The sequence below is a fragment of the Vombatus ursinus genome, unplaced genomic scaffold (genome assembly GCF_900497805.2).
Source record: "Vombatus ursinus unplaced genomic scaffold, bare-nosed wombat genome assembly UNPS02003567.1, whole genome shotgun sequence".
NCBI lineage: Eukaryota > Metazoa > Chordata > Mammalia > Diprotodontia > Vombatidae > Vombatus > Vombatus ursinus.
Genome location: NW_020943345.1, coordinates 52,378 through 118,650, shown reverse-complemented (window position 1 = coordinate 118,650; position 66,273 = coordinate 52,378). Strand labels below are relative to the sequence as shown.

Sequence of the window (66,273 nt, the reverse complement as noted above, 5' to 3'; positions counted from 1 at the left end):
ACCTCACCACTCTCTCTAAGCCTTAAAAGGCCTGGGTATCATGGGTATGGGCAGACATATTTAAAACATGAATTAGGTATTAATATTTTTCCTCCACAATGAAAACTAATGAGAAATCAAGTGGTGAGGTGTCTAGGACATTTAATAATTTGCAAGTTCAGAGAGTCAAGGAAGAAGTGACCAAGAAAAACAAGAGGCAAACTATATATAAAATTTATATATTCAAGCAAGCTTTATCATTTTTATATCTAACTGACATCTCAAGATCTGAAAATGCTGCTGTGGTTCTTCCAATTTATAGGCAGTTTATGACTTACTCTGGATTTGTAGATCAGGCTTCACACCAACTATCTGTACAACCAAGGCCAGCATTTTCAGATTTATTTATGAAATACAACATTGTAAGTAGTGATTCCTAGAGTTTCCTTTGATACAAGTAGTAAGATATTTCTGATGTGTATATGAAGTAATCCTTCCTATGAAAATGTGTAGGAAAACCTATTTGGTTCTTAGAAACTAAAATTCCATGAAAGATTTCCATTTAGGTTAAGATATTAAGTAATAATTTTTGGAGACAAGAAGCTTGTGTTTTAAAGAAGGTAAAGAACAAGGATTGGAAGCCAGTATTAAGGGATAGCAGGAAGATTGTAGCTTAAATATCCTCCATAAAATGCCTCCAAATAGACTTCAAAATTGTACCAGAGTAAATCCAGAAAAGGAAAATCTAGGGAAAGTTAGACTGAGTCATTTGACCTGCCCAGACAAATACTGGAGGCTAAATCAGGGCAGAACACAGTAACATGGGGAGCATTCCAGTGCCCAGGGACAGGCTATCCACCTAAGCAGGAAGTCCCAGACCCTTACCAAGTAATCCAAAGATCTATACTAGGGTACTGTGACAGGGATATGGGGTAATCAACAGTTTTGTCATGCTTTACCCAGTTCTGAGTCATGAAACTGAACCCCATTATAATGAGCTATAATGGTGTCAAAGACACTCAAGTCAAACAAAATTATCTATAAAAGCATCAAAGAAAAGCACTGCTTCAACACAAATTTAACTAGAATTCCCGAAAAAGAAGCAAAAATTACATTTTAAAATGTTTTTACAAATGGAATGAGAGCATTAAAGGAAAAAAATAGGTAAGAAATGAGAGCTATGCAAGAAAATCTGGCACAAGAGGTACAAAACTTTGCCTGAGCAATAAACTCCCTGAAAATTTAAAATGGGCCAAAGAGAAGCCAATGACTGGACAGTAAGAAATATTTACAAAGCTCAGAGACAGTAGTAGTGGTAGTAGTAGTAGTAGTAGTAGTACTAGTAGTACTAGTAGTACTAGTAGTACTAGTAGTAGTACTAGTAGTAGTAGCAGTAGTAGTGGTAGTGGTAGTGGTCATGATCGTGGTTGTGTTAGTGGTGGTGGTAGTGGTGGTGGTGGTGGTGGTGGTGGTAGTGGTGGTGGTGGTAGTAGTAATAGAAGAAGAAGATGATGATGTAAGGTTCTCACAGGAAATACAAATGTTCTGGAAGAGATCAAGGGGGAAAATAATACCTCACTGGACTATCTCACAACCATAAATGAAAAGTCAGCTAGACATATTTCAAGAAAACCCAATATGAAATATGAAGAATCAGACAGCAAAGTAGAATTAGAAAGAATCTACTAATCATCTCTGTAAACAAATCCTGAAACTCTTAGAACTATTACTATAATCCACAACTCTCAGGACAAGGTAATAATACTACAAACATCTAGAAAAAATGAATTCAAGTACTGAGGAGACACAGTCAGGATCATAGAAGATTTAACAATTATGTTTACAAAAGAGCAGAGGGCTTGGAGTACCATATTACAGAATTCAAAGTTTAAGGGCTTAGAGCCAAGAATAATTTACCCATCAAAATTGAATGTATGTTACAGGGGAAAAAGTTCTTCCAAGAATTCCTGATAATAAAGACCCAAACAAGGAAAAACTGTTTGCATTCTAATACAAGATGATGATACCTGTGTCCCTTCTGAACCCTATCATCAGCATATGTTACATATGGTCTAAGAATGTTGGAAGTAGAATGTAAGAACAGGAGATGTCCTTCTCAGTCCACTCCTCCTGCGAAATAAAGAAAAACAAACCCCATTATAAGCAATGTATAGTCAGTCAAAACAAATTTAGAGAAAAGGGAAGAAATTTACTTGAGAGTGAAAAGAAAGTTTAGGAAAAATTATGATACTTAATTAGGGTGGGGATAGAGATGCAGTTGACACTTTAATGTCACTCATTTGAACCCATTAAAGGAAGAAAATACAGACAGAAATACTTCTTATTCAATAAGGAGAAAGAAGTAAAAGGGGAAAATAGAGGATAGTTTAGCCAAACAAAATCTTTGGTGGCAAAGAATGGAGCCTAGCAACTGAGATAAACAACTGATGGAATACTATTATGCTATAAAAAATGATTTTCACTTCTTGGTTTCAGAGAAACCAGGGATGATGTGTATGAACTGATATGAATAGAATCAGGAGAACAATTTATAAAATGAACTAAGAACTCATCAGTTTAAAGGCTAACCATGATTCCAGAAGATTAAAAAGAGCACTCAAGATTACAGAATGAGATTTTTTTTTGTAACAATTTGTTTTGATTAAGTATATATGAGAGGGAGTTTGTTTCTCTCTAGTTCTCAGGAGGGGAGGACTGAAAAGGTAGATTTCTGCTAACTGAAAAAAAAATTAATTTTAAATGCAGATAATTCCTTATCTTCACGCTGGCTGACCAGTGACAGGAAAATAACATTCCTAGTTATTAAAAGACAGATCATAGTCTTGGATCAGTAACTTGCAACAATAACCACTCATCAAATGCCATCAACCAGGAGAGAGATGATCACATTGCTAGGAGTGGAAGCATTCCCCCAAGCCACTCGTCCTATTTCTAGCCCAGTCCTTAAAAAGATCACTGGAGAAATAATTATTAAAAGTGAATAATAAATAAAAATAAAAAAGCCCAGCCACCAATATCCAATCAACTGTTCATGGCAGGACAGCCAGGCTAGATACAGAAGTCAAGCATCTAAGAGAAAGACAAGAGGTACAACCGTCAAACCACCACCACGTTAACTCCCATCAGGCCCTGATGGACAGACCAGGACCCTGAGCCCAAGAGCCTTGGGAACAGCAGTGCTTCCACCCCAGGGCCTTCAGGCATCCTTCCTGTGGGACAGCTCCTGCAGGTGCTGCAGCTACAGCTACTGAAGACCCAGAGAGGGAAGTAGAAAATAAGAACTTTCTACAAGGAAGCCTTTCTCAATTCCCCTTAATTTTGGTGCCTTCTCTCTGACGATTATTTACAATTTATCTTGTATATAATTTGTTTGTACATAATTGTTTATATACTGTATCCTCGAGGGCAGATACCTTTCTCTGTATCCACAGACCTTAGCAGTGTATAGCACAGAGCAGGAATTTGAGTACTGCTAAATTACAAACTTCACAAGTGCTTTCTAGCTATGGATAACCCTATAACTCTTCTTTTCTTACCATAATTCTCTTCCACAAAGGTAAGCACACTTTAACAAGTTATTTGGATCCACAGGTAAAGCTGGATTTATCTCCTGATTTTTTTTTCTGTGATACATCTACCCTTTTTTCTTTGGAGAAAGAAGAAAACAGTATTCTTTATCTTTAATGACAGAAAATGGCAACAAGAAGTTAAAGAATACAGATGCTCAAATTTTCCATTTTTTGTCTTTCATATTCCAGATTGCAATGAAGACATGTGAACAACCTGACACAGGATACTAGTAAACAGTACAAAACCAATAATGCTAAGGAGTCTACATTTGCTTATCAACAGAAGGCCCTTTGACAAATGAGAAAAGGAGCAAATGAACTTGCTTATAAAAAAGACAACCAATAGTCAGATTTTTATTTTTAGGCTTAGTTTTTATTTTTCCTTGTCCTATGCTATGGATATCAGGAATAAAGTATTTTAAATGAACAACAGATATAATTACAATAAGCTTCTTCCTTTTTACGGCATTACAAGCAAAATGAATTTATAATGCAATATACATACATATAAAAATCATGTATTCTAAGGGCAGAAAAAGATACTCAAAAACTGGATCTAATTTATTTCATCAGGATGTACAACTTTTTCATGGGACAGAGCAACACTGAAGGGAGTCAAACAACCAAAAAATCAAGACCTTTCACATTATATTTTACATTATGCAACTTTGAATATTTTAATTTCAATGACAAAAACTTTACAAAAAAGAAAATGTCAAGTTTTTAAAGAGGGAAATACTTCCAATTTGATCTCAAATTCATACTTCACGTTTAATGTATAGAAATTAACATATACAGATTTTTACACACATAACTGAAATGAATTTGCATCTGAATTTGCAATGCACTCTTCTTGTATATTAAAATCCAGGAAAAGTCCTTTATGAAAATGGAAAATGAGGTCTCCTATTTGCTCTGATCATTCTACTTCCTCTGCTTTTTCTCTTTTGGAATCCATCACTTTTGCCTGTGTCTCACTCAAAATGTGGTATAGCAAAGTATAAGGCCAATGCACAATAGAACTATGGCCTTTGACCTGCAGAATTTGCAATATCTTAAACGTCAAAAAGAATTCCATTTAACTTTTCATACGAACTGTTACCTAGTCATGTTTTGTTATTATTTTTAAATTGTTTTGGGTATCATAGCTCTTGTCAGTTAAACTATTCATATTTCATGATCTAAAGATTTAGCTATTTTTCAAAGCAAAAATCTGATAAGCATGTCATTCACATTTTAGATCCGTGATAAAAATATTGCAATGAGCCTACAACATACTTTTATTACACAGCATGGAAGATTGATCCATTAATATTTGTGGTGTAGTGATTCCGAAAGTCACATTTTCTATTATATGTTTCTCCATTTTGTCCAAAAAGATAGCATAAAATTAAATACTCTAATGAAAACTAGATATATGAGCATTTCCAATTCATTCACTACTATTATGTCGTGCTTGGCCTTAAAACACAGAATTATGAGAAATGAATAGATAGTAAATAAAGGCAACTTTCTGTTCAATTAAAAAAGGCAAACCTAATTAGAGCTGTCAGAGCTATGTTACTACAGATTGTCAAAGATCAGGATTCCCCCAAACTCCAGTTATTTAATTATAAGAGGAATAATCATTTATAAAATTTTGAAGACAAGCTACATATTTCAAGCAAAAATTAGTTTTTAAGTTTTTCATAACTGATTCAATGATTTTATGGCATGGAATTATTGGAGGTATCTGATTTTATAGATCTGCTTTTTCTTCTTAGTGCTCTAGTAGAAGGGCAACTCATCCACCCAATAATTATTACTGCAATTAGAGATTACTACAGGTGTTAAGACAAAAAGAATTCCAGTTAAACATAATGAACGTGTATCATCTATATTGTACAGTTTGAGTTGTTTAAACAAACGAACAAACAACAGTCAGAAAACAATATAAACGTCCTCACTTCAAGCCTGTCTTGGGGCAACTAGGTAGTGCAGTGAATGCAGAGGCCTGGTGTCAGAAAGACCTGAAATCAAATATGACCTCAGCCACTTAATAGCTTGTGATAAGTGACTCTAGGCAAGACACTTAACCTTGTTTGCCTGTTACCTCATCTGTAAAATGGAGAAGTAAAATGCAAACCATTCCAGTATCTTTGCCAAGAAAACCCCAAATGAGGTCACAGAGAGTCATACATGACTGAAAAATAACAGAACCACTACAAAAAGTCCTAAAAGAAAGAATAATGCCCTGTAAGAGATGTGAGATGGGAGGGGAAGAAAGAAAGAGAGAGAGAGAGAGAGAGAGAGAGAGAGAGAAATCTTAGCTTACCTATCTATGGACAGGACAAATATAATAAGACAGAATTTAAAAAATAAGCACTAAGAAGCTTGAATCTCTCTTATAAATTATGCATTAGTTATTTCTGTAGTTCAAAAATACAAAACCTATGCAGGGACTTTGTGTGCTGACTCAATTCTTGAACTGTATTTAGACTTTAAAGAACAGTTTACTCTAATCTCAGCTTTCCAAGTGATAGGTGTAATTGCTCAGTGATATAATTTTGGAGGGACAGAAAATACATTTGGAAATCAGAAGGCATTACTTAACCAGTTGTGCATATTAATCAACTTCTCTGAGGCAGCTTCCTTATTTATAAAACAAAGATAAACTATTTGGCAAATTTACTAAGCTGTAGAATCTCTGGCCATCGAAGGACATGCAAAATTAATTGTGATGAAGCTTGTTATCCAAAAGTCTGGTTATTTTACCTGTTTTGACTCATCAAGACTTCTAAGACAAGGAATAGTTATGATTACTAAAGAAATTAATAGCAATGACAAAACAGAATTTTTAATTACTAGAGATTTACTATAAATAAGCCTATATTAGACAGATTCTAACAAGCAAGTTAATACAAGTCACTGCAAATCAGCAGACCATACCTTATACATAACATTATGAAGCACAATACAATAAAAATATTTATATTATAAATTAAAATTTTATCTCCTGATTGGTTATTTTCCATTGCTAAGAAACCACCAACTTATGAGTTTCTAGTTTTATCTAAGTCTGCTTTTTTTTAAATGTCAAAGTATTAGAAATGTTGGGCACTGAGACTTAAAGAGCCAACTATTTTTGGCACAAGATCTCATGTAAACAAACCTACGTCCTACAGATATATTAAAGTCTAAAATTACCCACTAACCTTGTATACAAAAATCACTCTTTGCCCTATTGGTCACTTCTCTCCATCAGTGGCAGATAGAAGGAAGGAGAGGCCCAGCAAGAAAATAAGAAACTTAAAATGGTCAGATTAGAGTAAGACTAGCAGACTGAGTATGTAGATTTTATTTATTCTTAATCTATTTTAAGGGACTTAGTACCTTGTTCCTCAAAGTATATTAAGATTTTCAATGCTCATGAAAATAATGCTAACTCACACTGTGTAAAACACTTCTAGACATTTAGGGTACTTCCTGAATACTGGATTATTCGAGTACCTTGTTTTTAATAACAATTGCTACTTTGCATTTACTTTGTGCCTGGCACTATACTAAGTGAGTGCTTTATAATTATTTCAAATAATAAGAGTTAACATCCCCATAAACGTCATTTCTCCACCTCTCCTTCACTGCTGATTAGAATGAGGCAACAACTCACTCCCTACATAATGAGTTAGGTTCAAAAGCCTACTCCCAATAGATAAAGAAAAAATGCAAGACCCCTTTTTCTACCTTTACATAAATCCCACTGAATTCCTGACCCATTCCATGTTTATTAAGAAGCCATGGGTCTTCAATGAACCAATTAACCAAAAGACAGACCAGCTAGGAAATCTTTATTTATCAGTCATTTTATATGTATTTTTTCTTTATCTAATTATACTTTCAGATTGTACAGTGTGTAGTAAAACATTAGTGGAGAAATGAAATTTAAAGGGACTTTTAAAGATACGCAAAGTACCTGAATAACTAAATAGTCTGGAAATGCCCTAAAATATGTGTGTACATATGTACATATACGTGCATGTATAAAGAGAAAAAAAAAGACAGAGTCTAGATCTCTAACCAAGCAGAAGGATTCCTGACAAACACTGCTTTTATCTGACACTTAAAAACAAATTTTGGGAAAGGTCACACTAGAAATTAATCTTTTAGATAAATACAGATAAAGACAGAAAGAATATTAGAAAAAAGAAAAGAGAATAAGAAACCACAAACTAGAAATGGAGAAATGGAAGAAAATAGGGGTGGGGAGAGTTTAAAGATTTCAACTTTAAAAAGAAAAGGTAAAAACTAAGATTTCAATATCTGCCAGGAAATGTCCCAGTGAGAATCCACAGAAACCACTCCTCTTCCCAGATATGACACTGATCTTTATCACTGATAATAATCTTGACATAAGATTCAAAGTTTGTACTAAGAATATCTTAAGTAAAATAAACAAAAGCTATACTAATAAAACAAATAAAATATAAGAACTCTTCCTAATGTCCGTGGGTTTCAAGAAAGAAAAACTAAAGTGCAAAGTGGATGTCCTTTTCCGAAACGATAAATAGCTCATCAGAAATCTTATTTATCTTCCCTTCTTTCCTTATGCTTCCATAGACTACTGCTGTCCCCTGGGGTGTTCCAGCACTCCCCAGGGGGTGGTATCACCCACTTTGGGAACTTACAGTCTAGACAGCCTAAGGCTGGGAGTGGTCTGGCATAGAGAAATTTTTTTTGCCATATTGGAAGGGTATATAAATTGTGAGCCTGATGTGGTTTGGGGTGGCTAGGAACCCTGAAATGTCAGTGTATGGGGTGCAGTCCACCTGGAAAGAATTCAACTACTTTCCCATTAAAGAAGACAGTTGCAGGGGTGGGGAATCTACAGCCTCGAGGCCACATCTGGCTCTCTAGGTTTTCAGCTGTGGCCCTTTGACTGAATCCAAACTTTACCGAACAAATCTTCTTAATAAATGAAATCCATTCAGTTGTGTAAAATCTGGACTCGATCATGCACTTGAAGACCTACAGAACCACATGTGGCCTCAAGACCAGGTTCCCCACACATGGTCTAGCATATCCATATGTATGCGTGGCAATTTTTAATTAAGAGCCCACTTTTGTGCTCTAATGGTGATTCTCAGTTTAGTCAGACATATACTGTTAACACAGATTTGCTCCTAGGCAACAACCTTCTAAACATTTGACCTCGATAAGGTACAACCTCATTTGTTATTTCTAAAGGAAAGTCCAATTTAATCCACATTCCATTTTTTCTACCTCTTTTCCTATAAAATCACAATACCACAAGATGAATAATGCAGTAATCTTATTTCGATACTATCTGAATGAAGTTTATATTCGAATTTTTCCATTATACAAGCAGTTTACTGAAAATGTGGGGATTAGAAAGGATACAACTGGGAACTAGGCTCTATCCATCCAAATAATCTAGTCAGGCTTCCAATACAAATTCCCAAAGAAAGGAAGTGGGTAGGGAATTCCTACCAGCTTAAAGTGCAACTAACCAAAAGGACCCTGAAGCTAAAGAGAAAGGAAGAAAATAAAAAAAAACTAATTCATAATGTGATAAAACTACAGCCAATATTTAAGAATTCTGAAGCATCATGGGAATTCTATGTATTCATTCTACTTTAAAATAATCAGCAAATATATACAAATATAAATAAGACCTGAATATCGTCAGCTTAAATGACAAAGCCATGCTGCTCATTTAGGTAGGTTTTCTGTTAGAGAATCTGTTGGTTAGTTTTGAAGGGAAATATGAAAAATAAAATAAAATAAATAGTATAAGTACACTTAAAAAAGCACTGAAAGGAATTTCTTCTCATTGCACAGTTCACTACTATTCCATAAATTGTTTTAGGGTGACTAGATAGTGTTTCCTTTTTCCTCAATACGCTTTTTAAGTTAGTTTCCACCTAGAAAAATTTTGACCATTTCTTGATGAAATTCTTTTATAAGTTTGTAAAGCTTATTTATGGTCCTGTTACACTATCTTCCCATAATTTTATTCCTATTCTGGGTTTCTTAAATTTCAAATATTTGTTGAACACATAAATGACACCTGGCCTCTAGAGAGCTACTCTTCAACATCAACTCATGATGCCTACTAGCTCACCAAAAGACCTATTCTGGCCAGGGCACCAAATGAAGATACAAAAAAATTGTTTTTGATTCATTAATCTCTGCAAAACTCTGAGAAAGAAGGGAATAAATAAAGTTTGTTTTTTTTAATTACTGTTGGCCTGACTTTATGTCATTATTTTCTTTAAAATTTAACTTTCATCCCCCCAGCTTTAAAATTCTACTCCAATTTAAAACCTCATTCCTGGGCATTTAGGTTGATAAAAACCCAAGTTCCACTAACCTAAATCATTATGTTTCAAATGACAACTCATATGCCACCCAATTCTTCAGACAAATGATGGAACACGAATTGGCATATGTGAAAATGCTTGATGAAGTGTTAGACTAGTCAGCAGTACAGAGTACTATTATACAAAAGTGCACAGCTGCTTCTGGCCTGATTTAAGTCTTCAACTTGACTATGCTTGTCAGTTAGGGAAACACTCCACAATGACTTCTACCCAGAAGCCACAAAATTCTAAATGTGCTGAGAAAACAAAAACACAAACTTTATTTATTTCAGTTAACTTGGGAAGTTTTGTCAGAGCCCTACCCAAAAGATGAAACAACAGCTGCCTTTATTTTTTGTTTTTAAATCAGTATCACTTAAAATCAACTAACACTCTCTGTTACAGACATTCGGCTGCCCACAGGATCCTCTCTATTTGGCCTTGGCATAGAAGATGAAACAATGTCTTTTCGGTCTCCTTCTCTGTGTTTATACTTTTCTGTGGGTGTAGTTTTAACGGGTTCTTTTATGCAGCTGTCACTCTCAGGTTGTTCTCCTTTTTGCATTTTCTCATCTTTGCTGCTTAAATCCTTGGACTCAGAAGAGCTTCTATTGGCCTCAGAACTCTCAGGAGATAATGGGGGTGCAAGCAATGTTGAGGTGGCCTGGGGTGAATCTATGTAATAATGATGGTGCTCTTTTTTTAGAGGTGAAGTGCTACTAATGCTCCGCTCTTTGGAGCTGCTTTCTTTACTTTTACAAATAAGACTTTTCCCAGCTTTTAGTCCCTTACCACTCTTTTCCCCAATGGTTGACAAGAGCAAGGGGCTCACCATCTCCTTTACTTCAATGCTAACTGTTTCCCTGGTCTTCCTCTTTTTGATGGGCAACACAGTTTCTTGCACTGAACTAATGAAAGATTCTTTAATTGTTTTCTTCTTGACTTCAGCAGAAGTGGTTGCCACCCCACTCCCTGGCTTGCGTCCTCTTTTCTTGGGAATGCCTTGGGGATTTGTCTCAATTTTCCGCTTCCTACCAGGACGTTTGATTACCATGACTTGGGTAGATGTAGTGGCCCCACTTCCTTCTTCCTTCCCTCCAGGTGAAGGCTGAAAAGGCATCTTGACCAGGAGCTTCCCAGAGCTCTTCTTTATCACCCTTTTGATATGAATACTTTCTGAATCACCTGTCTTTGATTTCCCTGTGCTACTTCCTTTAGGCCTTCCTCGCCCTCTACCTGCCCCCAAAGCCTTGGTAGTTTGAGGCTTCTTAGATGTCTTTTGTTCTCGCCGAGAAGGGCTTCCTCTCCCAGTTACTGTAAAATCAAAATCATTTGGGTCCAAAGATGTGTCGCCTACCTTTTCAAAATATGCAATCAATTCCACCTTGGATCGAAATGCTTTTCCCTGGGGACTATAAAGAAGGAAAGAGAAACAGAAGAATCATAGTTAGAAATAATGAAGAAAATTTGATAAACATAAGATAATGAGAAAAGTCATTGCTGGAAGGGCAGTGTGGCAATAAAGTACATTTTTTAATTTTGAGGTTCCACTGCTAACCACCCAAAGTCAATAAGCAAAAAAAGTCCCTATATAAACCAAAATACTTATACCAGAACTTTGTGTAGTAGTAAAGAACTAGAAACAATGTAAATACCCATCATTTGAGTAATGGCTAAGTGAATTACGGTATATCATTAAAAAATAAATGATGAATAAATATTCAGAGAAGCATAACATATCACAACGATTACAGTGTCAGTGGAAAGAAAAATAACAATATAAATAAAACTGAATTTTGCATAATTAATTATAAACATCAAGGTAAGCCATAAAAAAGAAGATATATGACTGATGTTAGTTTTGCCAAACTGCTTTACCCCTCTCTCTCTTTCCATGTCTAACTTCCATATGTATCAAATGTTGTTAAGTGATAGCTCATATTACTCTATGTAACTTTATACAGGTGAGGTGAAAAATAAAATTAAATGGGGCAACTAGGAGGTGCAGTGGATAAATTACCAGCCTTGGAGTCAGGAGGACCTGAGTTCAAATCAGCCTCAGACACCTCACACTAGCTGTGTGAGGCAAGTCACTTAGCCCCAACACTGCCTTACCCCCCCCAAAAAAGGAAAATAGTTGGAGAAAGCTCTGTAGAAAATAGATTACCCTCCATGTGCCATCCTAAAAGGTTGCCAACATCCTTCCTGCTATCACTAGAACACCACCAATCCCAGACCTAATCCCCATCAACTCCAAGAAAATGCCTACATCATGCCCCAATACTGACATGTTACTATTATGAAAGACCATCAATATGTAATATACTTGAGCCAAATGGCATACCATTTGACAAAATTCCATGGGGAAAGAAGTAAAATTACAATAGGGTATTCAACAATCCTCTTGCATAATAAATTTCAGAAAAAGACAAAAAAGAATTTCAGAAAAGTTAGCTATGCTAGCTCTCTAGTGATTACTGAATGGCATAAGAAAAAGAACATAAGGGCACAGTTAAGAAAATCAGTCCTGGGGTAATGAGGAGCAGAAAATGCTTTCAGGGGCAAAAAAATGAGCTTGAGACAACTTGAGAAGCAAATAGGAGTTACGTCCTCTGATATCAGAAACTCAGTTCTGACCACTAGCCTAGGCTGAAGCTAACAAGAATTAAAATAAAGAGGGCAAATACCTGCTGGCTGGTAGCACCTGAGTCCACTGAAACTTCCAACCAGGGTCAAGACAATAAGCATCTCAGACACAAAAGCAGAATGTCCAGGAAGACAATGAAGAGAAGACCCCAAACAATATCACTTTGAAAGCAATGAAAGCTTACAGGTCCCCAGCCTTTAGTATTACTGAAATCATTGAGTAACACAAAACTCATTATCACAAGTAAGTAACAAAAGGATTCAAGAGGACAAAAGCTCAGACCTGATGCTTCCTCCTAGAGCCCAGCCCCAGCATCAAATGTGAAGTCAGGGAACATGTTAGCAGAAATGAACAAACAACAACCACAAAATCCCACCATAAAGATCTAAGTAGAAGCTCAAGACAAACTCAAAAGAAAAAAAAGAATGACTACAAAAAGCTTCCATAAGCAAAATCTCAGATAAAAAGCACAGCACAATGTCAACCATAATTCCGAGAATTAATGAAACAAGAGTTTAAAAATAAAAACTAAAAATTTATTTGAAAAACCATATGAGAGTGCTAAGAGAAAAATGGGAACAAGAGGGAAAAATGAGAAAAGATATAAAATAAAAATAAATTATCTGTTTTCCAGTTTGTTTTTCTTATGACACACCTTATATTTTCTTTTATTTTTAATAATAGTTTGCCCAATTCCATGTAAAGACAATTTTTAACATTCATTTTTTAAAATTTTGAGTTCTAAATTTTATCTCCCCCTTCTTCATCACCCCTTCTCTCTGAGTAAGCAATTCGCTATAGGTTATAGATATTGAATCATGTAAAACATATTGCCTTATTAGTCCTGTTGTGGAAAGAAAAGTAAAGAAGGAAAAAAACACAAAAAATACATAAAGTGAAAAACAGTCTCCATAGTTCTTTCTTTGGATGTGCATAGCACTTTCTATAATGAGACTTTTGGAGATGTCTTAGATCCTTGCATTGCTGAGAAAGACTGAGTCTATCAACGTTAGTCATCACACAATGTGGCTGTTACTCTGTGTAACATTCTCCTGGTTCTGCTCACTTTACTCAGCATCAGTCCATACAAGTCTTTCCAGGTTTTTCTGAAGTCTGCCTGCTCATCATTTCTTATAGCACAATAGTATTCCATCACCCTCATATACCACAACTTGTTCAGCCATTCCCCAATGGATGAGCATCCCCTCAATTTTCAATTCTTTGCCACCATGGAAAGAGCTATAAGTCCTTCTCTCCCCACCACCTTTTTAATCAGAGATAATTTAAGAATCACTGGCCAAGATAGTGAAGTAGCAGTAAGAGTATAGTGATCACTTCCCTGCCCCACCAAAAAATAATAATAATAAAATCAATCAAAAATGAATAAATCAAAAATTTCTCCAAATAGATCTAGAAAAAGAACGAGACCAAATTCTGATTAGGGAAATCCAAGAAAAAAATTCACAGTGAGTTCTTCTTCCAAGCAAAATTGGCAAAGAGAGATGGGGTAATTTTTGGAGGCTCTGGGAAAAGGGGTGAGCCATCAACACTAAAGAAAGAAAAGGTTCAACATATATCAAGGCAAACCCATCTCCATACTAGCAGACCACTCTGAAGACAGAATTAAATGTTTTCATAAAAAGAATGGGAATGGAAAAGGGAAAAAATGAAAAAGAAATGAGAAATGTGGAAGAAATCGTAGGAAAAAGAATTAACAGTCTGGCACAAGAAGTACAAAATCTTTCCTAAGCAACGAAACTCTTTCAAAATTTAAAATGGACCAAACAGAAGCCAATGTGTCCTTGAGGTAACAAGAAAATTGGCTAAGTCTCTGAGAATCAGAAGGCAAAATGGAAATAGAATCCACCAGAAATTCCAGAATGAAAACTCCCTAAGTTCTGGACAAAATCCAAAGGTTCCAAACCAGAGAAAAAATACTGGAGGTAGCCAGAAAGAATTCAAGTACTTCGGAAACACAGTCCAGATCACACAAGATTTAGAGCTTATAGCCAAGAATAACTTACCCAGAGGAATAAAGTACAACGGTATAAGGGAAAAATAGATTTTTAATAAAAAAGAAAAGCACTCTTGATAAAAACACCTGAAGCTATGTGGAAACTTTAAGTTTATACACAGGAGTGTTTGCAAAACAAAGAGAAACTCAAAAAGATAAACATGAATCATGATAAAAGACTAACCCTAACCCTAATTGCTTAAGTTCAAATTAGAGCGATGATCTATGTGTCCCTTCAGAATCTGTTATCATTAAAGATCACAGCAGGAGTCTAATTTAGACCAAAAGCCTTGGAGTGTGGTTCGGTTATAGCTTGATCTTAAGAATGGAATGAGATAGGGAAAAAATACCATGGGAGTAGAGACGGGGAGCAAAGAACGTTAGGGAAAGTATCTCACATAGTAAAAGTATGTCACATACCATACAACAAGAAAGGGATTGGGAGGAGTAGCTCACTCTCATCTAAACTTGTAAAAGAATCACACAGACTCTATCTGGTACAGATACACAGTTTGTTCAATAGGGAAACAGAAGGGAAAGGAAGAATGAGGAAAAGACAGAAAAAAAGTAACAGAGTAACTGAGGTAGAAGTAAAGCATAACCTTAAAATATTGAAAAAAATTTGTAGCTCTTTGAAATAGCTAAGAATGGAAATGTGAGCGGGTGTCCATCAGTTGGACAATGGCTAAACCATTTTCATTCTGATAATGATGGAATAGTCTTCAGCTGTAAGAAATGATGAGGGAAATAACTTCACAGAAACATGAGAAGAAGATTCATATGAACTAATACAGAGTGAAATGAAGAGGACCAGAAAAAAAACAAATATATCTGCCAAAAAGAGAAAAGAAAGATGTTTGGAATCTTTACCAGTTGTCCTCCACCCTTAATGCACTCTCCATGATCATTTCTACTGACTGGCTTCCTTCTATAGGAAGGTGATATTGATTATTTTAATTCTAGTGTCTCTATTAATTTTCTTCTTATTTATCCTATCAATAGCTCATTAATATGTGTATATGCATATATATATATATATATATATATATATCCACATGTAAAGTGGATATATACATATGAATGTGCATTTGCTTACTGTCTTTTCCATTAGACTGAGAAGGTAGGGACTAGCTTTTGCTTTTCTTTGTATCCCCAGACCATAGTACAACGCCTGATACATAACAGGTGTTTAATAAAGTAACAACAAAAACTGATCTATTTAAAGACATATAGGGAAAATACATTATGTAGAAAGATGCAGCAAATGACATAGTATTTAAATTCTGAAAATAGAAGTTAAATCAATGAAAGAAAGAAGTAGACAGTAAAACAATAGTGAGGAACTTCAGTTCATCCCCTTAAGGCCTAGATACATCTAAACAAAAACAAACTCAAAAAAATATATTATCTCAATAGAATTCACAAAAGTTAGACATGATAAACATCAGAATAGTACATGGAAATAGAAAAGAATACTCCTATCCTAAGATAAGCATAGCTCCTTCACAAAAACAGACCATTAGGGCATAAAAACTTCACAAACAAAAGCAGAAAAGGAGAAATACTAAAGGCATCTGTTGTGAGACAAAACACAAAAAAAAAATATTTACGGAATAAAGGACCTTTGAAGCAAAGCTTAAAAATTAACTGGAGGGGGCAGCCAGGTAGCCTAGCATATAGAGCACCAGCCCTGGGGTCAAGGGGACCTGAGCTCAAATACAGCCTCAGACACATGATACTCACTAGCTGTGTGACTCCGGGCAAAACATTTAACCCCAACTGCATCACCAAAAAAAAATTTAACTAGAAACAAAATAACTTAATACTAAAGAACAGGTAGGTCAAAAAACAAATCACAGCAAAAAAAAATTTTTATTAAAGGTAATAATAACAAACCAAAATTTCAGGGAAAGAAATTAACTAGCAATCTAAATGAAATGGATTAATATTTACAAAATTAAAAACTTACAAAACTTAACAGGGGAGGAGGCAGAGTATTAAACTCTAACTTAGAAAGAGAAAGTGACCAAGTGATAAATGAAGTCCCAAAGGAAAAATCTCCAGGACCAGATGGATTTAAAATGAATTCTAATATTTTAAGAGCAATTAATTTTGACACTACGAAACTATTTCCAAAAAGAGTCACACAAAACACATTCTGTGATGCATCCCTAAACCACTGAACATTAAAACAGAGAATGAAAACTGTATGGCCCGATAATCTGTAGTGCAAAAAAACTTTTTTTTAATTTGCAAGGAGACCATAGCAACATTTCAAAAGATTAAAACAAAGAACACTAAGAGTAGGTTGAACCTATACAAGCAATGCAGAGCTAGTTCAATATAAAAAAAATGAATTACAAGAATAAAAAGTATGGTATTTTATCAAGAGATAGAGAAAAAGCACATGACAAGTTATAACATGCATTCATATTAAAAACAATAAAAGACAGGAATAAATGAAGCTTTCCTAAACATAAGTTGTATATATCTAAAGCCAAGAGCCAATATTAACTGAAATGCAGATTACTAGAGCCCTTTCAAAATCAAGTCAAAACAATGAGGTTCATTATCTCCATTACTACTCAATGTATATAGATATGCTATACTGCTATAGCAATAAGAAAAATAAATTGAGGGAATAAACATCAGGGGAAAAAAATCCAAAGCTATCACTTTTTTGTAGATATTATATATGATGATTTACTTAGAAAATTCTAAAGTCAATTAAAAACTAACTGAAACAATTACCAATGAACAAAGTTGGAGGTCATAAAATAAACTCAGGCAAATTATCAACATTTCTCTATACTACCAACAAAACCAGCAAAAAGAAAAAGTAGGAGAATATCAATTTTAAAACAACTACAAATAATATAAAAATAACTGGGTAGCTAACTGCACACACACACACGCATATACATATCTAATAGGCAAAATTTTGTTTATAGGTAGGCTGAGCCTAAATAATAAAAACAAAAATATAACTTTAATTTATTCAGTTATCACACCAATCAAATTATCAGAAGAACTAGAAAAAATAACAAAAATTATCTGGAGGAAGAAAAAGTTAAAAATGTCAATGTTAATGAAAAAGGAAATCAAGATGCCAGAGTAGTAAGACACAATACCATCCAGCTTCTCTTCACAGATCTCTAAAAACAGATAGGGAAATCTGGTGAAAAAGTCAAAGTGACTCATTATTATAGCCTATGTCTGCAGTGGTGACACTGGGGATTAGGTCAGGACACTTCGGTACACAGAGTCTGTCTACCCTGGCAAGAGGAGATCCTAGACCCAAACCAAGGGTACTGCTATAGACAAAAGTAGCTTTGTTACCCCACCACCCACCTATATAGTTTCAGTTCACAGACCCAGCCTGCCCACAAATTGAAGTTCAGTTCAGAAACAAGCAGCAAGAATAACACGAAGGATAAAAAGGATCTTATTTATAGCATAGCCAGCATACAATGGCAGGAATAACTAAAGCAGAAATGCCAGAGAAGGGGCTACTGACAATTGTGCACCAGCTGGCTAATAGGGGCAGAGTTCAGAAACACCCTCTTCTTACTGAAACACAAACGCAGGTCAAGAAATTTCAGAATTTAGTCATATTCTGCTCTGGATCAGACCATTCTGGCAGGAGAGCCTTTCCCAAAGCCAGACCTTCCCTCCAGAAATGCCCCAGAGCCTAGATCTAACACTGTCAGTCAGAAGCAGGCTGAAGAATAAGCTATCTGGGTAATAGGACACCTCAAAGACAATGCAAAGAGCTGAGTAACTCCTAAATATATACAAGCAATGAATGACAGCGGGAAAAAATGGAATCCAGGAAAAATTCAATTGCAAATTCTCACTTACTAACTACTCAACATAATGATCAATACAATGACCAAACACAATTCCAGAGGACTCATGATAAAACATTTTATACAACTCCAGAGAGAGAACAGATGGACTCAAGAGTGCAGAAGGCAAGAGTATTTTCTTCTTTCTTTCTTGTTTTGAAATTTTGAGGCAGATATATAATGCAAGAATTTGTTTTGCATGACTACACATATTTGTATTGGGTCTTTTCTTTCCTTCTCAGCAGGATGTAAGAGAAAGGGAAAGGAGAAAATTTGAAATTTAAAGTCAAACGGAATTTTTAAAAATATGGTAAAGAAAAAACTTTTTAAAGATATGACATCTCAGAAATATGACTGTGGCATTTCTCAGAAACATAAAGAACTTTAACAAAAACTGACTAAATAGTGAGGCAGAGAACTATTGCAAACAAATGTATAAAGGCTGAAATAAATACATCTTGTACAGATAATAAAGTAATAAAAATAATCAATTCTGAGACCACAAAGAAAAGCCATAGACCCAAATGGAGACTTAATAATAAAATCCTAAATAATGAATGGTAAAAGAACAAATCACAAAATAATTAATAATTATGTGAATGAAAATTATAAAGATGAAACAACATACCAAAATTTCTGGATGCTGCTAAAGCAGTCCTTCAGGGAAAAATCATATGCCTACAAACATACATTAACAAAATAGAAAAAACAGAAGATTAATAAACTAAATATATACTTTTCAATTAGAAAGCCAACAAATAAACCTTAAGCACAAAAGATGAATTTTTTTTAAAATATGAGAAATTGATAACACTGGAAACCAAAAAAACCTATAGAATGATAAAAAATAAAAGCTGTCTCTTTGAAAATACTAATAAAATGGATAAACCCTTGGTCAAACTAATTAAAAAGTAGAGGACAGAAAATCAGATCAATGAAAAAGAAATGACCAAGATGAAATCATAACAAAACCAAAAGAAATAAGATAATCAGAAACTACTACATGCATCATACGCTAGCAAAACTAAGAACAGAAAAGATATAGAATAATATCTTCAAAAACCATAAAGTACTCTAACTAAGAAAAGTTCAAATGGAGATCCTAACCCAATCTCAGAAAAGAAAATAGAAGCAGCTATAAAAAACTACCAAAAGAAAGACACCCTCCCCCAACTAACAGACTCATGGGGAATCTATCAAATTGAACAATTACTACTAATACTACATAAACTATTCTCAAACATTGAGAAAGAAAGCACTCTACTTGAATCCTTTAATGAGATAAATATAATACTAATACCTAAAGTAGAGAAGTATAAAACAAAGGAGAACTAGAATCCAATATCATTAATGAATAACAATTTAAACAAAAACATTCAAACACCCCTGATTATTTCAATAGGAAAAAACCTTTGATATAACACTCATTTTTAAAACCCCTACAAAATATAGGCAGAAAAGTACTTTTCTTCACATCATAAAAATATCTATCTACAAACAACAGCAAGCATCTTACATAATAAGGATGTATGAAGACAGCAGTAAAATAAAGATGCTCCCTCTCCCTGCAATTATTTGGAAATGCCAGCAACAGAAGAAAGATAAAAAAAAGAAATTAAAAGTGTAAATACAGGTAAAAAGATTAAAATTATCCCTAGTAACTGATGATTTATGTTACAGATGATTTACTTGAAAAATCCTAGAGAACTGCCACAGATACTAAATTAGACAACTAATAGCTTCAGCAAAAATGTAGGCTACAAAATAAGTGCTTTAAAAAACAATTGTATTTTACATAGTAATAACAAAATCCAAGAAGCAATAACAGAAAAGGAAATCTCATTCCAAATAACTACAAAACACATAAATACTCAGGACCAATCTACTAAAGCGCACAAAAGACTTAAATATATTCAATCACAAAATACTTCTTAATAAAACAAAAAACAAAAAACAAATACTTGAAAGAATATTCAGTTTTTATGGCTGGGCTCTGTCTGCAATTTGGAATTATGCAAATAAGGTGACTAAAATGTCCATACCTTTTGAACCACAGTCTCCATTACTGGGCTTAACCCTAAGCCCAATGACAAGAAGGAAATCCCCATATACTCCAAAATAGCAGCACTTTTTGTGATGGCTAAGAATTGGAAACAAATTAGATGACAACCATCAACTGGGGAACAGAGGAATGGATAAACAAATTATGAACGCAACGCAATGTTACTTTGCTGTAAGAAGTGATGTGTAAGATGGACACAGAGAAGCATACAGAAAGATCTGTATGGACTGATGCAGAGTGAAGTTCAGCAAAGCCAAGAAAACACAGTGACTATAACATGACAAACTAAACACAAAGAATAACCCCCCACACACAGAGAAAAATTCAAAAGTGAATATAACACAATTATGAAGCTCAAGCATGGCTTGAGATATGATGAGGATACCCCATTCACTGAAGGGGGAGGTCTACAAGTATTGCATGTTACTAATGTGGAAATAACACCTATTTGCATTGTATGTCCTGTGGTACAAGTATGTTTTATTATAAAACAGCTTATTCATATGCATTGTTTTGGAATTAATTACTTAAGTATCCTCCCAAGTCTTTTATTATAATTAGGATAAAGTCAGCTTCTTACAAGTAAATTATTTTGTGTAACTATTGAATCTGGGATAGAAAGCTTCTACTTGCAAGAGTGCTGTTATTTATATTTTCATATACAAGATAAGATCCCCAACAGTATCTGATTCTCCAAACAAAATTGGAATCAGAGTGGAAAAAAATCTAAGAAATATTAAGATCAGACAATTCCTTATGTCAAATTTTAATTATTATAATGGGGGATGTGAAAAAAAAACACCTAAATATTCTGAATCTTCAAGCAAACTGTGGGTTCCTACTTTGATATTCCCCCTTACAGTTTCATTGTTAAGATCAGAAAGGTTTGAGCAGGACTTTACAATATGAGCTAATTACTGGAGAAGTAACATTTGAGGGGGCAGGTAGGTGGCACAGTGGATAAAGCCCTGTCCCTTGATTCTGGAGGCCTTGAGTTCAAATCCGACCTCAGACACATAACACTTCACTTAACCCCAACTGCCCCTCACTCAAAAAAAAAAAAAGAAAAAGAAAGAAAAGTAACATTTGAGAGACTATATTAAATTTGTACTGAGATCTGTTTTGTAAAAGATTTTATCAGAAATATCTAAGGAGCCTCTACAAGCAACCTGGAACCAGAAAAACAATTTTACTGAGGAGCTGCCCCTGAGGACAAGACATTTTCCAGGCTGCCCCAGGAAAAAATGTTCCAGAGTCCAGTCAACTAACTACATGAGCCATCTGGATTCCAAGATAAAAATCGGCTAATTAAATGGATATTGGTGGTGGGTTGATGATCATCACTGTACAAGTCTCCCTATTACAAAAAAAAAAAAGGGAAACTGAGTAAATCAAATTGTTCTGATTCCATTCATTAACTGATTCTATTTTCTGTCACCCCCAATATGTTGCAAAACTGTCCAAGCCATGTTTATGTGTTTAGCCCACCCATTAGTCTTTAAATGCTCAAATCCTCAAATGGCTCTTCCTTCACCTCCCCAGGGGTGGAACAGAAGAAAACTGTAACCAATTGTGGTAGTTTTCTTATTGGCCATGTTTTTTTCCTATCCATGTATTGTTTATGTGGTTTATGCTTAAAGATGAATTCTTTTTGGCTATTTTCAAAAACACCCTAAACACCCTATCATAGAGTCACCCTAGGGACACTGAGGAAGATATTCAGAAAGAATGTATGGGCAGCTTTTCAGAGGTGAATTGTAGGGTTCAAACTGGGTAAAAGTCTTAAAATGCAGTAATCAGTGAAAAGCCACAACAATTTAAACTGTAAAACGTGGAAATGTGAACATGGTGTAACTTAGACAATAAATCACTGCTGTAACTTAGAAATTGAGTCAAAACTTAAGATTCTAATACCTATAAAAGCCAAAACAAGAATATTATGACTGGGACATGACCAATACACAAACTTATGTTTGGGCATAACTTTGGGCTTAACTCCTAAACTCATTACTAATCAGAAAACCAAAAATATTCACTAAGCAGTGATGCACTCTACTTCCTCTGGTCTTCGTCTGTTTTCTGTAATTACCAGAAGGATTTTAGGGTTCCAAAGCTGGGATCCAAGAAATTGTCTGGCTGCCACCCCAGACCGAAGACTGCACCCCTGTTATTAAGTATTCAAAATGAATGATTAAACTACTACCTATAATTAATATGAAGATACTTGGCCTCTTTTTTTGGTATTAAAAAGAACACCCCATGGTTATGGGGAAGGTAGAGGTTCCCTAGTCAGGGGAGTTCTGGACCTTACAATATGTGGTCATTTATTTTGCTGGACTATATATAGTATTTTTCCCAAGAGGTGTGGAGATAAAGAGAGAGAAAAAAAACAAATCTTGATCATTAAAAAATACAAATATATATATATATATGTAAATAGGAAAAATGTGAGCTTTTTAAGATGAAGAGGATTTCTCACCTTCTGTTTGCATCCTCAGTACCTAGAACATATTTCAGTTAAAAAAAAATCCTAAATGATGTGGATCCATTACTAAATTTGAAAAAACTTTTGATACAAAAATATTTACATTTTTCATGTTTACATCTCATTCCACTTGGATGTCTTTTCAAACTTTGCTTAAATTGGTTCTTCCCTCCATTAATTTTTCTATTTTATGAGTTAGAAATGGAAGATGAGATGTCAAGCTCAGATTGATGAAAACTCAGAAAATGAGCAGTACGACAAAAATACAAGAGGAGAGGTCAACAGCGTTCAATAGAGCAGACAGATGAAAAAGGATTAGTACTAAGAGGCCATCTGATTTAGGAATTAAGAGATCACTAGTAAATTTAGAGAAATCAGTCAAGGACCAGAACTCAGCAGAAATTGTAAAGCTCAAATGTAGGAATGAAGAGGAACATTAAAAAAAAATGAATAAAGAATGATAAAGGTCTAAACAAGGATTAATGTTTTTTTCCCTCTCTGTTCTCAACTGAGGAGGAATGGTGGAAGATAGGGTGAGAAAGTGGATTTTAGCTGACTTTAAAAACTGAAATTTTTTTAAAATAAAAAAGATAAATGCCCAATTAAAAATGTTCTTCAGGGAATCAACACATAAAATGATATGCACAAATAACCAAGTTGACAAAATTAGGTAAGTGTAAAAGAAAATCATTAATAATACTTGATCTTGTACTTCTAGGTGATGTAAGCAAATACGATGGCAAGCTAGACATTTTTTTCCAATCCCCCAAACCTCTCCCAAACAGAAACAGTGTACCAAATGCGGAATAACTTCAGCTGCTTCCACTGTCAAGGAAACTCAGAATGCAAAAGCCTTCTAAAAAACCCAGGAACTGTACCTAAGCTCATTCAGCACCCCTCCCCCAGCTTGCAAGAAAAACTAAACCCTCAATTTTGGCCAACCCTCCCTCATTTCAGTCCAGTGGAAGTTCCAACCTTGAGGATGCAGTATTTTGTTTGGGCCTTAGCAATAGAAACTGTGAAAAAATTTTCAAGCAAGTTTCTCTGATAAAGGCCTCATTTCTCAAACATAAAGAGAACTGAGTCAAATTTATAAAAATAAGAGCCATTTCCCACCAGATAAATGATCAAAAGATGATAAGTTTTTAGATGAAGTAATCAAACCTATCTACAGCCACATGAAAGAATATTCTAACTGACTACTGATGGGAGAAACGCAAATTAAAACAATTCTGAGGTACTATTTCATACCTCTTAGATTGGCTAATAGGATAGAAAAGGTAAATGACAAAGGTTGGAAGGCATGTAGGAAAAATGAGATATTAATGGCCTGTTGGTGGAGTTATGGATGGATTCAACTATTCTATAGAGAAATTTGGAGCTATGCCCAAAGGACCATAAAACTATGCATATCCTTTGACCTAGCAATACCACTGGCAGGTCTGTATTCCAAGAGATTTAAAAACAAAAAGGAAAAAGGAAAAGGGAAAAGGATCTATACGTACAAAAATATGTAAAGCAGCCCTTTTCCAGGAGTAAAGAATTTAAAATTAATAGGATGCCCATCAACTGGAGAATGTTTAAACAAGTTGGGGTATGTGATTATGATGGAATACTATTGTACTATAAGAAATGATGAGCAGGATGCTCTCAGAAAAACCTGGAAAGACTTGCATGCACTGATGCAAAGTGAAATGTACTGTGAACAAGGTAACAGCAGTATTGTGTGATGATCAAATATGAATGACTCAGCTATTCTCAGCAATACACTGATCTAAAACAACTCTGAAAAACTTATGATAAAAAATCCTACCCATTCCCAGAGAAAGAACTGAAGGTGTCTGAGTACAGATTGAAGCATACTTTCTTTTAACTCTATTTTTATTGAATTTTTTTTGTCTATCTTTTTTTTCACAACATGACTGCTATGGATATGTTTTGCATGACAACAAATGTACAATAAATTGTATATAAATGTATATAAAATGAATTGCTTACCTTTTCAATAGAGGGGGTGGGGAAGTGGGGTTAATGGGGGACAGAGGAAGGAGAGAATTTAGAACTCAAGGTTTTAAAAACAATTGTTAGAAATTGTTTTTACATATAACTGGGGAAAAATAAAAAAATAAAATAAAATATTAAAGAAAGGATGATAGGAGGACAATTTCATTGATTTAGTGTATTTTAATGAACTTCCTTTGCTATCTTTACCCAACTTTTTGCTTCTGTAATTATACTTTTGTTAACATAACAATGTTGCGCTTTCTCAAATTATCACGCTGTTTAAATCCAGGGATTTATACACCCTGAATGCCGCTTAATTCCAGTAACTCTCTAGAAATGCTGGATACGGGTCTAAGGTATTTTGGGTTCTCCCACGTCCTAGATCTACACCAAACTTTCTTATTTTGGATTATCCCAGCTAGGACTTGTTTTGGATCCATATTTTGGATGGTTTTGTATTTTGGTCAAATTGCTCTCTTGGCAAAACTGCTTCTGTGTTTCAGCTGTGAGCACCCTTGTCTAAATTCTAAAAAATATAAAATATAAAAAATATAAAACTTTCCAGAGCTTAGATCCTTTGTCCTTTCTGACAAGTTCTTCTTCACCAAATGACCTAATAAATTTCTTCCTAAAACTCTCAGATTTTGGGGTTTGTTCTTGCAGCCAATAGTATCCTTTTCCTTTTATCTCTTTGGCATACTGACCTACTACAGTGCCAGCGTATGCACAATTTTATGAATTTTTGGGCAGAAAACAAACTGTTCCCCATAATAGTAGAATGAGATTATAACTCCAACACATTAGTGTGCCTATTTTTCCATATCCCCTCCAGTACTTTTCTCTTCTGTCATATCAGGCAATTTGATGAGTATTATTTTAATTTTCTTTTCTCTAATTGTGATTTAGAGTTTTTCTAATATGACTATTGATAACTTTGATTTTCTCTTCTCTTTCAATTGCCTTTTATAATCATTTGACCATTTATCTTATTTTTATAAATATGCCTCAGTTACCTCTGTGTGCGTGTGTGTGTATGAGAAATTAGTCCTTTAAAAAAAGTGTGGAAAATTTTTTTCCTTCTAATCATGACTGCATTGGTTTTGTTTGTGCAAAAATTTAATGTAAAACTTATCCATTTTATCTCCCATGAGCCTGTCTATCTCTTGTTGGTCATGAACTCTTCCTTTACATACAGATGTGACAGACAACTTTTCCCATGCTCCCCTAATTTGCAACCTTTATGTCTAAATGATACGCACATTTTCACCTTCTCTTGGTACAAGAAAAACTTTTAGTAAAGTTAGTAAAACCTCCCAGAACAATTTAGGCAACAACAATACTACAAAGATAAAGAATTCTGAAAGACTTCCTATCAATGCAATGACCCACTATAATTCCAAAGTATCAGGATGAAACATGCTATCTAACTTCAGATAAGTAGCTAATGGATTCAGAATGCAAATAGAGCATTTTTCTTTATTTGCTTTTTGTATGTGGCTAAATGCTAGAATTTCTTTCGCATTATATTGTGTGCGTGTGTGTGTGTGATGGGCTTTATTTTTCTTGCCTTCCCAATGTGTGGGTGGGGTGGGGAAATGAGAGATTTTGAAACTGAAAATAAAATAAAATATTTTAAAGGACAGTTATTTGCTTCTTCTTATATCTACTCTAAGAACCACCCTATTTCTTTTGGTGCCTTTTAAAACTATCTACTATTCTGTACCATATCACTGGATTCTGTTAATATTACTTTGTATTAGTGTTTCTATGTTATTAGCCACTACTTGTTCCATTCTGCATATCCAAGTCAAGAATGATTATTATAAAATCAATCAAGTCAAGGAAGCTAAATGGAAACAATCAGTATTCAAAATGTGGGATTTACCTTAAGATGGATTTTAACTAGTTGAATGGGGGGGGGGGAAGGCACATATTGACCTTAGCTTGCTCAACTTATTAAGACTTGTGATGGTGTTGTAAGAGGCATTTATTGAAAATGGTGAGAAGAGAAAGGAAAGAATCCCATCACTGACAAATTGTCAAAACATATGACTTAAAAGCAAATCTCATAATTCCTAACATATGTTTAATCTATCACTTGCTCATGGTGTTTTTTCTTACTCACTTGATCAAATACACATCATACTTTCCAGCTGAACGACCTGATTTCCTCTGCTTAAGTTTACGGGTCCATCCTTCAGGTAAGGTAGGATCTTCATACATAGGTCCTCTGTCTCTGATAATGGAACGCCTTTGTTTGGGGGAGGCAGAGGCTTCAGGAACAGGGGGAGCTGACCTGACTATTTCGGAAGTGTCCACTTTCCCTCCTTCCATTGGCAGAACAAACTGATGTGAAGAAGCATGTGGCAACTCATGCTTTTCCTTTTCTTCTGCTTTCTCTTCTTCTCTTTTATCTTTCACCTTTTTGGATTTCAGTTCCTGCAGTTCTTGTTCTTCTGACTTCTCTTCCCTGAAGAATAAAAAATAACACAAACATCAGAAAGAACAACACACTATTTGGAATTTCAGAATTACATATTTTGGAGGAAAGCATAATCTCTTGCTGCTGCCCAGATTCAGAAAGAATGTGTACTTGTCTTATACAAGACAAATCTTCTGTCAAATCTTTGTCATATTACACTGATTAGAAAATGGAAAACCTATGAAAATGTAAAACTCAGCTTTAAATTTTCCACGTAATTTCTTGAAAACACTATACCATTCAGCAATAATGTTTCCCTTTCATATTCCCATTCTACAACTAACATCCATATTAGTATTGAAGAAATCTGGATATGAATGACAAGCCACAATGTTTCTTTTTCCTAGACAGAAAGTATTTTAACTTCTAAGAATATATTTTGTTGCTATTACTGTTACTGTGAACTATTGCTATTATCAAGAAAATCACTGACTAGATAGTACTGGATATATAATTACAAAAAATTTAACAGTATTTGTCCCTTAAGAAACCAGTTTCAGCATAAGCAAAAAAATTTTTCTGATACTATCCCAACTGTACTTGAATGCCTTGGAGGGTAAATATGCAATCCCACTGAGGTGTTCAATCATTAACTATGGCAGAGCTGCTTAAACTTAGATCTGAAAATTTGCTGTTTTTATTGTGATAACTGTATTTTAACATAATTGGTTTTCTCTGTAATCCTATTTTGTTATATTCATTTAGATAAATTCTTCTGGGAAGGATTCCTTTTATCTGGATAAAGTCACTTCACTAGACTGCCAAAAGGGTCAGAGATTAAGAATCCCTGGACTAGATCTTCATTTGATTACAACAAGGGATTCTTCTCCAGAATGGATCTGGCTATGCAGATTTTGAAGTCTTTCTAAGTTTTATATTTTGTGATCCTAAACTTCTATGACTTTACAGAAGGTCATCTAACTCATGATAATCAATTAATCATTTAACAAACATTTATTAAGTACCTACTACGTGCTAGCCATTGCTACTCAAAAAAAAAATTAGGTCCCTTCCAGATAGAAATATGTATTACTAAGCTTCTGATATAGATTCTCAGCAAAAGAAATTGAAGAATGGTTGGAGTAGGTACGCAGACAGATAAACATTGCACCAGAAAAGGAATGAGTCACAGAAGCCAAGGAAAGAGAGAATGAATACTCAGGTAGAAGAGTAAGTGCACAGACTCACTACTAGTTAAGAAAAATAATGATTGTGAAAAATCTGTTAGATTTTATTCCAAAAGTTCACTGGTAACTTTCAAAATAGAAGTTTAAGCATAATGTTGATATCAGAAGTCAGATTATATGGGGAAGTGGAAGTGATTTTATACTCAAAGCAGTGAGGATATATGTATAAATAACTTTACTGGTGAAAGAAAAGAAATCACAGAATGATAGCAGCACAGAGGTCAAGAGCTGGAAGGAATCTCAAAAGGCACAGGAAAGTTAAATGACTTCTGCAAGGTTACACTAGAAACAGCATTTAGGACCTCTGAGCCAGTATATTTTTCTCCTACACCACAACAAAAGGATGTATCACAGTCAAGGGTGGTAAAACCCAGGGTTTCAGGGTGACAGAGAATTAAAAAAAAAAAAAGTTCCTTCTTCCTCAGAGCCTGGAATAAATGCAAAGAAACGAATGAAAATGTATGAAGTCAGGAGTAGGGAATATGTGTGAGACCACAAAAAATTCTCTGTGGTTGGATGAGTAAAAGGGTTAGCATAAAGAGTTAAATTTAGGGAAATACAGACTATATGGGTTGGACTACACAGCCACTGAAATTCTATGTAAATAATTAACATGTGTTTAGCACTTTACGACAGGAGAAGAAAGCAGAGAATTCCGCTCTAGACCAGGTGACTGGTCCCTAACCACTGTGAATCCATGCCACCTCAATTCTTCCCGTTTTAAGTCTAGCTCTGGAAACAAAAATTCAATCTACATCACTCTCTCTGACTCCACTCACCATCCCTGACTTCTCTGTCCAAAATAAAACTATCTGGCCACTACTCCATGTAAATTTGCTTCCTTCTTCTATCAGAATGTAAGCTCCTGGGAATGGAACAAATTCTGTATTAATTTCGCTGAATATTAAAAAAAAGCAAGCAGGGATACTAATCATGATCTCAGAAAACCAAAACAGTCAAGGAAAACAGATAAACAGGGAAAATGCATTTTGAATACATCACCACAGATCAATTCCAATGTAACATATAAGCCTAAAACAGCTTGGCCACTAAATAGTTTTGGATAAGCTAAACAATTACAGGGAGAAAAATAATAGCAGAGGGCCACAATATAATACTTTCAAAGCTAGGCAAATCTAACAACAACAACAACAAAAAAGAAAGAAGTCAACAACCTATGTATAATTTTAGAAAAGTTAAATATAATAGGCCTCTGGTAATTAATAAAGGGCAATCTATTTCTTAGCTATGCATGGTTTCTTTTCAATGACCAATTACGCATAAAAATCTCAAAAACAAATGCAGAAAAACAGTAATATTACTATCAACTATGCAATAAAAAATTATTTTCATTAAAGGCCCGCTGAAAAAAGGATTACAAATTAATTAGAAATTACATAATAATAATCTTAAAGAAGAACAAATCAGAAAAACAATAGGTAATTTCATTAAAGATAATTAACAATGAACAACATGATAAAATTTTAGGGATGCAGGGAAAACAGTCCTTAGTAGAAAATTCCTTTTCCTAAACATTTTTTATCATCAAATAAGGGACAGAACATTTGAATTGGGCATCCAAACTGAAAAACCAGAAAAACCAACAGATTTTAAAAACCCAATTAGACACCAAAGTAGAAATCCTGAAAGTAAAGAAGAAATTAACAAAACTGAAAGAAAAAAACCCACTAAATAAAAAAGGAAGAAAGGGAAAGAAAGAATAGAGAGGTGGAGAGAAGGAAAGAAGAGAAGGAAGGAAGAAAAGAGCTGACTTTTTTCCTGAAAATTAATAAAAGTACGGAGGCGGAAGGCTGGCAGAGATAAAAGTGATTTTTATTAATTGGAAAAAATTTTAATTTAAAAAATATAAATTTGCGGAGGATAAACTTCTTTTTTGCATTTGTTTCCATTCTGCTCCAAACAATGTATGGCATTTAAAAAATGTTTTTCATTTACTACATCTTGAATTGGTGATCAATGCAGAGTATTTAAAGATGATATAAACTGTATGAAGTACCACTGCAAGGCACAAAAATTTAACATCTCTCAAATCCCTAGTAAGATGACATCTTCCATAGACTGATACAACAAATCTCCACACATCAAGTGCTGTTTTTCAAACAATGAAAGTTTTGAAAATTTATTTAACGTGTATTTAACTTAAAATATCTTAGAAAACAGGACAAAAGTTAGAGTTAGACCAGTAACTCACAGCATGTGCTAAAATATACTGCAAATATAAATATAAACTATAAGTATAACAGATCAGATGCCACAAAAAATCTAAAAGAACAATTCACAATTGTGGAAAATGGAAGCAAGAACACTCAGTAGACGGAGGGCTGGGCCTAGAGTCAAGAGGATAAGAGTTCAAATTTTATCTCAGACACTTCTTAGCTATGTGACCTTGAGTAAGTCACTTAACCTCTGTTTGCCTCAATTTCCTCATGCATAAAATGGAAAAGATAAAAATAGTATCTACCTCTAGTCCAATATTGTAAGAATCAAATTACATAATTGTAAAGCATTTCGCATAATACCTGGCACACTGTAAACCTTTGTACATATACATAATATAAATAAACCTTCACAGTAAATTTTTCTAACAAAGTTATCATTTCCAAGAAATATAAGGAACTGGTAAGAAGCAGAAAAGAATGGGATGCCCATTAATTGAATATGACTGAAAAACTGAATGTAACATGCATATGAATGTAAGAGAATACTATTTTCCAATAAGAAAAGACAAAAGGATTGATTTTAGAGAAACTTGGGAAGATTTAATATGAACTAATATAAGGAGAATGGAGTAATAAAACCAAGAGAATAATTTATATAATATAACATTAAAAATAACTATTTTATATAAATATCAAAGGATATAAAATGCATTTATTTATGTAAAATTACAGAGTATATATTTAAATTTATTTATATAGCACATACTATGTGTCAGGCACTGTAACATTATTTCATTTGATTTTCAAAACAACCCTCAGAAACAGATGCCATCATTGTATCCCCATTTTATAGCTAAAGAAACAGAAGCAAACAAAAATGACCTGTGAGTGTCTGAGGTCTTCTCCTGAGCAGTGTTTTCTCAAATGTTATTAGTACCCAGAACTTCCCATCCTCTGCTGAGGAAGACTAATAAAATAACTCTTAAGTCATGTGACCTATTCTTATCAGTTTTCAGTCTCTGGCTAAATGAATACAGGTGGGTTTGCTGAGCATGCTAGTTATGAGTTTTTTGTTTTAATTTTTGGCAAAACCCCTCCCTTGGTTTGAAACTTTTGCAGGGTCTACTTTGAGAAATAATGTTCCAGAGTTGGCAAAGCACTTTTTAGGGGCAGTAATTCTTCAGTGGTGAGTGAGCTCTCTCTCTGCTGGTAATAATGTCTTTATTGTATGTTCATCCTTCTTTTTTGTTTTCCCTTATCAATTTGCAGTTAGAAGATCCCTATAGAATGGCTTATGAGCTATAATATGATTATAGTGACTACAAGGTGACATGCTTATATGGTTATCTTATGGATGTTAAGTGCATGATTTTACACCTGTGGCATTCCATAATCTAAATACAAATGGAGGACACGTAAGCAGCTAAGCCATCCTTACATTTTGAATTGTTCTTTATTTTTAGAGCTATTAAAGATTGTATCGCCCCCTGTCTAAAGTGGCATCTATTTAATGGACATTCTCTGCCAGTCAAATAGTTAAATCAGTTTGACAAACATGTATTAAGTCTGGGTTGGTGCTAGGGAAGATCCAAACTTCCTGCCTTCATGAAGCACTCCAGCTAATAACTGTAATCTTCTGTATTTACTTGATAACATGTGGTCAGCAAGAGTATATTGCCAATAGATTTCCACATGTAGCAACATATGTGCCAACAGTGACCATCTTAATTGCACACTTTCCCCTACGACTGCCATACAATGACTGATTACCCTCCCACAGGGAGAAGTGAAAGCTGATTGACTCCTAGGAGGATTGCACTGTATATGTAATGATTACCTACATAAATTCTATATGTACAATAATTTCCCTTTTTATATGTCAAATAAATATTTATAAGTTAAACTTACAAAAATTAAATTATCATAATAGTAATACATTCCTTTAATGTTTCATTGCCTTAATAAAAACTTCATCACTGTTAAAAAAAAAGCGCCAAGTACTACCTTTAAAAATAGACAAGTCATGCATGTGTGTATATATGCATCTACGCATACATACACATATATACATATGTGTAGACAAATATAAATACATATGATGCAAATCTAAACAAAATAAAAACATGACAACTTGCAGAAAAAGTTGGAACTTGACCTGACCTTTGAAAGAAGCCACAAATTCTGAAAGAAGAAGTTAAAACAAGCCGTTAAATAGGATACTGAGTGTCACATTCACAAGAAACCAAAATTATTTTGACAGAACCATGGCCATGAATTGAAGTGAATAATGAATAAAAAGACTAAAAAAGCAGACTGAGGCAAGATTGTAAAAGATTAAAAAAAGTACTTTGTATTTGATCCTAGAAGTAATCATGAAAAAGGATATAATCAGATCTGTACTTTACGAAATTGCTTTTGCAATTACATTAAAGGATGAATTAGGAAGGGAGAAACTGATTATGAAATTATGATGATAATCTGGTTGAAATGCAATGAAGGAGCTACCTATTATTTCTGGCATGTGAAAATGCTTTAAAGGTCATCCAAAAGTATTTCAAAAGAAATCAATTACACCTAAACTAAAAACCTCTGAGAAGAAACTATGGAGATATTTTTAGTAAGAGGGAGGGGCAAGGAGGAGAAAAGAAGGGAAGGAGGGAAGAAGATAGGCAAGCTACTTACCTGAGCCCTAACATCACAGCTACCATGGAATCCTGATGGAGCTGATCTACAGAAGCAAGATGGCAAAATCTGCTGGGGGGAGTCACATGTCACATCAAAACAGGAACTGGTGATTCTGTTTTTTTAAGAACCCTACAACAAAGAAAATGGTAAGTTGAAAGCCTCTATGTGCTGCAAGACTTTCTCATCCTGGGCTACTTAGTACACTCTAAAGGAAAACAGATACAATGAAATCACTGTACTGTAAGTCAAATTGGGATAGCCAGGTGGTACAGTGGATACATCACCAAGCCTTAAGTCAGGATGACCTAAATTCAAATTTGGCTCCAGTCACTAGCTATACAACTCTGGGCAAGTCCCTTAACCCAGTTGCCTCAGTTTACTCATCTGTAAAATAAGCTGAAGAAGGAAATGTCAAACTACTCCAGTATCTTTGCCAAGAACACCCCAAATGGGGTAACTAAAGACATGACTGAAAAGTTGAAAAATGACTAAACAACACAAGTCAAATCAATCAAAAGTATTCATTAAGTACTTTTATGTACCAAGCAAAAACACTGTCAGTTAAACAAGTAATTACTCCTATTAAAAGTAAGTCAAAAGTTTTATCACTTTTGGAGAAATCCTCAAATAGATTATTTTTCTGGAGACGTGAAAGCAAGTCAATCCAGTAAAAGAATGAATAGTGTAAGTGGAGTCTATCTCCTGGGAAAAGGCGTGACAAGAGGATTTCTGACTCAGGACATCTGCTTTGATGAGAAAGACCATGATCAGTAATAAACTCTGGCTTAGACTTCTTGCCATGATAAGAAGACACTTCCCTAGTCTGTTTTGAACTTCTAAAGAAGCTCGAAGGTCATAACACCTGTAGACTCAAGGCCTAGAAAGACGCCACAGCTCTGCTTTGCCCAGCTTTAGCAGGTGTCCTTATCTTTGCCCTTTTTGTTTCCAGATGTGTGTACCCTTATCTTCCCTCCTACTCTCTGTAAAATTCCACTTTTCTATGCTGCTTATGTAGTCACACTTTATATGGGGTTGCTGAAGCTGATGCTCCAGACTCTGACTTTTCATACAGATGAGCCTGCAGTCTAAGAGTAAATAAATTCTGCAGCTATTCTCTGAATGTTGATCCAGCAATTGGTAGCAGTACCTAATCAATGGATCCCTTGTATAATTTTTATCACAATGACACCCCAGATAATAAGATCGATTTCTAGTAATAATCCTCCAACATGCACAAAGTAGATTATACCTAGAGAGATTTATTCACAAGTAGGTGGTGCAGTGGATGGAGTGCTGGCCCAGGAATCAGGATGACCTAAGTTCAACCCAAACCTAATTGCGCTCAAAGAGGACCATGACATCAGGAAGGTGATGGCATAGCTTGCAAATGAATTGGATTAAAGTGAGAGAGTGCTGGGCAAAATTATCAGCTTCATGTTTAACTCAGGAGCTATCTGATTCCAAGGGCAAGATACAGATCAAGACAACAGGAGATGCCCCTGGATGCAGAAGGGACCTTGGCTTTTTCAAGCTAAGGTCTCTAACAGGTCTCAGTTTAACCGAGGCAGCACCCATTCGTGATTAAGATAAGGCAAGAAATGAGGCAAAGAACAGCCTCTTTACATAGAAAAAAAAATAATCAATCTGGGAGATAAACAATTACTATTTACATTCACTCAGTTCAATTAGAACCAAAACAAAGACTTCTTAGGCTTGTGTTAGAACTTATTGCTACCCAATTAATAAGAGCCAGAGAGATCTAGGTTTAAGAAAGAAATCTAGCCTTTATACCCCAAAATAACTTGGAAGGTTTCTGTGATTAAAATTTACATTCTACCCTATGTGGATAGAAGAAGGGAAGAGGAGGGGAGGGGAGAAGGAACCAACCAGCTACTCACATGTTGTTGTTTGTCCTTCCATCTCAAAGAGGACCATGACTTTAGGAAAGTGATGACATAATTTACAAATGAACTGGATTTAAATAAAGGAGGGCTGTGGAAAATCACCAGCCTCACTTTCTCTTCTACCTCTATCTGGGTCCAATGGCAAGATCAGGAGGAATGGAGAACCAGGGGATATAATAGGGAAAAAGTAAAAGATGTGAGGGACTAGAATATAAGGAAGACAGGTCAAATGTTAAATGAGAGTATGGAATGAGAAGTTTGAGGAGGTTTTAGGTTTTACTGAAATAAGAAGTATATGAGATTTCTATGCCTGTGAATTTGTGAACACTATCTGAAGAAATGCATTTTAGAATCAGTTTTAAGATTTCTCATAGTCTCTGAGTTTTATTTCACTAATTTGGATATTATTATTGTTGTTGTAAAAAATGGAAAAACAGGTAGAATAACAATTTAAAACTGACTGTTCTATCCAATTGCAATATTTACCAAGTAAAGAATAAAGAAATAAATTTACAGCAGGAATTACCTTTGTATATTATGCAAAACTGTCCTTGAAGAACCATTCTAATGGTTCTAATCTTCACATGAAGAACATATATTCACAATTTCATCACTATGTTTATATTTTATATCTGCAATTTCCATGTTTCAGAAGTCTTCTGAGATTGCAAGAGTGCCACATTGATCTTCAGCAGCAGACTCATTAAAAGTAACAGACCCTATAATTTGAAGTGGTGGCAGTGAATTGGCCTTGAGAAAACTGAGATTATGTTTATAAAGAGAAACACTGCCCAAAAAACAACCTAATTTCGACAAAAGACTATGACATGTCAACCTTATTTCTCTTCTGACAGGGAAATATATGCTAGTGTTAGTACAATTAAGACAGACTCAAGAGAAAACAGTATCAATACACAGGTTTTCATGGTTTTCATTTCATGCAATGTTACATTATTAAAATTATTTTTATTGTATTTGTTGTACATTTATAAATACAATAAAAATAATCATATTTATTATACATTTATCAAATCTGTAGATGACACATGATTGTTAAAAATAACTACCATGTTCTCTCTCTTTTTCTTTCTTTTTTTTGTTTCTTCTTTCTTACTTAACCACACTTAAGTTAAGTCACTTAACCCCAGCTGTCTCACTTAAAAAAAAAAAAAAGAACTGTCAAAACTGAAAGGAATTTTGAGTGAGAGTTTTGATTTAAGAAACTGGGAACACTTACATAAATCTTAAAGGAAAAATAACTGTCTAGAAGGATTGTAAAATTGCAGAAAGGTTCTATTTACTATACCTGACATTATACTTTATTACACTTATTGGTTCTGCTTTTGCATTTCTAGTCTTTGCAATCATCCCTCAGCACATAGGACTTCCTTTTGTGTGTTACCTTGCTGTTCCCTTTTGGTTTTACTTGTATTCCCAGTGCTTAAAACAGTACCTGACACATTGTAAATGTTTATCATTTTGCTTAGTCCTAGATGACAGAACTAAGGAAAATTTGTGGAAGTTGCAAAAAGACAAACTTTAACTCCAACTAAGTAAATACTCCACAACAATTAGATCCCAGAGATGGAACTCAACTGCTGAAAAAGGATAACCCTTACTGGAGGTCTTCACGCATATGCCAGATAATCTTTTACTGGGGATAATATTCAGGTGCAGAACAGAATGAAGTCTGTCCCAACTTAATTGCAGAAAAGTATGTTACTAAAAATATTTGCCCTTGCACATGTCTCATAAAAACAGTTAGAGGTTAAATCCATTTTCATAATGCTAAATGAATATGGTATTTCCCCCCCTCAAAAAAAATAACATTAAATTAGGAGAAAAAAATAGTACCTTGGATTTAGGAGAAACATACTTAATATAGAAATTTAAAGTACGTCTTTGTAACTTAAAATACTCTTACACATTGACAAACTTCCAATCTATTGCTAAGTTTCACTGTAATGATAATCATAATCATGATGACCAGTTATTTATAAATATTACCACATTTAATCCTCAAGAGGTAAGTGCTATTATCCCCATTTTACAGATGAGGAAACTGAAGCAGAAAAAGACTGAGTTAGTTGCCCCAGGTCAACATAGCTAGTAAATCTTTCATACCAAATATGAACTTGGATTTTCCTGGTTTCATTCTATCCACAGTACTATCTAGATGCCTGTCAATAAAGAAAAATGCCACAGCAAATATCTGGGGTTGCTATTTTTTTTTCATATTTTTCAGTCATACCTAAGGTTTCTTTGCTTGTTATTTTTCTTAACTTTTTGTGTATGCATTTGAGTGCATTGGGAAAATACATTACTTAGGAGAAAATTCAGAACTTAAAACTGATTTTTTTTTAGAAAAGATTTTGTTTGTGTTTTCTATTAAAACCAAAACTAAGGAAATAAAAGCCAGTCCAAGGATTCAAGAAACAGATGAATAGTTTTCCATTTTCACTATAAAATACAGTAATAACATAAAATCCTGTTATGAAAAGAAAAAACATGTACAGTGCTTTGCAAACTTTTTGATGCTAATAAATACCAGATGCTACTATTACGTGGAATACAACAAAACTATAAGATGCGTATTTCACTGCTACTAAGACACTATTAAATTCCAATTTTGACAAATAAAGCCCCATACATAAATACACCTCTGAAAAATTAACCCTGCCCAAAACTGACTCTGAGTGGTCTGCCATAGTTTGTAGCAAAGTAGGCAAAAATGACAGTAGCCAAGGGTATTCATCAAGGACCTTAAAGAATTATTTTGTATGTGTGATTAAAAATGTGAACACATTTCAGTTTTTATGTTGTCTTATTTAATGAGTTTTTATCATCTTCTCATTTACAACACTACGAAAGAAATTTTTAAGTGTGAAGAGAAAACTCAATAGTATGGACTATATATTACTTTTACCGTTTATATGTTTATGAGACTTCATAAAAAATGGAATACATACATAAAAGTGGAGATATTCAAAGTAAAATTAATTTCAATTGCATAATAAAACTATTCAAAGAAATTCACATAGTACCATTTCAAAACTAAGGATAAGAAAATAAATAAAAGCAGCTTCTGGGTAACACAGATGTCATACAATACATGGGCTAAAAACTGTATACATTAATTCCCGAATAACCATCACAGGCAATATAGTCTCACATTACCTATATTAACAAACTTAATAATTTGGTAACAAACCCACAAAAGACAGAAGTAAAATAGAAAAAAGAACCAGACAAGGAAGTAAATGTGGATCAATTATTTCATGTTTAAAATGTGATATTAAATAATATATGGCATCCCTTCCATGTTTAAGTCTTTTAAGAAGGAAAAAAAAGATCTGTAAATCAATCAAATAATACCAATAATAATAATAATGGCTAACATTTGTATAGCTAAGCACTATGCTAAGCACTTTATAGTTAAGAAGGTGCTATTATTAACAAATGAAGAAACAGGCAGGCGTAAGTTAAGTGATTTGTCAATGGTCACACAGTACATGTGGCTGGGTTTGAACTACAGTACTTCTGATTGTGGCCCAGTGCTCTTTCCACTGAACCACATACAACTAACAATATTATATGAAAATAAACTATGAAAAACAAGCAGCAAAACTCCAAAAGCACAGGCTTTTATTGTTTTTTAGAGTAGAAACAAATATGACTCCCACGACTCAGACGGAATTCATATATGATATCACAGTAAGATAATATCCAAAGTTAATGATAGTAGCGTGTGATGTTGAGAAGGGCTCTTGACTTGGAATGAGAAGACTGGTTCAACTAACAGCTCTGATATCAGGGCAACAGTTTCCTCAACTATAAAATGGGATTAAATGATCTTTAAAATGAATTCTAACACTGTGTGATATTCCTTGAGTCATTTTTTAAAAAATTGTTACATTCCCTTAAAAATTCATTTTAATTTATATGCAAGATTGTCACAATAACACATTCTTGCTATCCAAGTTTTCAGGGGCATCAAAGCCAGTATTAGTTATACAATCTTGGCTAGGCTGACCAGCTTTTAAGACTTTATGTATAAAATCTATCTTTATCCATCAAATAGGCTATAGTTGATTACTGTAAAATTTTATAATAAATTTGAAATCCCATTGAGGTAATTTTTTTTAGAGAAAAATGGAAACTGAAGGGAAAGGGTAGATTAGATGCTAATCATTAGGAGATGGCTTAGGAGTGGATAGTGTTGGGCAAAAAATAATCCCATGTAAAACTATTTAAACTATGAAAGACTGAATATGAAAAGGAGAAATGAAAAAGGGAAAGGGCAAGATCTAATGTTCTAATTTTGAGCAAGATGAAAAGAAAGGAGTGGAAATTTTCTTTTCATTTTTAAAGGGGTAAAGGAAAAGGAAAAAGAAAAACAACATGCTTTTAATTTTTACAGAAAAGTTTTTTTTAATACAGAGGTAAGACAAGTCACGTATTTGCAGATATGGCACCAGTATTAGTTTTGTAAAACTGTACAAGTGTTACAAAGTAGGGTTTTACTGGGGAAAAATGAAAAGCATCAGGAAGTAATACTGATTTGAAAAAGAATATTAGTTTTTCTTCTTAAAAAAGACCATATTTTGAAAGGTCGGTGAAGGATCTTTAAGTAGACAAGTGCAAAGTAGAAATTCAAATGTCATAAAAGGTACAGATATTAAGTTATATAAAGAATGTAACAAGTCTCATGAGAAAGAGAAGGGCAACAGCTGTCTTTGGATTTCCTGTATCATTTGTACATAACTATTAATTATTTTCATAAAAGGACAGTATTATGGTTCCTCACCAGTTTGTGAAATTCTGAAAAGGATATTGTGTAACATTTTCCAAGTTTAAAGATTGTGTTTCTGATGAGGTGTTTACATAATGGCTTTATATATGAATGGGTTTCATTTAAATTAATTTTTACTATTTGATGTGTTCTGCTTGCTATATTTGTATCAGGAAAATTTCGATATGAAAATTATCACAGCTTTATACCTGTACTTAAGGGAATCAATGTAAAGAATGATATAATCATAGATTAAGGGAGAGAAAGGAATAAAAATTTATCTGGCTCTTACTATATGACATGCACTATGCCTGCATCTTTATCAGGGGTAGTTGTTGTCATTATATTAATTTTGTAATTAAGGAAATTGAGAGAAGTAAATTGAGTAACAAGTATTAAGCTAGGTATAGCATCCGAGGTCAAATTTGATCTCAGGTTTTTGTGACTGCAGGTCTAGTGCTGTTTGTATTCCATGACCCGACTATTTTTGAGGTGAAAGAAAACAGTTTCAGAAGTAGCTACTGAAAATGAGTATACACTTTTGGAAGCATTTCCTGATAGTGGGACAGGATCCTTAAATGGGGATCAGGCATAGTTTCATTACATTTGGCTATTAAATTGAATCAGTTTTCAAGGCAGAAATTGAGACTGTGTGTATGTAGTTAAATATATTAACGGACTACATTTTAATGTGATTTTATAAAACTATTTTCATTTTTAGATAGTCTAGAGAATTAGTTTAAGTTTTAAGGATTTGCTAGAAGTTTGGGCAACATTTCATGCATATTCTTAAGAAATTTAAAGATCATCTAAAAAAGCAAAAATAGGATCGTGATAAATGACTAGGAAAAGTGGAAAAGAAACTGTAAATGTTATCAAGTTCAACATCTTTTCTTTTACAGATGAAAAAAGTTACATTGTTAGGAGAGTATAATGAGTCAGGGGACTGGTGGAATATATAGTTTCCAAGTATAAGCAATGGAAAATGAATCTATGTGTTTGGGGTTCTAAATTCAAATTTTTTTTGTATTATATTTGCTTTTATATTTACCTTTGCTTTTGTATCTTTTTGTATTATATGTGTGATTTTATGTTTTGTGAAATGGAGTGTGACGTTCTATGCAAATGTTATGGATTTGTTTTCTAAATTTTATATGACAAAATTGAAATTCAAATAATATGGTGCAGTTGATAAGTGTGTAAGACTTGAGTTTAAATTTTAATAATTAAATGGGCAAGTAGTTTAATTTCCAAGGAACATGGGCAACTCTTAAGAATAAAAATTTAAGAAGGGTTATACATGTTTTTGAGTGTGAGGAAGATTTTTCAATGGGAGTTAAGTTTTTTGAGCAAGGCATGTTCACTATTTTCTAAAAGTAATTTAATTTCTTTTCGGGTTTTTTGAGAAGAATGACATTTTGGGGTATGTAGAAGCATATTCTCTGTATTACAGCCAATGGTTTATAATTGTATTGGAAATAAGATATAAATTAGATTATTCACAATTTGAGTGTTTTATTGGTGTGAACAGCTATTCTCAATCTTTAATAAAGCTTTTAGTTCAGGTCAGATAATGGGCCAAGGATCAAAAGAATGAAAATGAATAAATTTGGGCTAGTAGGATTATCATTTTTTATAAGTGATTATGTTTGTCTATTGAATGGAGATTGGGAGTAAAGAACTGAAGATATGTAGTTAATAATAAGTGAAGCATAGATTAAAGTGCGGAAAGGAGATCAGTGTGACGCACTAAGGGAAAATTGTGCAGTGAAGGTGGCAGTAAGGGGGAGGGGAGGTTTGAAAAGAGTAAAGGAAAGTGAATGGGGTGGGGGGGAGGGTTAGGGATACTAATTAATAGGGATTAGTAATTTTGGTTAAGTAGACAGATGAATGATGGGGGTTTGACAGGTTATGTGAAAAGGGTGTGGCTAAATGTAAAAAAGATTGTAGTGTCTGGCAAGCGATAAGTAGGTGAGGCCTATAATGACATTTGAAAGCATTGGCGGAAAAGGAAGAAATGTCCCGAAATGAACAGTTAAGAAAAACATGAAAAGGCCTATTTGGTTTTAGGGAAGGAAGAGGCCGGAAAGGATGGGGGATGGGTAAGAAACAACAACGTGCCCAAATCTCTTAGTAAAATTACATCAGTCAATCATTTCTTCCCCCCTACAAAAAAGTACCCATCTACGATCGTAGTACTACTCACAATCTCTCCTCTTCACCACCCATCTCGTTCATCACTGTTGCTGCGACGGCGGCCATTTTCCAATTGGTTTTTACAAAGCTACCAGGGAGCGCGCCGCTGGAAAGCTGGGCACGCGCTAACAGTCCCAAAGTTTCCACGCCTCCTTCCTCCCTTTTGAAAAATGTGGCCTTTTCGGCTTTCTTATTGGACCACGGAAACATTATTTGAAATTTGCGTGTTACGATTGGTTTCAAAAGAAAAAATGATCTGAACCAAAGTTTGTGACGACTGCTTTCCCAACTTGAAATTTTTTAAGCAATTCCAATTAAACAGTAATAAATAATAAATGATATAAACGTTCAAAGATCACTTAATGTTACACCACCTTGCTTTCGTCATTAACTGCATAAGCTCAAAAAACCTAACACTTACTTAGACTTCATTCTTATATTCCCTTTCCTCAAAAGCATCTTATGTTCAACTACATATACATGTTTTACATATATGTGTTTACATACGTTATTATGCCATTTACGAAACAAGGATCTAAGATACCTCCAAAAAATACAACTATATCAAAAAACAAAATTTTATAATGCATGCTCAAGTATTTCTTAAATCACTGTACCAGACAAACATTTAAGACAACATAAAGTATAACTTCAATTCTAAAGAAACACATAATAAATAAATACTAAAGTTTCTATTTTAACTACCAACTCCGCAGGTACTCATTCCTCATCCCTCAACTGCATTGCCACCACCTCCTCTGACATCACTATTCAATCCTTTCACAATTTTGAAACCCCATCATGTACTTTTAACTACTCTCTACAAAATAATCTTTTTTAACATTAAACACTTGTAACTATTTAGAAATTTTTGTTGCCATCTTATTATATGACCTTATCTACCAATTTCTCCTCAATCACTATAAATCAACTTAAATAAATTCCTATATGTCTCTCTCATAAAACCATTTATCCACTCCCCAACCAAGTGCCAAGGAATAAGATTGCAAATCCATAACATTATAAAAAATTTGTTCATACCTCCTTTTGATTCAAATGTTTTTCACCACATAACATCTTTCTGCATGACTTTTATACATGTAAACCATTTTGAATTCTTTGTGATATAAATAACATTTAATCTTTTATGATCACTTAAATTCCTACTTTCATTAAAAATTTAGCTCAAATCATAGTTATGAAAAGTGTTTCTTTATCTGGTTTTACTCTAATTATCTACATAAGAATACTGAACATTCAGGTCACAAATTCTAATTTTTCTTCCAATTCTTCTCACATAAGGAATTTATCCTAAACAATTTATATCTATGTCCAAAGGGATATAACACTGTTTATACCCTTTGATCCAACAATACCACTGATATCCCAAAACAAAAAATGAAAAAGAACCTATTTGTACAGAAATATTCATAGCAGCTCTTTTTGAGATGGCTAAGAATTGGAAATCAAAGGGATGCCCATCAACTGGGGAAAGGCTAAACAAGCTATGACATAAGATTGTGTTATAATATTATTGTGCCACAACAAATGATAAACAGGATGAATTCAGAAAAACTTGGAAATACTTAGATGAACTGGTGCATAGTGAAGTTAACGGAACAAGGAGAACACCATACACAGTAACAGCAATATTGTTTCATGAACTGTGACTGAATTAGCTATTCTCCACAATACAAGGACCCGAGACAATGCCAAAAGACTAATGATGAAGCATACACCTCTGGAGCAAAAACCAAAATTCTTTGAGTATAGACCAGATCATGCTATTTTTCATTTTTTCTTTCAGCTTTTTTTGTTCATCTTCTCATACAAAATGACTAAAATAGAAATGTTTTTCCATAATTGCACATGTATAACTCAAATCTAATTACTTCCTGTATCAGGGAGTAGCAAAGAAAGGAAAGGATAGAATTTAGAAAGCAAAACTTTAAAAAGAAATTTTTTTAAAGTATCTGTGTGTGTGTGTGTGTGTGTGTGTGTGTGTCTGCACATAAAATTAACAAAAAAGTAAAACAGAGACAGCTAGATGGTGCAGTGGATAGAACACTGACCCTAGAGCCTGGAGGACCTGAGTTGAAATCGAGCCTCAGACACTTAACACTAGCTACGTGACCCTAGGCAAGTCACTTAAACCCAACTCCCTCACCAAAAAAAAAAAAGAAAAATGTATGTTTTTTAAATTCTGGATTATTGATTTACATATTTCTTTAAAAATAATTTTGCAAATTATAGCTTCACAGGTATTAAGTATAATCTGTTAGGTTAAATCTTAGATATTTTGTTCATCTCTTCCCTACCTTACTTTAGTTAATGTAATTTTTAAAAAGGTCCAAATTGTTATAAAAAACTATGGACAACACATCAAGGTTTCCTAAAATAGTTTCCAAATAAATTCCTTAATTAACCTGAGACGTAACTAGGTTTCATAGTATTCCATTTCCCTAAAATAATAAAATGTGAATAGTGATAGTACCTCCCAAATTTGTGTAAATCAAATAAAATTTTAGCAAAATGCCCAGCACACAGTAGATGATTAATAAATGTTTGTTCCCTTCACTTTCCATTATATTCTTCCTTTGTAAGAGAACTTTCAAAAAGTGCCACACATGCTCTCTAAGCTTTAGCTCATTGCCTCGCTATACTTGGCATGCATTTGTGGAAGAGTAAGCCACAGAGTTTTAGAAGAACATTTTGTTCCTATTATTTTTACTGTATCCTTCTAGTAAAATACCGCAGGTTAAACTCATGTAGGAAAGAACACTATTAGGGACTCAAGTTGTAGCATTTGAAAACCACTCTCAGAGTTGCCTTAAAGGGGTGATGGAATAAGAATTTGGGTAGTAGACTATGTGCCAGGCAACATGCTAAGTGCTTTACAAATTAAATTCCAATTAAATTGTACCCCAAATTGGACACCCTATGTGTCATCGGGAGCCAAGACAGGCTCCAGCCAGTCTGTGTCAGCCTAGGATAATGCTCATACAGCTGAGGTCCTGTATAGATAAGCAGACCCTCCTATCCTCACAGTCTAGCAATTCCCAAGGCAAAAGAAACCAAAAGCTGCCATCACCTTGCTCTTCCCCATAGGGAACAGTCTTATCTTTTTTCCCACTTACCTCCATCATTCCATCCTCTCATATCATGCCCCTTCCTGGTATCCCTTCCTTCCTTTGTCCTGAAGTTATAAAAATTTAAACTTCTGTAAAGACTAAAAATCCTTTGAATTCCACATGGATGTTCATTTCTCTTGTAATAAACCCAGTTTTTACCTAAGTCTCATGACATTGTAATTGCCTTTTGACCATGTTTACGTGTATACTATAGAAATTCTTATGAAAACATATTTCAAGTTTTAGAAAATACTTCATACTATAACATTTAGCATTTTTACAACTCAAAAACCCTAACCTTAGCCCATGCTATTGGTATTATAACAAACCTTGCAACTTTGACTGGAAGACAGTTTGAGTGCTTGAATTCTTTCCAGGTGGACCTCTCTGTATATTGACATTTCAGGATTCCCAGCAACCCCAAACCACATCAGGTTCACAGTTTATATACCCTTCCAATGAAAGGCTGATGTCATCCATCATCATGCCACCCTTGGGCAAAGAAAATTTCTCTATGCCAGACCACTCCCAGCTTTGGGTGATCTAGATCATAAGTTCAAAAGTGGGTGATACTGCTCCTTAGGGAGTGCTGGAACAATTCGGGGGGGGGGGGCAGCAGTAATCTTGGGTGCAATTGGAGGGCATTGAATAAAAATAAGGGTGTGGTGGAAGCATAAGGAAAAAAGAGAAGATAAGAAAATTTCGCAAAACCATTCATACATGTTTCATCTGCTGTCTAATAGTGTTAAAGTTGTGGTGACTACATTATTTTCCAAATAAACATACAAAATATAGGTTATTACTGCTCAGTGGTCAAGTCCTTTGGAAGGTCTTAACAAGCAAGTATTGGTAGGTGAGTATGCTGGGCATTGTCAGAAGGTACAGCATGCATTGGCAGGAATGTGTGTGTAATGACTTGTTTATAATACGTATACTATACAGTTTGCAAGATGCAATATTGCATCATCAAAATTTCAATGGAGGAAAAAATTCACAAATTCACATTAAATCTTTAAATTTAAGATGTGTAGCTTTAAAATATATATATAAAAATATATATATGTTCTATTTTTTTAAAAATGATGCAAATTAAAAACAAAAACTGTTAAAGGGTTAAAGAAAGCAGGTTTCCGGGGGGTTGCTGAATAATTTTTTTGGAAAGGGGGTACTAGGCCAAATAAGTTTGGGAATGTGTGATTTAGACAAAAGGACCTGTCTCCACTCTAGCTTGAGTATAACACAATGGGAATCCCACTTTAGACTGAATTCCTTTATGACTGTGTGGATCTGACCAAGATGGAAGACAATTAAAATAATTAAAAATAATTAAAATTAGTAATTAATAATTAAAATAATCTCATTATTAGTAATGTCTTTCAAGAGATATTAAAATCAGGACTTTAGAAGAAGAGAAATTCTGAATCTCCCCCAATAAATTGGTTATTAATATTCATTTCTCACATAGGTAAAAGACTATCAATCCAGTAATTGTGTGATCAGTGCAGGGAAAAAGTGAAGTAAAGTGTAAAATGACTAATTAGCAATCCCATACATGTTCTGACAAGTTTTTAAATACCTATTTACCTTCCACAGTAGATTGTAATAATAGCTGAAAGTTAATTTACTGAATCTAGTTTTAATTTTGTCTTTGTCAGATCCATACTTGCAAGTGTCCTATGTGTCCTTTCCTGACTGAAGTTTTTCCTAGTACTTCTTAATCTTAGTACATTCCCTCAAAAACTGTTTTCAATTTATCTTGCATCCATCTGGATTTGAATACAGTTGTTTGCATATTGTCTCCCTCAATAGACTGAGCACTTTGAAAGCAAGGACTGTCTTTTGCTAGTTGACTGATAGATTATATGGGAAATAAATAAATTCCTTTCCTATCTCTCATTCATATGGTAAACTGAGCATCATTCTTTTCCCTTGGGATGATTTTAGACATGAACCATAATCTCCTTTTCTTTCATTTCTGATTTTTTAATTACAAAAACATTTTTAACTCTTTAAAAATAATCTTGACTCATCTCTTCCAGGAATTCTAGTTAAATTTGTGTTGTTTTTCTCTGAGCCTTTACCTATAAATGCTTTGGAATCATTTTCTTCTTCTGGATTTGTATCTTGAATATCCCTTTCATCATAATAATTTTTTATGATGGGATTACTTTTTGTTTGTTCATTCTTCCAGTACTGATTCCAGACTTTATATTAAAGCCAGGCTGCATGCACTTTCAGAGGAAATGCCTGAACTAATCCTGCTGCTACTTTCTTGAGAGCACTGAGTGTTGTGTTATTCTCAGAAACAGCTCAGATTGGGAGCCGGTAGGTATTTTTTGTTCCCAAAGTGGTTTGACCAAAGGCAGAATCTTTTCACTTGACCCATTTGGTTTGAGCTCTGTAAGTTCCTAAAATGGTCTGGGTCTAAATAATAGTTTTATGGATTTATCTATTTGAAATTTCAGTAGACTGTTATTGACATAAACACTATCATTCATTTGGAAAGCTTCAGAATCTTTCATTTGGTCACACTGGATAGTCCTCTGTTTCAATCTCTGGCCTACCTTGGAGCCAGCAGAGTCTCTGCTCTGCCTCTGACATTAGTCACAGAGCTGCTGCTAGCTTCTGAATTACTTGCTTATTTCAAAAAATAAGAACAACTGTTCTTCACCCTAGAATGCCACCACTAGACCCAGGTCCCTTCATTAGTTTGCCCTGGATTTGGGACCCAGAACTAGTAATGAATGATAGAGCCATGAGCTACAACCTAGTCCTAGATCCAAACAATCTTAGTTACCTCTAGGTTTGAATTCCTTCCCACTCCCACTCCCATCACTGCCTTGTTGTGGTGTAAGGGCCTGTCCCAATGAAACTTAGGAGCTATGCCATTCAGGGTAACACAGAATAGACAAGTCATAGTGAAGAGTTCTGACAAACGGTGATAGAAGGAGAAGAAAATGGCAAACTTTCCCCATATCTTTGCCAAGAAAACTGCATAAGCAGTACTAAAATAATAAGAGATGACATCTGAAGATGAGCCTCTCAGGTCAGAAGGTGTCCAACACATTATTGGGGAACAGATGAGGACAACTATAAATAGCTCCAGTACTAATGAAGTAGCTGGGTCAAAGCCAAAAGGAAGCCCAGCTGTGGATGTGTCTACAGATGAATGGAAAATCCAATGCTCTAAAGATCAGTATTGCCTAGGCACCTGGAATATAAGATTTATTAAACAAAGTAAACTAGTTGTAGTCAAATAGGAGATGGAAAGATTAAACATTGACATCTTAGGTGTCAATAAACTTGAATAGATGGGGGTGGGCGAATTTAATTCACTTGGTCAGCTCTATGAAGAATTAGAAATATCTTCTAGAAACAAAACCAAAAAAAGATTCACATTCATCATAGGGAACTGGAATATGAAGTAGTAAATCAAAAGGTCATTGAAAAATATGCAAGCTTGCCCTACAAAATTAAGCAGGTAAGAGACTAGTAGAGTTTTGTCAAAATAACTTATCGGTCACACTTTTTTTTAACAACTCAAAAGATGACTCTACATGTGGACATTAACAGATGGCCAATATTGAAATCAGACTTATTATATGCTTTGTAGCTAAAGGTGGAAAAGCCCTATACAATCAGTTAAAATAAGATCCGAAGCTTACTGGGGCTCAGATCATGAGCTTCCTATTGCAAAGGTAAGACTTAAATAGAACAAAGTAAAGAAAGCCATCAGATTTACATAGGTATGACCTAAAACATCAGCCTTTATGAATATGATGTGGAAATAATGAATAGGTTTAAAGGATTAGATCTAGTAGATAAAGTATGGGAAGAGCAATGGACAGAAGTTTCTAACACTGTATAGGAGAAAGTAACTAAAACCATTCCAAAGAAAAAGAAGAATAAGAAAGTAAAGTGACTTTCTCATGGAGCTTTACAAAGCTGAGGAAACAAGGAAACTGAAACGTAAAGGAGAAAAAGAATTATATAACCAACTGAATGCAGTTTCAAAGAATAACAAGGAGAGATTAAAAAATACTATCTTCAATGAGCAATGCAAAGAAAAAGAAGAAAAAAAACAGAATGGGAAAGATGAGATTTTTTCAAGAAAATTAGAGATATCAAGGCAGTGATTTATGCAAAAAATGGGCATGATAAGACAATAATGATGAGAACCTAACAAAAACTGAAGAGATTAAGAAGTGGCAAAAATACACCAAAAAACTTTACAAGATGTTAATATCTCAATGACACAGTTATTGATATAGAGCTAGATATCCTGAAAAATGACATTAAGTGGACCCTAGAAAGCATTGTTGACAATGAAGCTAGTGGACGTGATGGAATTCCTAAAAGATGGTGCTATTAAAAGTGCTGCACTTAATTTATCAGCAAATTTGAAGAGCATAACAATGGCCACTGGATCGGGAAAGATCAGTTTATAACCCAAACCTAAAGAACTGCAATGTCAAGGAATGATCAATGACTGAGAGATTTTGTTTCTGTGGCCAAACTCCTATCTCAATAGGTGCCTTCACTTTCATTTCTCCCTATTTCTTTTCAATCTGGCTTGCAACTAAAACTAAATGGAATTGACACGGCTCTGTCCAAAGTTATCAATGATCTCTTTATTGCCAAATATGATCTTTTTTTTTAATTCCTTGCACTTGACCTATATACTGCTCTTATCTTTTCTCATCTGTGTTTTCAATGCACTACTTTCTTCTGAGTCTCCTACCTGTTAGCTAACCCATTCCTGGCTGGCTTATTACCTCTGTCCCAGGCTTCCTATTTTCTTTATTTTCTTTCTTTCTTTCTTCAGCCTCCCATCACCAATTGCTTAATGGACAACTAGCCCCAGGCAAATGTCAAATCCAACATATCTAATACAGACATGTCAGTATGTTTCTCCCTAAATCTCCAACATCACAAACTTCCCCATTTCTCTGGAAAGCATCATTTTTCATCTCACAATTTTCTACCATTTGTTCTATCCTAAACTCATGATTTTCTGTCACCTGCAATTGTTGTTGTCATCATCATCATTGTTCAGTTTTTTGAGTCATGTCCTACTCTCTGTGACCCCATTTGGAGTTTTTTTGGCCAAGAGACTGGGGTGGTTTGCCGTTTCCTTCTCCAGCTCATTTTACAGATGAGGAAACTGAAGTAAGAAACATTAAGTGACTTGCCCAGGATCACATGGCTAATAAATATCTGAGGTCACATTCGAACTTAAGACTTTTTGACCCTAGCATCTTGAAGCACTCTGCCACTTATCTGCCCTACCATTCCCACAATATTAGTTGCTAACTTTTGCTATTTTACTTCCAAAACATCTCTTACTTTTGATTTTTTTTCCCTTACTCACACATATATTACAATAGTTCCCAAATTAACCTCTCTTCTTCAAGTTTGTCCCCACTTCAGTTTATTCTTCACATTGATAATAATCAACTCCAGTGACTCTCTACTGATTCATGAAAGAAATGTTAAAATCTTCTATTTACCTTTTAAACATTTTCATAACATGACCCAAAACCACTTTTTTAGCCTCATTGAACTTTATTACCAATACCACATTTTGCATTCCAGACAAACTGATAAGAACTCATTTTCTGTTTGTACGTCATTCATAGAGTGCACTGCCTTTTCACCTCTGACTCAGAAGCTCTCCTGCTGGGGAGCAGAGGGCACTGACCCAAGCTTCTTTTGTTGGGAGCCTAGGGCCTGGCTTTGTGTGCTGGGGCTTCCAGTGCTGGCAGTTGGAGGCTGCAGGGTTCTGGCAGCTTACCTGGTGTTGGGCTGGAATCAGCAACACTGGAACTCTAGGGGTAGGATTGGGTAGTCTGGCCCCTGGAGGTTGCCTGCTCACCTGGACCTTGTATAAGGATCTTTTATTGTCTTTCTGCTGGCTCAGGGTTTTTCCTGGGTTGATACTTTGGCCCTAAGTATCTCCTACCATTGTAGAGATTAAATATAAAATATGATATCAAAATTGAAGGGATGAGGCATTAGTCAGAATTTTTTTGAAGGTCAGGAAATAAGCAAACCTCATTAGCAAAAAGAAACATACAATGACCACAGATTCTAACTACGGGCACAGGGAAGATCAAGGCACATATTCAGAAGAGAACAACATTGCCAAGATACCCCACATCTGAAACCTCAAAAGGGAATATGAACTGGTCTCCACCCCAAAAAATCTTGGGAGAGCTCAAGAGGGATTTTAAAAGTCAAGTAAGAGAGGTTGAAGAGGATAATACACTACGACCAAGTGGGATTTATACCACGAATATAGGGCTGGTACAATATTAGGAAAACATTTCAGCATGTCAACAACAAAACTAACAGAAATCATACGATTATCTCAATAGATGCAGAAAAAGCATTTGACAAAATACAATACCCATTCCTATTATAGAAAGCATAGGAAAAAATGGAGTCTTCTTTAAAATGATAGGTAGCATCTATCTAAAACCATCATCAAGCATTATATGTAATGGGGATAAGCTAGATGCATTTCAAATAAGATCAGGGGTGAAACCAGATTGTCCATTATCACTACTGTTATTCAATATTGTACTAGAAATGTTAGTTTTAGCAATAAGAGAAGAAAAAGCAATTGAAGGAATTAGAATAGGCAAAGAAGAAACAAAGCTTTCACTCTGCAGATGATATGATGATATACTTAGAGAATCCAAGAGAATCAAGTAAAAAAGTACTTGAAATAATAAACAAATTTAGTGAAGTTGTGGGATATAAAATAAGCTCATAAATCATTGGCATTTCTATATATTACTAAAAACGTACAATAGCAAGAGATAGGAAGAGAATTATCAGATTGCATGCCGTCTCTGGTGGGGAGGAGGAAGAGAAGAAAGGGGAGCAAATTTAAAACCCCAAATCTTATAGAAGTGAATGTTGAAAACTAAAAATAAATAAATTAATAATAATAATAATTAATAAACAAAACAAAATAACAAGAAAGTGAAAATAGTTTTCTTTGGTCTCTATTCAAATGTCATCAGTTCTTCCTCTGCATGCAGACAGCATTTTTCATCATAAGTCCTTGGGAATTTTCTTGGATCATTGTATTGCTGAGAAGAGGAAAGTCATTCAAAGCTGTTCGTCATTTGATACTGTTGTTATTGTGCACAATGCTGTCCTAGTTCTGCTCATTTCACTCTGCATCAGTTCATGTAAGAGTTTCCAGGTTTTTCTGAGAGCGTCCTGTTTGTCATTTCTTATAGCACAATAATATTCCATTACAATCATATATTACTATTTGTCAATTGATGAACCCTAACCCTAATGCTCAGTTTTTAACTCTTAGCAATTACAAAAGGAACCGCTATAAATGTTTTTGTACAAATAGGTTCTTTTCCCTTTTATTTAAATCTCTTTGGGATACAGACCTAGTAGTGATATTGCTGGATCAAAGGTATGCACATTTTCATAGTCCTTAGGGCATGGTTCCAAATTGCTCTACAGAATGGTTGAATCAGTTCACAACTCCACCAACAATGCATTAGTGTCCCAGTTTTCTCACATCCCCTCCAACATTTATCATTTTCCTTTTTTGTCATTATAGGCAATGTGATAGGTGTGAGGTGGTACCTTAGAGATAAATTTTTTTTTTAAAAAGTTCAATGATCTTTTCAGATTTCCTACAAAGCAACTTCTTTAATCCCAAAATATTTTGCCACCACACTGTTCATGATGTTTTTGAAACATTTCCTTGCCTTTAAAATTTAAACCAATTCTATGTGCTTTTAAGTTTTAAAGGCAATTTTGTCATGATATCTCAATTTACTAGGAAATATAAATACTATGATCCTATTCTCCCATTTATAGATGAGAAATAGGTCATATCGATGGAATAACTTGCCTTAGGACATAAAGATAGTTGTTTTTAGGGCTGGAACTAAAATGTTAGATCAGGTCTAGTGCTCTTTCCAATATATCCACTTGGCTGTCAATCTGACCTTCAAAATTATTAATCAAGAGCAAAAGAAATGTGGATCACTCTTCTCAATGATAATTTACAATCTGTGCATAATTCCATTAACTGCAAATCAAAAATTCTTAGTAACACATCTTCCTCTTTTTCTAGCTTCATTTTCCTCACACTGAACTCTGGGACTGAAACATAAACAATTCAAGTTAACATTATCCTTTACCAGTGAAGTACATTTTCTCTCTATTCTCTTTGTCTACACTTCTTCATTGAAATTTGTTTTGTTGTCATATTTCTATAGCTTTTATAAAATAGTAATGACAATGGACATCCTTGCTTTACCGCAATCTAAATAGAAAAGCTTCTAGTGTTTTTCACTTTCAAGTAACACTTTCTTTTGGCTTTAAAAATACTGTGTTCACCATATTTACCAAGAGTCTGTGAATTGTAACACTTTTGACAAGAAAGCATGTTGTATATTATGAGAGGTTTTCTTTACTTAATGATATAATTATATATCATCTTACAATTTTGTCATTCATGTGTGTATTATGTTTATAGGCTTCCTAGTACTAATCAACCTTGTATTGCTGGTATAAATCCAGATCACCAACAAGTCAGAGAATTAAATAGCCTTTTTCCCTGTATCCATTCCCCAAATCCTTAACTGAAGAATTATATATGAGAGGCAAGGCAGTTAAATAACTATTGCCATAGAACATACATGTATGTACATGCACATACATATATACATATACATATATGTGTGCACATATATTGCCAAGAAATAAAGAAAACCAAATGGGTAACAGCCTTGAGAAATGACAGTGGAAAATAAAACAAATGCAGCAAAAATTAGAAGGGAGTTAAGAAAATAGAGGAAAAAATCTTTGCAGGGTCTCAGAAAAAGGTCCCATTTTTAAAGTACATACAGAATGGACTCAAACTTAAAAGAATTAGAGCTTTCCCCAATTGTTAAACTATCAGAGGACAGTAATAAGTACTTTTACAGAGGAAAAAAGTAAAACTAATGTTAGTCATATGAAAAATTCTCTTAATCCCTAAAAATAGAGAAATGCTCATTGAAACACTTTTGAGGTTTTACCTCATGCCCAACAGATTGGACAGCTTAGCAAGAAAGAAAAATGACAAATGCTGAAGGGACTTGTTAAAAAAAAGGTACATTGTGTGTGTGTATATATATATATATGTATGTATATATATGTATATGTATATGTATATTGATAGATGGATTGTAAATAGAATAGTCTAGCTATTAGGGAAAGCAGTTTGGAACTTTGCCTGAAATCTATTAAGCTGCATAGACACAAATATACATGTATGTACATGTACATACATATATACATATACATATATGTATGCACATATTTTCCACACTACACATTTTATATCTATTTTATATATATGAAACCTATACATATAAAAACACTTAAAAAAAATTTTAGGGGCAGCTAAATGGTGCAATGGACAGAGAGCACTGGCCCTGAAGTCAGGAGGACCTGAGTTCAAATCCAGCCTCAGACCCAACACTTGACATGTACTGGCTGTATGACCTTGGGCAAGTCACTTAACCTTGAATGCCTCACTAAAAAAAAATAAATAACACTCACTAGCTGTGTGACTCTGGGCAAGTCACTTAACCCCAATTGCCTCACCAAAAAAATAAATAAATTTTTTTTTAGCACTTTTCATTGTGGCAAGTGATTTTAAGTGAGGGGATGGCCATCAGTTGAAGAAAAGTTGAACAAGTTATGGTATAAGAATGATATGGAATACTAATGGGCTATAAGATGTGATTAAGGGGATGGTTTCACAGATACCTGGAAAGACCTGTAAGAACTGATTATAAAGAGAAATGAGCAGAACCAAGAGAGCAAGGTATATAATAACTACAATATTGTAGAAACAAACAACTCTGAAAGACTTAGCAACTGGTGAACACAATGACCAATCACATTTCCAAGGACTTTCAGAAAGAAATTCCACATGGTGAAGGGTTAATGCATAAGACCTTCCCTACCCACAGCCCAAGTCAAGGGACAAAGAACTTCCCTAACGTATTGTTCTGAAATTTGTTTCAACCCAGATCCCACCTTGGGGAACTATTCCTTAAAAACCAGTCTTGAGGTAAACATCCAGGGACTTGGCCAGTTCCTGGGTATTGATCTGAGACATTTTTTGACCTAACAAAGATTGTTCTTGAGGACGGAGAGTTTCGGCCAAAACTCTCAGGTCCTTAAGATCAATAACCTGTTCCCTGGCTCCCTGCCTTCTTTGTGTAAGGATGATAAAAAGGGTCTTTCTTGGGAAAGTGACTTTGGGAGTCTCCCTGGGAGAGGATGCTCTGTGTAGGGACTTTCCCAACCAAGACCCTGACAGCAGTGATACAGGACTCCCCCAGCCAGATGTTCAGGAGTTGGTGCTTCCTTGGATTGGTGATGTATTTCTTCTTCTTTATTTCTCTATCTTTCGATTAATAGTCTTTGCTTCTAAGATTGTATAATCATATCTAATCACATTTATGTGCATGTATGTTTATGATTATTGCCATTATTAAATCATTTATAAACTAAGGAGAGTGTGAACATGTCTTTGGGGGTACAGATCCAAACCTGTGAAACAGATTATAGGTGCAGGACTGTGACCCAGATCCAAGCTCAGGCAAAGCCACAGAGTCCTGCCTCTGTGCCAGCAAAGAGACCCCTGTAATCTCCTTCTGACCAGCTGTTTGACTCCCTTACCATCTGTGGCCTCAGAGTTCCAGAGGTAGCTGCCGCCGCTGCTGCTGATTCAGTCACTCCAGGGCTGCTCCAAGTTTGCTGGGGCTGGGGCTGTGCTGGACTGTGCTCCACCCTCACCCAGGCATGATGGACCTCTCCTGCCGACCTCCTCAGGTGTCTTGGGCTGGAAATTTATTTCACTTCATCTTTTTGTGGGTTCTGCTGCTTTAGAATTTGTTCAGAATCATTCTTAAAGGTATTTGGAGGAGTTTGGGGGATACCTTTGGGGGAGGCAAGCTTGAACTTGAACTCAGGTTGAACTGTTTACATTCCTGCATGGAAAGATGGTATTTGTACCTCATGAGATCTTTGTCAATATTAGGGTAGTTGGAGGGAAAAAATTATATGTATGGATAGATAGATAGATAGATAGATAGATAGATAGATAGATAGATAGATAGATAGATAGATAGATAGATAGATAGATAGATAGAGGGCATAGAGTGAGTTGATCTGGAGAATAAAATTAAGGGGTGAGAGAGGATTATACTAGGAGAAGGAGAAAGGGAGAAGGAGAATGGGGTAAATTATGTCACAAAAAGAAAAACATAAAAGAAAAGGCTCTTATGGTAGAGGGGAAACAGGGAAAGGTGAGAGGGAATGAGTGAATCTTATTCTCATAGGATTTGACTTAAGGAGGGAATAACATACACACCCAATTGGGTATGGAAATCTGTCTTACCCTACAGGAAAACAAGGGGGGACAGGGACAAGAGAGTAGGCGGATGATAGAGAGGAGAGAAGATTGGGAAAGGGGGTAGTCAGAAACAAATACTTCTGAGGAGGGACAGGGTCGAAAGAGAGAACAGAATAAATGGGGGGTGGGACAGGATGAAGGGAAATGTACTTAGTTTTTCACAACATTACTACTATGGAAGTGTTTTGCATGACTACACATCTATAACCTGTATCAAGATGCTTACCTTTTCAATGAAGGTGGGTGGAGAGGGAGGAAGGGAGAAAATTTGGAACCCAAAGTTTTAAAAACACGTGTTTAAAAAAAATGTTTTCACATGCAACTGGGAAATAAGAAATACAGGAAATGGGGTACAGAAATCTATCCTGCCCTACAGGAAAATAGAAGGGGAAGGGGGTAAGAGAAGAGAGGGAGAGATAAAGGGAAAGCAGACTAGGGGGAGGGGTATTCAGAATGCATGCCATCTTGGGGTGGGGGGAGAGGTGAGATGGGGTGAAAATTTAGAATTCAAAATCTTATGGAAGTAAATGTTGAAAACTGAAAATAAATTTATTAAAAAAAAGACTATAAGTTGCAGAATAGTTACTGATATGTATTGATAGAGGGAATTTGTTCACCAGAAATTCCCTATGTGAATGAAATTATAGTTCTAGAATCCCCCTCCCCTGTCCCTCACCAAAAGGAAAATAAAGATTTTGGTTGTTGCTGAAAATAAAAAAGTTTTTAAGGGAGTGGTGAAATATGAGAAATGGATTATGTAAACCATGGTTATATGATTATGATTAGCTGATGGATCTACAACTAGAAACCTTTGCTTAATGGTGATAATTTTTCCTTTTTCTCATAATTCTATACTTTTTTGTTACTACTATTATTTTTAATTATTAATAATGTATAATATATATTACTGACAATATCCTGCTATATGTAACTTTCTCAGAAGAAGCCATAGTCCCATCAACTGTATTACCAAGTTTATATTTTTGTAAAGGTAGCTAGGTGTCACAGTGGATACAGTGCTAGGCCTGGAATCAGGGAAACCTGAGTTCATCTTCCAAATCAGACAAGTCATTTAATCTCTGTCTGCCTCCATTTGGCTACTGAAAAGTTGTAATCATAAGAGCACCTACCTTCCAGAGTTCTTGTGAGGATTTAATGAGATGGTGTTTGTCAAGTACTTAGCACAATTCCTGGGACATAGCAGGCACCAAAGAATTGCATACTATTATTATTGGAGCATTGGGTGGTAGTGCCTTCATTAAAAAAAAAAAAAAAAAAAAAGGATGTTGGGGAAATGGGAATGTTTATAGGGAGAAATAATGTGAGGTGTCATTGACTTACATGAAGTATTGTAGTGGCTTCCTAATTGGTTTTCTTTCCTCAAGTCTCTCTCCTCTCCAATCTGCCTTTCACATAGCTGTCAAAGTGATTTCCTTAAAACACAGGTCAGACCACATCACTCTCCTACTCTGTAAACTACAAGGGAGGGTCTCTTTCTTTCTTCCATTTTCAAATAGAAACTTGGTTTGGCTTCACCAGCTGCATCCAACCTTATTTTATATTTCTCCCCTTTTTCATCATTCCCCTACCAGAATTGGGACTTTGTCCATGGAACCCTGGTGTGCTGTAGGTGAGCTTTGCATCAGGCATTTTATATTTTTATTTTTATTTAAGCGCTTACTGTGTGCCAGACATTACGATAAACACTGAGGCTGCAAAGAGAGGACAAAAAACAGGGTTCCTGCTCTCAAGCAGCTCACGTTCCAACAGTGAAATAACATGCAAGTAGCTATGTATGCACAAGGAGTGGGTGTGTGGATATGGTCTAAATGGAAGATAAATCTCAGAGGGGAGGAGGGAGACCAGGAAGCAGCAAAGGCCTCTTGGAGAAGGTGCAGTTTGAGATGCATCTTGAGGGAAGCCAGGAATTAAAGGGAAAACATTCCAAACACAGAAGGCCTCCAGTGAAAATGCAGAGTTGGGAACTGGAGTGTCGTGTATAAGGAACAGCAAGGACGATAAAAGTTATATCATAGACTTTGTGGAAGCAGGTAAGTGTGAAAAGGCTTCATTACTTTCTAGGCTTCACTCCTGAGTCTGATGTTGTTTCTACAAAAGCAATTCACCCTGGAATCACATTCCCTACTACAATCTACTCCTGTACTTCACATATTGAAAAGAACCTTTGCCCCGGAGGCGTCTGGTGGGTTGGTTCCTCTAAGAACCTCCATGTCAAGGGGGAGCCATGTGTTCATTCCTCGGCAAATGCATTCCTGAATCTCCAAAATCATTTCTATACTGACCCCAATGATGAGTTCAGGGTGCACTCCAAGAACTCTGGTGTCACTGGAAATGATGGTGTAAAGACAGGTGGGTTCTAGGGTCCTGAAAGAAATTCACTCAGATAGTTGTCCAACTTAAAAAGAGGCATTTACAGGGGCGATGCACCCAGGGGGCCTGAGCCCCATCAAGCAGAGCCCCAGTGGACTACTCCACGTGAGAGGTAGAGCATAGGCAGTGGCCCTGCTCCCTAAGAGAAGCAGAGCAATTAGGCAGATTAGCTAGCTGTCTTCTACATACAGTTTAGTGGGACAGAGACAAGGGGAACAGGAGAAAGGAGAAGGGGCAAGCATAGCTGTGGAATGCCTGGAATATCAGGTAGTCCGGAGGTGCTTTTTCCATACAGATAAGCAAGTAGAACAGGAAAGCGGGAAGAGGAACGCTACTCCAGAGTCCATACAAATAAACAAGGAGAATAGGAATGATGGGGGAGGGAGAGTTGTTCTGGTATATCAGATAAGGGGTGCTTTCTGAAAGCACACCAGTAAGTCCACGGTGGGGGGCTTCAATGCATCATCTTCTTTGATCACTTTCCTGGTGGGTCACATCCTGTGTCTTGCATGGTATCTCTCATCCTGCATCCTGCTTGCTCCATCTGCCTTGAGCACTCCTGTCTCCTTCATCACCTACACAGGGTAACATCATTACTCCAACTCCTTTCCTTCTTTTTTCCTCTCCCTTTTATGGTTTTTCTTCACTCTATTTGAATGTAAACTCCTTGAGTTCAGACACTGTCTTCCTATTTGCATTTGTATTTCCAATGTTTAGCACAGTGCCTGGTGCACAATAAGCATTTTATAAGTGATCGCTAGCTTGACTTGGAGGTCAGAAAGGGTTACATTGCAAGGGGCTTTTAATTGCCAGAGGACTTTATATTTAATTTTGGTAATAAAAAGCTTGGAATTTATTGAGGAGGAGGAATAGATGACATGGGTTACAGAGATCACTTTGGAGGATTTGTGATAAAGATAAATTTGAGACAATTAGAAAGTTATAGCTTTTACAGATGGTTGTATGAGTGGGGAGAAGGGGACATATATTAGAGTTATTGTAATAGAACTACAACTGATTGGTTATGTAGAATGATTATGAGTAACAACTCAGGATGACACTAACATTTCAACTGGGTTAGAAATGGAAAGTTGAGAAAAGGAGAGGATTTGGAAGAAGAGATAAAAGTTATGATTTGGGCTCATTGAATTTGAGATGTATAATTCAAAATATCTCTCAGAGAGTTGGTTATGCAGATGATTAGAGCTGTTGATTACAGAAATTATCCACATAGAAATGATTATCAAGTCAATGGACGCTCATGAGGTCAGCAAGCATTCTCTGTTACATAGAGAAAAAAAGAGGAGGGCCCTAGAACAGAAACATCCAGCATAAAGTACTGAGGAGTGGGAAGACAGCTTGGAAAATAAATGCTTTTTCTTTCGTTCATTCAGTGCACTACACCATACTGCCACTTAATTATTGGAGCAAGCAAAGGAAACTCTCTTTCTTTTGGTCAATTATGATGATAACCAAAAAAACAAAAATCCATGTACAGTGATTAAATGTATAAATTGTACCAGCTAGGGGACCAAATATTTATTTGAGGGAAAAGAAAAATGTGTTGGCAAGTCAGTAGGATGTTCAGCTTTCCTAAGAAAAACACAAGAACAAAAAATTCTTGCCGAACTTGAAATTATTTTCTTTCTAATTTTACTACCAAGGCCTTTAAAAGCAATTGCATTAAATATTTTTCATCAGATTTGAAATATTTAATGGAGCAAATCATTGCACACATCTCAACTTCTGTGACATTTATTTCTTCTCGTTTGTCTTCAGATACCTTTGATGGAAATAATCCCCCCGGCTAAAGTCACTACTACTGCTGATTCTCCTGTATCACCTGAATCCAGCTCTCCATTTATGTCAGTAGATGAACTTGTATCTAAGTGATCCACGTATTTGAGACCTAGTTTTTCCAATTAAGAGAAATCATGTGGGAGTGAACATAAAGGTCTAAAAAGAAAAAAGTTTAGTTGTTTTTACTTTGCCTTACTCTGTCTTTTGGGCGTTACTGTTTTTTGTTGTGTTTTTTGTTTTTGTTTTAATTTCCAGAGAACTTACCATTTTCCAAAATTCAGGTACAGAATGGTAAGACTGCCAGCTTTCTTTCCAGTCACCTATGATGAAACAAGGAAATTGAAGTGGTAGAGAAATCTGATGGGTTTTTAAGAAATATACCAAAACACTTCTCTCAATGCTGTACAGTAAGAACTCACAGAAGAACCACCAAAGAAAAATTATATGATCTTCCATAGTTTTGATGTTTAGTAAATTTTGTTGTATTCTAATTTTTTCACCTCATTTCAGTTTGGCAAATATTTATTGAATGCCTGATGTATGTTGTCAGATCTCAGTACAATGAAACTTTTCACTCTGTATGTTATTATATAGCTTTATGATTATTCTTAAGGTAACTAGGATATTCAGTTACAGGGAACCCCCTAACATTTATTTATATATTTATGCTATAAATATGCTTATTTGAACTGCTAACTACTAATCTAAATTACTAACAGTTGTAAGTATTTTCCCTTGCCTTTATCAGTCTAGGATTCTATGAAGAAAATTAATTCTGATAAAAGTATAGACTTTAGTCCTTTTGAAAGACTTACTTTGAAAATTATATACATTTTGACCCAATGGGCATTTTTAATAATTATTTCATTACTGTAGATAATTCTGCTCCCTTAAAAAAAAAAAAAGAAATTTGCCTTTTACAAGGTGATTGTTGAGTGTTTAGATAAGTATGTTATGACATCCTGGCCTGATATTCCCCCTTACCCAAGAAATCTTGGATGTGTTGGTCGATTTTGGGAGTGATACAAAGAGTAAAAAAAAAAATAAGAAAAGACAAAAATACTTGATTTAAGCTCCTCTCCAATAGTCATCTTGCTTTGAATAGTTTTGAATTTTTATTGAATATAAAAAACCAATTTATTTAAACTGTATTCTTAAAAAGCAGTCTTTTATTGTTTTAAAAAATGAGGATTTTTTTTTTCAACTGGAGAGAGAAAAGCTTGAATAAAATGCCAGTTTTCAAACACTTCTTTTTATGCCACAAATATTACAGTAGAATCTGAATGATATTACCCAACAACACAAATAAAAAAGCCAAAAAACTGAAGATGGTGCTAATGAAAGTTTGAGATGAGAACTTTGCCAAGTTAACCCTGAATAAGGGTTTTCATCATAACAGGATTTATTTTTCTTAGTCCAGATAACTTTTTCATTCCCCTAATTTAGTCTTATTAACTAGCCAAAATGAAAAATCAAAGGTGGCATTTTTACTGCTCCATTCTTGTCTGTTCATTTTTGTCATAAGGTTCATAGCGATTGCCTTATAAGCACATTTAACAGAGGGATCCTTTTCTCAGAATATTTTTGCGTATTATCATTCAGACCACAAGTTAGTTTAACATTACAAGCTAGTTGTGCTAAGGTTTTGTTATTTGTTATTTCAAAGCTTCACTGTCCTGTAGCAGATGATTTTGCTTTGCTTTGCTTTGCTTTGTCTTCTGAAAAGACTATTTAAATTGTCTCTCTTACAACCCTCTTGAAATAAATAACAAAGGCACAAGGTCAGGTTGGTGGTATAAAGTTGTTAGACTTTTCCTGTTACATTTATGGGGTGTTTTTTTTTCAAATTCCAATGAAAGAATAAATGAAAATCAACTGTTGTTTTTAAAGAAAAATTTTATCGACATCTTTACTTTCATGTCTCTCCCTTCCTTATTACAAAGAATTTTTTAAAATCAAGGAAAAATAACAATTCTTTAAAACCAATCAGCATATCAGCTAGTCATCTAATTAACAAACATTTATTAAGCATAAGCTGTGAAAAAGACATTTACTAGTTGCATGGTTAAGAGCAGTGGATAAAGGGCCAGACCTGGAGTGAAAAAAGACTCCTCTTTCTGAGTTCTAATCTGGCCTCAGATAGTTACTTGCAGTGTGACCCTGGGGAGGTCACTTGACTTTGTAAAGAAAAGGGAGTCACAAAGAGTTGGACACCACTGAAAAAAATCACTAAAGCATGAAAAATAGAGATAAAAATAGTACTTCCAGCCCAGCGGTTTGTGAGGGTCAAATAAGATCATTTTAAATCACTTGTTTAGCACAGGGCCTGGCGTATTCATATCTCCAGCAGTATGCAGGATCTCAAGTAAGGCTTTCCATAAGGGGCAGTCCTTGAGCTAAGGCTTGAAAGAAGAGAATGACACTGTGAGATTGAAGTGAAAAAAGTTAATTCCTAGCATGGGAAATGACCAGTGAAAAGACAAAGAGATGGGAATAACGTGTGAAAAATAGAGAGAAGGGCAGTTTGACTGGATCATTAGAGTGTGGACAAGGTAGTAAATGTACAATGAGGCCAGAGAGATAAGTTGAGGCTAGTTTGTGAAGAACTCTAAATAGAAGTCAAGTAAATATTTATTAAACAGCTATTAGGTGCTTGGGATACAAAGAAAGGTAAAAAAAGTTCCTGCCCTTTGGGGATTCACAGACATTATAATGGAAAATACAGATGAACAACTATGTACAAACAAGGGCTGAGACCTTTTTTTTTTAAACTTGGCCAATGAGAAAATTTGTTTTGCTTGGTCACAAATGTCTGTAATAGAGGGATTTTATATATTTTAGAATGTTTTTTATTATATTAGATTGTGTTTTTTTTTAGTGTGTCAAATTAACCTAGGAAGGTATATATGAAGTGATGTAGTGAAAAAGGAATTGAGCAAGGAAAATATGTAAAAATAATAATGCAAAAAATATGAATCTATTAACTATTACATACTTTTTTATTTTCTTAATGTATTTAGATTTAAATTTTAGATATTTAATTTTGTATATTGCTAATTATCTTACGAAAGATGATGTTCTGAGGATGTATAAAGGGGACAGTTGATTAAAGAGTGGTGAGTGTGTCGATTATGGGCCCCTGCCCTGCTCATTGGTAAGTAGTCTCTGGTTTTGGTGTGTTTTTTTATAAAAAAAAATAGAAAACAATTTTTGTATCACAATTTATTTTTATGCTGTCTAAGTGGTAGTTACTATTTCAATTTGTATTTTGTTGATTTAATTTTGTGTGAAGAATTTTCATTTACCTCATGGAAATAAAGAGGAAGTAAAATTTTTTTTTTACTAAGATTTATTTCGTGTTTGGAATGTCATTTTGTTTTGTTTACCTATGTTTATTTGTTATGGGCATTTTTTTAATTTTAGGGGGAGACAACAATGGTAGCTTGTTTTTAAAAATATTTAGCTTATTTTTTAAATAGCATTATTTTGTAAGTTTCAAATTTTTTATTGTGTCTATGTTTTAGTAATTTTTGTATTTTAGGTTTTCTTTAGTTTGTATTTTGGTTTAAGTGATGTTATTTTTATTTATATGCTTGATATTGACTCTTTTAATGTTTTAAAATGTTGAGTATTTCATATTTTTTTTTGGTTTTTTATGCATTGATTTTTCTGCAAGAAGCTTGATTTGTATTGTTAAAGGGTACCGGTTTTATTTTTGTTCATCTCATTAGTTTTGTATTGGGTTGTGTTTTTTTGATAATGGCTTTTGTATTGTTTTTTCCAAGTCGGGGTTTGATTTTTCGTATTTTGATATTTAATATATGGTATTTTTGGTATTTATTATGCACCCTTTTTTTTTCTGGGGCTAGTTCAGTTCCGCCTCTTTGAAAACGCGCCAAAACGCGAGACTATTTAAGGACTGCGCAGGCGTTGAACTTTCTTTGTCTGCGTTGACTATGGGGCGCCGCCCGGCTCGTTGGTAAGTAGTCTTTGTTTTTGATGAATTTTTTTATGAGAAACTAGTGGAAAACAGTTTTAATTTTTTGTATGACAGTTTATTTTTATGCTGCGTAAAGGCTAGTTACTATTTGAATTTGTATTTTATCGATTTAATTTTGTGTGGAAAATTTTAATTTACCTCACGGAAATAAAGAGGAAGTAAAATGTTTTTTAGTAAGTTTTCATTCCTTGGACTTGATTTCATATTTGTTTTCCATTCTTCCTGTCACTTTGATTTGGGGTATAGTTTTGGAATACGAGACTAAATCTCTTGCCTCAGCCTACTTTAATTGTGTTGTATTCCACAGGCCTCAGTTCCTACTGCCAATCAGGTTCTGAGGCAAGAGGACATTTCCATATTTAAATCCAGTTCCCTTTCCTTAAGGCCCAGGGAAGAGGGCAGGGAAAGCTTTTTCCCAAGTCTTTAATCATAGGATTTGTCTTTCATAAATAGAACAGTAAAAAAAGGAGAACATGTTCAGCTTCTAGTTTGAAGGGGCCTGGAAGCAGAGGAAAGAAAGGCAGTTTCCTATTCAATTATTTAACATAATTATTACATAAAACTACAGTAAAACACTTTAAAACCCCATCCTTAAAGAAAATTTACTTTACATTTCATCCCCAAACACCATTTAAATTATAATCTCTCATAAACCATAAGAACTAATACACAATTTTTTTTAAAAGACTGCTTACAGTAAAGCAACTATATCACACAAAATAATCTTTAAAACAAACCAAATTGCCAATCCAGGCTCATACATCCACAAGCCAAAATATCCTAAAAATAACCTAAACCTTTTTACCTCAATTTTCTTTGTAAAGTGAACTACAAAAAAAAAATGACAACTCAATCCAATAAAAAACCCAAATAGATTTTCTTGCAAAATATCAAAAACAACTGGAAATAATTTAAAAGTTAACGTCAGTAATTACAAACCTCTGTGGTTCTAAAATGACTTCCTATTTTCTAAAAAACACATTTGTACATAACAATTTACGTATAATACAATTGTGAAATCCTTGAAAGTATGATTTAATATAATTTTTTTGTTTATGCCTTTACTTAGCACAAGCTAC

General features: G+C 34.6%; 2 protein-coding genes across 5 annotated transcripts in view; one reads left to right on the top strand and one right to left on the bottom strand.

The window, feature by feature from the left end:
- Window positions 1-5,805: 5,805 nt before the first annotated feature.
- Window positions 5,806-42,508, bottom strand: LOC114052429 (methyl-CpG-binding protein 2-like). Of its 3 annotated transcripts, XM_027875038.1 has the most exons (4): window positions 42,425-42,505; window positions 33,520-33,651; window positions 27,114-27,458; window positions 5,806-11,340 (listed from the first exon to the last, which is right to left on the bottom strand). In XM_027875038.1, the coding sequence occupies exons 2-4, from the start codon at window positions 33,543-33,545 to the stop codon at window positions 10,311-10,313; spliced, it is 1,401 nt and encodes a 466-aa protein (XP_027730839.1). In that variant the 5' UTR covers window positions 33,546-33,651; window positions 42,425-42,505; the 3' UTR covers window positions 5,806-10,310. The 3 variants fall into 3 exon arrangements, with proteins under 3 accessions (XP_027730839.1, XP_027730849.1, XP_027730830.1); XM_027875048.1 differs by lacking the exon at window positions 33,520-33,651 and having other exon boundaries at window positions 27,285-27,458; window positions 42,425-42,508; XM_027875029.1 differs by lacking the exon at window positions 33,520-33,651.
- Window positions 42,509-65,117: 22,609 nt separating this feature from the next.
- LOC114052414 (60S ribosomal protein L10-like) overlaps window positions 65,118-66,273 on the top strand; it is a 3,820-nt gene continuing 2,664 nt past the window's right edge. For both annotated transcript variants that reach the window (XM_027875017.1, XM_027875009.1), the window contains exon 1: window positions 65,118-65,173. In XM_027875017.1, the coding sequence (XP_027730818.1) occupies window positions 65,151-65,173 (23 nt within the window). In that variant the 5' untranslated portion in view covers window positions 65,118-65,150. The remainder of the gene's footprint in view (window positions 65,174-66,273) is intronic.

Coding starts and splice junctions, on each gene's coding strand:
- LOC114052429 (XM_027875029.1), bottom strand. CDS start 42,480: ATGGCCGCCGTCGCAGCAACAGTGATGAACGAGATGGGTGGTGAAGAG. Junction 27,459..42,424: donor GGTGGTGAAGAGGAGAGATT/GTGAGTAGTACT, acceptor TTTATTCTTCAG/GGAAGAGAAGTCAGAAGAAC. Junction 11,341..27,113: donor TATGATGTGTATTTGATCAA/GTGAGTAAGAAA, acceptor CCTTCTTTATAG/TCCCCAGGGAAAAGCATTTC.